Source organism: Aquarana catesbeiana, linkage group LG04 (assembly GCF_042186555.1).
Source record: "Aquarana catesbeiana isolate 2022-GZ linkage group LG04, ASM4218655v1, whole genome shotgun sequence".
Lineage (NCBI taxonomy): Eukaryota > Metazoa > Chordata > Amphibia > Anura > Ranidae > Aquarana > Aquarana catesbeiana.
The window spans coordinates 44,645,958-44,718,046 of record NC_133327.1 but is presented as its reverse complement, the minus strand read 5'-3'; the positions used below and the strand labels follow the sequence as shown (position 1 = coordinate 44,718,046).

The following is a 72,089-nucleotide window of genomic DNA, read 5'->3' as shown; positions in this document are numbered from 1 at the left end:
ATAGGCCAAACATACACAGAATAACTTGCTGATTAAGCATAGGCTGAATGTCAAGCAGTCACCTTAAGCAAAAGGACAGGTGTACAAAGCAAAAAACTGAGCTGCAATGCTGAGTATCAACCTGAAGATGGCGAAGGTTCAAGCCTAATTTCAAGGTGGCAAGAGGAACTTACCTGGTTATAGCACATAGGAGTGCCTAGCTGGCTACAAAACACTCCAAGACTGTAACTTTCTGATTTTCTTCTTTCATAGTAGATGCTAGATATAGAGAATAGAGCATCTACCACCATATAAGAATTAACAAGGAAGAAGAGGTAACAGCAACAAAACAATGGCCAGGACCACAGAGGATAATAGGTATACACATCACCAAACAAAGCAAGGCCAGAGTCCAATGACGTAGAGCAGTGGTCTCCAAACGGCGGCCCAGGGGCCGGATGTGGCCCCTTGCCTGCCTTTATACGGCCCTTAGAACTACTCCCTCCACAGACACTAAATGATGCAGAACCATTTCTCCCACTGACACCAATGATGGGGCACTATTCCCCCACTGATACCAACAAAGGGGCACTATTCCTCTCACTAAAACCAATGATAGGGCATCGTTTAATCTCATTGACATTGAAGCAGTTACTACTCTACAAAGTCCGGCTCCCTAAAGCCTGAATGACAGTAAACTGGCCCTTTGTTTGGAAAGTTTGGAGACCCCTGACGTAGAGAATTATGACATTAGCAAGAATATGTAAGGCAAGGTTATCCAAGACTAGACAGGGAGATTAAGGACACTGTTGTACATAAGGCAAAGTGCCTTAAGTTAAATGTCCCAGCACCTGGCCAATAGGGAGGCAACCCTAAATATCCATAGGCAGAGTACAAATAAAACATAAGTGTGGGCAAGCTGAGCAGGGTGGATGCACAGCCCTGGGACAGCTGACATACAAGTGACAGTAGGAAAGGAGAGGAAGAGTGCACATAAGAGCCAGGAGAATTGGGATTGACTCCAAATGTTCCTTAAATAAGTTAAATCTACTGTTTTGCACCAGTTGCTCTACCCTCCGAGCCATTTGGGTATGAAATGAAAAGTCCTGCTTTATAAGCCTTTTTAATACTTAATTATTATGTCTAAGGAAGCCAAAATGGCAATTGTCCAGAGGCTCTACAACTGATCTCCAAGGTTCTGAAATGGTCACCTACCACTGGAAACTGTCTACCGATTGATGGTGTTTTCTGAGTTGTAACTGAAATTGGGAACCCACTTTCCCATCACTTTGAAGGGAATGTGCTAGAAGCATGTGCCTTTATCTCCGATCAATCTCATACTGTGTCATTTTGGTAATATAGGCTTCACCATTACCTTTCACCAATGACAACTCTGTAAGGCCCAGATTAAAGGTCACCATTCGGGTCAAGGGTGAGGGGATTATTTATAAGCATGAGGGTGAAGTTTGGGATTTAATGATTAAAATATATGTAACCCAAAATCTATTTTTCAAAATGTTTGGCACCACGTCTCAATACATACTCTACAGTTTATATACTCTACAGTTTCCTTAAGCAAAGGGTATTTTGTGAATCAATTGCAAAGTTTACTATCTGCAGATCCTGCTTGAAATGGCACTTCCTGTTGCAGGCTGACAACACTTAACCTTAACCAAGTAGATTTCAGAATACAAATTCATATGAAAATTCTAAGTACATTCGATGACTTAACAAATGTTCAAAATTACTTTATAATTTTGTTTGCTTTAAACATTGGATTTTAGAAAGAAATGTTATTTCTTGAACAAAAACCATTGTTAAAAATTGATTTGTTTGAAAAAACAAATTTCATCCTGCCTCTTCGAAATTTCTTGTCGTTGAGCCAAGAAACAAATATCAATTTGGTAGCACTAACCATTGGAAAATTGAACAGATGTTCTTAAAACAAAAAAATTTTGATTGAAATTCTGATGGTATATGGCCAGCTGGCAATAAGCAGGTTATCAGACAGGCGGCCCAACAACCAACTGAAGAGGTTGCATGGCAGGCTGACAACAATATCACTATTTGCTGCTAGGCAGTGAATTAGCATTGTTAATGGCAGGATCTCCAGGTAAGAAACTTTGCAGCATTTCCACAAAATACAACTTGTTCAAGAAAATGGTGTACAAAAAGACGTCATGCCAAACATACTGAAAAATAGGTTATATGTATATTAACAGTTTTATATTTTTACCAGGGGACTATAGCCCCTTTCACGTGAAGGGTCCAATCGGGACCGCCTGTCAGTTTTTCAGGCAAACCCGATCAGATTGTCCATTCACCCCTATGGACCGGTGGGTGTAAACAGACTTGTATCTGTTTACACCTGCCTACCTCCTATCTGAACAGCTGAAAACAAACAGAAGGGGATCAGTTCTTCTTCATGTAGGCAGATCGGATCAGAGGGCACTCTGCTGTCCATTTATACCCAGCCGCCCACAGAGCGGAGCAGACTCTGTCCGTGTCCGCTCTGCATAAACTGTGAGCAGACACGGACCTGTCATCTGCCAGCTCTGCTCTGATCACCAGGGGATTAGCAGACACATCCCCTGCTGATCAAAATGGAGTCCATCCCCAAGGAGCCTAGAGATTAACTTAAACTGGATACACACTATACAACTTTTGTTGTTTGATTTCCTTTAGATTTACCAAGTAGTGCAAGGGCCTGCCTGAATGCATACAAATTGAAACTCTTAAGCCTTGTAAACACGATCAGATTTTCCACAAACAAAGCCTCGGACTTTTGTTCGAAGGGCTTTGGCCAAAACTTGTCTTGCATACAAACAGCAAGCAATTATCGGGCAACAAACACGAACGTAGTGACGTACTATACATACTACGAGACGATAAAGAGGTGGTTCAATTGTCATGCGCCACCCTTTGGGCTCCTTCTGCTAATTTCGTGTTAGTAGAAGTTTGGGGAGTGTTGATTCGCACTTTTAATTTCGTGCTTTTCAGTTCGTTTCTGAATGGCCGTTCGTCAACCAGCCATGTTGCGGAATCGGATGAGATAATGTGTTATTTATTATTGGCCTTGGAGTTATTGCTTTGACCCAAGTTCAGTCCAGGAACAGGAGGAGGAGGATTTCTTGGACCAAAAATTGGTTGCTTTATTAATTGTGACCAATTATGTCATATGCCTTTGCTGCGGGAGCTCCAGGATAATAATCCAGATGATTTTCGGAATTATCTCCGGATGACGGACCCCTGCTTTCACCAACTCTTGGCATTGTTGACCCCCTATATTAAGAAGCAGGACACATGCATGAGGCTTTTATTTTATTTTTTGGTTGAATAATGATTTGATTTCTATTTTTTGGATGCATAGAATGCACTTTTTGGTTAAGTTCTATTGGCAGATAGCATGTCTAATTTTGTTTGTTTTCTTTTTTTAATGCACAATAAAAAAATTGTGGAGAATAATCCTTGGCTATGTGTTTTTGTCTTCAAATGCCATTTTGGGAGTAGGCAGTTACATTTAAAAAAATACAATGTAAAATTAACAAGGGACACCAACATAGTTGTATCTTTGATATTAAAAACTATGAGATAATGCTGTTGTGGTAACTTGACCAAAGGAAAAAAAAAAAACAAGCATAATAATATTATTCTTCATTTCACTAGAAAATAAAAGCCTTTTAAAATACGTTTGGCAGAACTCTGTCAGTATCACCAGCAAAGCAGCTTCATTATTATCCCATTAAAGAAGAAGAGAATTCTGCGCTGCATTTCGAGATTTCATAATTTGCCGCGTCACAAATGTTAATTCTCCATTACGAACGCTAGTTTACAAGACCGACGTGCGTGTGTGTACTTTGGACTTTTGTCTGACGGACTTGTGTACACACGATTGGAAAATCCGACAACAGACATTTGTCCGCGGAAAATTTATAAGCCTGCTAGCCAACATTTGTCCGTGGAAAATCTGACAACAATTGTCCAGTGGAGCATACAAATGATCGGATTTTCCGCCAACAGCCTGTAATCACAGTCCGATCGTGTGTACAAGGCTTTAGACCCCATACACACTATTAGATTTTCTGCAGGTTTTTGTCTTCAGATTTACCAAAATCACATACTGTAATATGAGGTCAAACCTTAAGAGTTTCAATTTGTATGCAATCAGGCAGGCCCTTGCACTACATGGTTTTGGTAAATATAAAGACAAAAATCTGCAGATAATCTAATAGTGTTTATGGGGTCTTAAGATTTGACCTCATATTATATGGTTTTGGTAAATCTGAAGGAAAAAAAAATCTAAAGAAAATTGTATAGTGTGTATCCAGCTTAACCACTTCCCGCCCGGCCTATAGCTGAATGACGGCCGGGCGGTGGTTCAGTTATCCTGACTAAATGGAAATTGATCCTCTTGCGGGACTTTAAAGGGAACACCTACTCCTAGGTCATAAAGAGTATGGAGGATATAGAGATTGTATGATAAAGTGTTTATTAATAGTATAGATCTTTAAATGGATCTGTGGTACATGGGGTAAATATGCAGCATACGTGATACATACAAAAAGATAGCAATACAATGCAAACAATTCACAATCATAGAACTCCAATACGCATGGAACACATATGCGGGGAGTACCCGACGCGTTTCGAGATATACTCTTCCTCAGGGGTATCAGATTGGAATCAGCAAGCAAAGGGTATGTCTATAAATTAAGAAAACAGTTATAAACCAATTGTAAGGGTATTGTAATCGAAATATATAAACATAAATAAAGGTAATGGTTGGAATACGAATATACAATATATATGTAGAAAAACGGTAAGTTACTGACCATAAAGTATTGCTTGGAGGGCATGTGTCTAATGCTGCATCCATATTAAAAAGGGGGGAGATAAGGGAGTCTGAGAGGGACGTAACACCACTGAACGTAAAGGTGTGTCCTGGTCCTGGTCCACAACCCACAGGGCTTGTGTGCCTGCCACGGCGCGGCCGCCAGGAAAAAGTTCCTAATCGTTTTGCAGACTGGACCCTGCAAGTTTCCCCTGGTCTGGCATCCTCTGTCCATCATCCTACCTCTGCATCGATCTGAACCATCTTTTGGCCGGCATCACTTTACCCCCCTGCCTGCAGCACCAGGGACCCCCCGATCCTGGGGGTCACTCAGCTGGGGTATCATACCCGGCCACCCAGGACCCAGGCCCAGACGCACTACTGTTTATACCTCTCCCAGCCTCTCGCCAATAAACCACTGACGGGCTGACTCAGGTACTTCTTGTTGTCACTACCTTTTATTGGGTTGCCATGCCCCTGGGGTCTCCTTGTAATATAAATAACAACAACTCTCTTCCATCTCTTGCTCCCTACAGACTGGAGAACCCCAGGATCATTCCTACCACTGGTGGCCTTTCTGACGCCTTCTGTTGGGGAACTTTTTCCTGGCGGCCGCGCCGTGGCGGGCACACAAGCCCTGTGGGTTGTGGACCAGGACCAGGACACACCTTTAGGTTCAGTGGTGTTACATCCCTCTCAGACCCCCTTATCTCCCCCCTTTTTAATATGGATGCAGCATTAGACACATGCCCTCCAAGCAATACTTTATGGTCAGTAACTTACCGTTTTTCTACATATATATTGTATATTCGTATTCCAACCATTACCTTTCTTTAGGTTTATATATTTCGATTACAATACCCTTACAATTGGTTTATAACTGTTTTCTTAATTTATAGACATACCCTTTGCTTGCTGATTCCAATCTGATACCCCTGAGGAAGAGTATATCTCGAAACGCGTCGGGTACTCCCCGCATATGTGTTCCATGTGTATTGGAGTTCTATGATTGTGAATTGTTTGCATTTTGTATTGCTGTCAGAGAGGTTACCTGGTTGGGCGCCGGTGCGCGTTGGTGCTCGTGTCTCTGTGCGTGCTGGGGCGCGTGTTCCTGGGGACACTGGCGTGTCTGGTCTGACCGGCCGTGGCGTGCAGGGTGGCGTCTGGGTGTGCGTGCGTACGCACGTTCGCGCTAGCGCGCATTCGCCTATGGGCGTTACCGCGGGCGTGCCCGGTGGTGTTGGCGTGCACGCCGGTGTCAGGGGCGCGCTCGGGCGCGTGCGGGGGGCGCGTGGCACTTTGGCGAATCAGCGCGTGCACGAGCACGCCATTTTGGTGCCAATCAGCCTATTTAAGTCTGCCTCTATCCCTGTTCGGTGCTGCCCAATCAACAGCTCTGTGTCTAGTTCCGTGATCCTCTCTGTGTTCCTGTATCTCTGAAGTTTGACCCGTTGTGACCCGGCTTGCCTTTTGGACCTCCCTTGATTGCTGCCTGAACCTGACCCCGGCTTGTTTGACCTAGTTTCTGCCTGCTCCCTTTGTACCGTTGCTGCCAGCCCGCTGCCGACCTCTGCCTGTGTGTGACCAGCCTGATAAGCTCCTGCTCAGCATCAGCTCCAGCATACCTGAAGCTCTACCGGTTGCCTGTAAGACCACCCTGCTCCAGGACTCTAACATCAGGCCCTCATACCACTCCGCATTCGCGGGCCTCCTGTTTACTCTATCAGGGACCCCGAATCGGATACGTAAGGGAGCCTACCCTCTGCCCAAGCGGACTCACCTGTCTGGTAAGTGTGGGACCTGACAGTATCAGGCAGCCATGACTGAGTCCGGGCAGGGGGCCTCCCCCATGGATGAACTTTGCAGGCACCTAGCGGGCCTCACCCAAGCTGTCAAAAGCTTACATGTCCAGGCCCTCTCAGCCTCCCCTCCGGGAGCAGCACCTGCTAATCCTGCCTCAGCGCCCTCTGTAGTAATGCTCCCACCAGAGCCCAGGGTGCCTACACCTGAAAAATTCTCCGGAGAACGTTGCAAGTTCCGGGCGTTCCGCAACGCATGCGAACTTTATTTTGCCTTACAACCCCGTACGTTTTCCTTGGAGGCCACCAAAGTGGGGTTCGTCATATCTCTGTTGTCCGGCGAGCCTCAGACCTGGGCCCACCACCTGCTGGAGCAAAAGGCCAGATCTCTGGATTCCTTGAATGACTTTTTCATAGCAATGTCTCAGTTGTACGAGGACCCCCAGTTACCAGCCACGGCAGAAACCGCCTTGCACTCCCTTCAACAAGGCCGCAGAGCGGCCGAATATTACGCTGTGGAGTTCAGGCGTTGGAGCTCTGATACGGAGTGGACTGACGCGGCTTTGCGTCACCAATACCGGCTGGGGTTATCGGACCCTCTTAAGGACGAATTGGCACGGGTAGGGGTACCTCAGACACTAGAGGAGCTTATCAACTTGTCAATCCAAATTGACTGCCGCCTCAGAGAGAGACGTTCTGAGAGGTCCGTTGGCCATCCACGCCTCACTTGGATACTACCCAGGGCTCCTAGTGCCCCGAACCAAGCTCCGCCTGTCCCGACTGTTCCAACCCTGGAGGCTCCTGAGCCTGTGCAGCTGGGACTGCTCCGTCCCTCTCTGACCCCAGAAGAGAAGACACGTAGACGCACACTCAACCTGTGCCTGTACTGTGGAGAGTCTGGACACTTTGCAAGAGCATGCCCCAACAAGAGACGTAAGTGCCTGCCGTCCTCCTCGTTGTGTGCACCTGTTTTTCCTAGATCGGGTAACCACTTAACACTTTCCGTTGTATTACAGTTACCTGGAAGGAACATCCCAGTACCGGTCATCATTGATTCGGGAGCATGTAGCGGATTCATTGATCGGACCTTCATTGAAGATCATCATATTCCCACTCAAACCAAGGCCCAGGGATTGGCAGTTTTCTTAGCGGACAGCTCCACCCTCAGCTCCGGTCCTGTTACCCAGGAGACTGTTCCTCTACTGGCCACCATTGGCCCGGAACACCAGGAACTTTTACGCCTGGATGTCATCTCCTCTCCCCTCTTCCCAATTATCTTAGGAATGCCTTGGCTACAGGCTCACAATCCTAGTATCAACTGGTCCACGGGCAAAATCCAGTTTTCATCCGAATATTGCAAGCAACACTGTTTACAGGGGACCCCTATGTCATCCTCTCAATGCCTGTGCCTAGATTCAGAAACCAAGTCTTACCAAAATCTTCCCGAACCTTACCGGGATTTCCTGGATGTATTCAGCAAAAAGGGGGCAGAAACTCTTCCAGTACATAGACCCTACGATTGCCCGATAGAACTCTTACCTGGAACTGAAGTTCCCTTCGGGAGGATTTTTCCCTTAACTGAGCAGGAGCTGGGCACCTTGAAAGTCTATATAGACGAAAACCTAAAGAAAGGATTCATTCGTTCCTCCACATCTCCAGCAGGTGCAGGCATCTTTTTCGTAGAGAAGAAAGATCACTCTTTATGTCCCTGCATCGATTACCGGGAACTCAATAAAATTACTATAAAAACAGATATCCACTACCTCTGGTTCCCGAATTATTGCAGAGATTAGGATCTGCTACCGTCTTCACCAAGCTGGACCTCCGCGGAGCCTACAATTTGATCCGCATAAGAGAGGGGGACGAATGGAAGACGGCCTTTCGTACTCGATTCGGGCACTACGAGTACCTCGTCATGCCCTTTGGTCTGTGCAACGCGCCAGCCACATTCCAGCACTTCGTCAACGATGTCTTTCGTGACTTTCTGGACCTATATGTCATCGTTTATCTGGACGATATCCTGGTTTTCTCTGCTTCCCTGACTGACCACCGCAAACATGTGCGAAATGTACTTACCCGACTTAGACAACATGGGCTTTATGCCAAACTCGAAAAATGCGAGTTCAAGCTCCAATCCATCCAGTTCCTAGGCTTGGTCATTTCCCCTGACGGTATCAAAATTGATCCGCAAAAAGTATCCGCTATCTTGGATTGGCCTGCACCTATAGACAAGAAAGGAGTACAGCGCTTTATTAGTTTCGCCAATTTCTATAGGAATTTCATTAAAGGATTCTCTTCAATTATAACTCCCATTACGGAACTCATCAAACAGGGAATCCGGTTCTGCTGGACCCCTAAGGCGCAAGTGGCCTTTGAAAGACTCAAAGCTCTGTTTATGTCAGCCACTATCCTCAAACATCCCAACCCTGCCTTGCCTTTCGTCTTAGAAGTGGATGCTTCCGAAGTCGCGGTTGGAGCCGTGCTCTCACAAAGACAAGGCGCCAAAGCACTTCTGTACCCTGTGGGATTCTTCTCACGTAAACTCTCCTCTTCCGAGAGGAATTATGACGTGGGAGATCGGGAACTTCTAGCCATTAAAGCAGATCTGGAAGAATGGCGCTATCTCCTGGAAGGTGCAGCTCACACCATTTTGGTCTACGCGGACCATAAAAATTTAGAATACCTAAGGACAGCTAAGAGATTGAAACCCCGGCAGGCCAGATGGGCACTTTTTTTTTCCCGATTTATTTTTCATATCACCTACAGACCCGGATCCAAGAATGTCAAATCCGACGCCCTTTCCCGAATGTATCCTGATTCAGAGAAGACCCTGTCTCCAGACACCATCCTCCCCTCTGGGAATTTCCTGATCTTACAGGAGGACCTAATCTCTCAGATCAGACGATCCTCTATGGGAATGCCATCACCTGCTGAAGGTTGTACCAAAGATGGGCTGTTCTGGTACAAAAATAAAATTGTGGTCCCTGAGGAGCTAAAAGTACGGGTGTTAAGCTTGTGCCATGATCACAAACTGGCCGGTCACTTCGGCACACGGAAGACAATTGATCTTGTCCAACGCACCTTTTGGTGGCCTCACCTTACTAAGGACTGCAAGGAATACGTTGAATCCTGTAATACTTGCGCCAGAAGCAAGGGTAGCCGGGCAAGAGCATGGGGTCTGTTGAGACCATTACCAGTCCCAGAGAGACCGTGGGCCATGATTTCAATGGACTTTATCGTTGAACTCCCCCCATCAGAAGGTTTTTCTTTCATTTTTGTTGTGGTAGACAGGCTGTCTAAAATGGCCCATTTCCTCCCCATGAAGGGCACCCCTTCGGCTATGGAGACCGCTTCCATGTTTATTTAGGAGATCATCAGACTGCATGGAGTACCAACCAATAAAGTTTCCGACAGAGGCGTCCAATTTACCTCCAGATTCTGGAAAGCCCTTTGTGGCGCCCTGGAAATCGAATTATCATTTTCCTCGATCTATCATCCCCAGTCAAATGGACAAACCGAGAGGACGAATCAGACCTTGGAGCAATACCTCCGCTGTTTCTCTGCATTCTCCCAGGATGATTGGGCTTCCCTGCTTCCCATCGCGGAGTTCTCTTATAACAACTCACTACACTCAGCTACCAATCAGTCACCATTTTATGCCAACTATGGTTTCCATCCATCCTTCTTGCCTGGATCTATTCCCGAGTGCCCTGTCCCTGCAGTATCCGAAACCTTGGACTTTTTCTAAAACAATAACAAATTACTGCAGGATACCATGGCCAAAGCTCAAGAAGATTACAAGAGAATCTTTGACAGGAAGAGACGGGGAGAACTCGTTCTGGAACCGGGCAATTCTGTCTGGTTATCTACCACTAACCTTAAGTTGGCCTGTCCATCCAGAAAACTAGGCCCTAAATACTTGGGTCCTTTCTCGATTAAAAGAAAAATCAACAATGTGGTATATGAACTTGACCTTCTTAACACCCTGAGGATACACCCAGTCTTCCACGTGTCTCTTGAAGCCGGTCACCCACAACTCTTTTTCTGGCCGTAGTATTGGCCCACCCAAGCCTATCTTAGTTAATGGCGAAGAGGAGTTCGAGGTGGAGGCAATTTTAGATTGCAGAAGAAGACGCAATCAAGTTCAGTATCTTGTAAAATGGAGGGGCTATGGACCTGAAGACAATTCGTTGGAGCCAGAAAGTAACTTGCATGCCAGAGAACTCCTACAGTCTTTTAAAACTTCTCATGCCTCAAAGATGGCCCAGCTGGGCATCCGGAGTCTGCCCTTGAGGAGGGGGCACTGTCAGAGAGGTTACCTGGTTGGGCGCCGGTGCGCGCCGGGGCGCGTTGGTGCTCGTGTCTCTGTGCGTGCTGGGGCGCGTGTTCCTGGGGACACTGGCGTGTCTGGTCTGACCGGCCGTGGCGTGCAGGGTGGCGCCTGGGCGTGCGTGCGTTCGCGCTAACGTGCATTCGCCTATGGGCGTTACCGCGGGCATGCCCGGTGGTGTTGGCGTGCACGCCGGTGTCGGGGGTGCGCTCGGGCGCGTGCGGGGGCGCGGGGCGCTTTGGCGAATCGGCGCATGCACGAGCGCGGCATTTTGGCGCCAATCAGCCTATTTAAGTCTGCCTCTATCCCTGTTCGGTGCTGCCTGATCAACAGCTCTGTGTCTAGTTCCGTGATCCTCTCTGTGTTCCTGTATCTCTGAAGTTTGTGGGAAAAAAATGCAGCGCTAAGAAGTAATAGGAAGTTATGCCGCGTACACACGAGCGGACATTACGGCGGACTTTGCCCGGCGGACTGGATTTCGTCGGACAATTCGATGTGTGTGGGCTCCAGCGGACTTTGTTTTCTCAAAAGTTGGACGGACTTAGATTTGAAACTTGTTTAAAATTTATCCGTTGAAATCGAGTCCGGTCGAAAAGTCCGCCGTCTGTATGCTAGTTCGACGGACAAAAAGCCATGCTAGGGCAGCTATTGGCTACTGGCTATGAACTTCCTTGTTTTAGTCCGGTCGTACGTCATCACGTACGAATTCGACGGACTTTGGTGGATTGTGTGTAGGCAAGTCCGTTCATTCAGAAAGTCCGTCGGAAAGTACATCGAAAAGTCCGCCGGGCAAAGTCCGCCGTAATGTCCGCTCGTGTGTACGCGGCATTAGGGTGTAGTGAAACAATTAAGTAAGAGATGCTGTACTGAACAGTAAAGCATATGTGCAAAAACCATAAGTGAAATGAAATGAACAAACACAGTATAAAGTGTCCACATATGGTAAATGGATGATTCCAAACTCAAATTATTAAGAGGAACTGGTATGGACCAAAAAATGATGTGAAACCAGAAAATAAAGTCAATGGTGCACGGTGTGGATCTGTGACTGAGTCAACAATGGGGTACAGAACTTCCGTAGCTGTAAACCAACATCTCGATATGGGGCATCAGAATGAAAACATCAGGAAGTAAGATAAGATGGGTACTCTTACCAGATGACGTGGACTCCACTGTCATATGACATGGAGTCAATGGTGCATGGAGCCAAACCTAGGCTGGAAAACGATATCCGGAACGGTGGAACCTCTGTCTCCCTTCTTGACTTCTCTGGTGGGGTGAAGAAACATCAGGAAGGGCCGCCAACTGGATATCAGCCAATAGACCTCAAGGATGTGTTCCAAGGAGAAGCCGGGGACAGATTTGATCCAGACCCCGTGATGGAAGTAGGGCTACTGGAAGGCAGTTTCTTGCATCGGGATAATATGCAAATAAAAAATAAAAAGCTTCTGCATAGTGCAGGTAAACCAGGGATTTTTATTTCTAAAAATACCATACAAAAAATGGATAAAAGTGATCACAATTAAAATAAAATCTAAGCAGCGTAAGGAAGGGGAGATCGCCCCTTCCTTACGCTGCTTAGATTTTATTTTAATTGTGATCACTTTTATCCATTTTTTGTATGGTATTTTTAGAAATAAAAATCCCTGGTTTACCTGCACTATGCAGAAGCTTTTTATTTTTTATTTGCATATTATCCCGATGCAAGAAACTGCCTTCCAGTAGCCCTACTTCCATCACGGGGTCTGGATCAAATCTGTCCCCGGCTTCTCCTTGGAACACATCCTTGAGGTCTATTGGCTGATATCCAGTTGGCGGCCCTTCCTGATGTTTCTTCACCCCACCAGAGAAGTCAAGAAGGGAGACAGAGGTTCCACCGTTCTGGATATCGTTTTCCAGCCTAGGTTTGGCTCCATGCACCATTGACTCCATGTCATATGACAGTGGAGTCCACGTCATCTGGTAAGAGTACCCATCTTATCTTACTTCCTGATGTTTTCATTCTGATGCCCCATATCGAGATGTTGGTTTACAGCTACGGAAGTTCTGTACCCCGTTGTTGACTCAGTCACAGATCCACACCGTGCACCATTGACTTTATTTTCTGGTTTCACATCATTTTTTGGTCCATACCAGTTCCTTTTAATAATTTGAGTTTGGAATCATCCATTTACCATATGTGGACACTTTATACTGTGTTTGTTCATTTCATTTCACTTATGGTTTTTGCACATATGCTTTACTGTTCAGTACAGCATCTCTTACTTAATTGTTTCACTACACCCTAACTTCCTATTACTTCTTAGCGCTGCATTTTTTTCCCATTTACCAGTTATTGTTTGTCACAATGTATGCAGCTGCTGGCTCACATATATTTTATTTTTGCTATTAGAGCGCAGTGTTTTCTTATTCTCTTGTATCTCTGAAGTTTGACCCGTTGTGACCCGGCTTGCCTTTTGGACCTCCCTTGATTGCTGCCTGAACCCGACCCCGGCTTGTTTGACCTAGTTTCTGCCTGCTCCCTTTGTACCGTTGCTGCCAGCCCGCTGCCGACCTCTGCCTGTGTGTGACCAGCCTGATAAGCTCCTGCTCAGCATCAGCTCCAGCATACCTGAAGCTCTACCGGTTGCCTGTAAGACCACCCTGCTCCAGGACTCTAACATCAGGCCCTCATACCACTCCGCATTCGCGGGCCTCCTGTTTACTCTATCAGGGACCCCGAATCGGATACGTAAGGGAGCCTACCCTCTGCCCAAGCGGACTCACCTGTCTGGTAAGTGTGGGACCTGACAATTGCTATCTTTTTGTACGTATCACGTATGCTGCATATTTACCCCATGTACCACAGATCCATTTAAAGATCTATACTATTAATAAACACTTTATCATACAATCTCTATATCCTCCATACTCTTTATGACCTAGGAGTAGGTGTTCCCTTTAAAGTCCCGCAAGAGGATCAATTTCCATTTAGCTAGTTTAACTTGGGATGTGGGTTCACCCTACCCCTTAGACCAACCCAGCACCAAAACCCCTCCTTTTATTCCAGTTATCCTGACTGGGCGTCATATGACATCCAGCAGGATAACAGCCGCCATGCGCCCGTGGGGGCATGCATTGCGGCGATCAGTGGTGCAGTGTGACACACCGCTACACCGATCTCGGTAAAGAGCCTCCGATGGAGACTCGTAAACCATTTGATCAGCTGTGTCGAATCACAGCTGATCACGATGTAAACAGGAAGAGCCGTTGATCGGCTTTTCCTCACTCGCGTCTGACAAACGTGAGTAGAGGAGAGCCGATCGGCGGCTCTCCTGACAGGGTGGGGGAGTCTGTGCTGATTGTTTATCAGCACAGCCCCCCCTCAGATGTCCACACTGGACCACCAGGGAAGCACCTAACATGTGGATGGCCAGGTACATCCCCCATGACCATCCACATGTGCAAATTAATGCCCAACATATGCTAATCAGTGCCCACAAATGGGCACTGACTGGCACCTCTATGGCACAAGTAAAATCAGTGATGCCCAGCAATACCACCCATCAGTGTCATCAGTGTCACACATCAGTGCCACCTATCAGTGCCCATCCATGCCACCTATCACTGCCACCCATAAGTACCCATCAGTGCCGCCTATGAGTGCCCATCAGTGCCACCTATGAGTGCCCATTAGTGCCGCATACCAGTGCCACCTATCAGTGCCCATCAGTGCCGCCTATCAGTGCCCATTAGTGCCACCTATGCCCATCATCAGTGCCCATCAGTGCCACCTCATTGGTGCCACCTCATTGGTGCCCATTAGTGCCACCTTATCAGTGCCCTCCAGTACAGCCATATCAGTGCCCGTCATTGAAGAAGAAAACTTAATTTTAACAGAAACAAAGAAAAACTATTTTTTTCAAAATTTTCGGTCTTTTTTTATTTGTTGCGCAAAAAATAAAAATTGCAGAGGTGATCAAATACCACCAAAAGAAAGCTCTATTTATGGGAACAAAATGATAAAAAAAAATGTGTTTGGGTACAGTGTAGCATGACCGCGCAATTGTCATTCAAATTGCGCCAGGCTGAAAGCTGAAAATTGGCTTGGTTAGGAAGGTGTATAAGTGCCTGGTATTGAAGTGGTTAAAGGGGCAGCACAGCACTAGAAGCCTGCTTTGGAGCTGTCTTTCTCTGAAACCTTGGAAAGAGGGGATCTGATAATGGATGGGTTACTACTCTGACTCATTCCCTTTCATTTTGAATAGGGTTGAACCTGGGTTTGGAAAAATTCATAAGGAAGTTGGCAGGACTGGCCCAATCAGCTGCAGCCTAGACACTCCCTGCCCCCAAGCTGCACATACAGAAAAAGCAATTGCTCTAACATGGACATGAGTGTTGCCTTATTAAGATGCAGCTCACTGGGTCGGTGCTGAAAGCTTCCATCCAGGTTTGGCCTAAACCCAAGCTCATCCCTGATTTTGAGCTATTGAACTTGTGCACAACAGGCTATTTACAGCAGTTAGTAAGTAAACAGAGAAAAACATGTCATAAGAAACCCAAAGCTCCACCTGCTGGCTGGAAAGAAGACTATGCAATATTCAGCAGGACAGTGACTTAGTGGTTAGCATCTCTGCCTTGCGGCACAGGGTCCTCAGTTCAGATCCCAACCTGCATGAAATTTACATGTTCTCCCTGTGCTTGGGGGGGTTTCCTCAGGGTGTTTCAGTTTCTCACACTACATAGACATACTGGTTATTTGGCTCCTTTCTACATTGGCCCTAATATGTATACATGAGTTAGGAACCTTTGATTGTAAGCTCCTCGAGGGCAGGGACTGATGTGAATGTACAAAATATATATATATATATATATATATATATATATATATATATATATATATATATATAAAATTATTTTTGACGTCTGCCTTTACATGCACATGAATTTTAATAGCACCCCAGTCTTAGCCTGTAGAGTTCAATATTAAGTTGGCCCACCCTTTGCAGCTATAACAGCTTCAACTCCTCTGGGAAGGCTGTCCACAAGGTTTAGGAGTGTGTCTATGGGAATGTTTGACCATTCTTCCAGAAGCGCATTTGTGAGGTCTGGCATTGATGTTGGACAAGAAGGCCTGGCTCGCAAGTCAAGTTCCTCCACCCCAAACTTGCTCATCCTTGTCTTTATGGACCTTGCTTTGTGCACTGGTGCACAGTTATGTTGGAACAGGAAGGGGCCATCCCCAAACTGTTCCCACACAGTTATGTTGGAATACTGCCCTGCGGCCCAGTCTCCGAAGGGTGGAGATCAGGCTCTGCTTCAATATGTCACAGTACATGTTGTCATTCATGGTTTCCTCAATGAACTGTAGCTCCCCAGTGCCAGCAGCACTCATGCAGCCCCAGACCATGACACTCCCACCACCATGCGTGACCGTAGGCAAGACACACTTGTCTTTGTACTCCTGACTTAGTTGCCGCCACACACGCTTGACACCATCTCAACCAAATAAGTTTATCTTGGTCTCATCAGACCACAGGACATGGTTCCAGTAATCCATGTCCTCTTTGAGGGCTTCCTTCTGGGATGACAGCCATGCAGACCAATTTGATGCCATTGTGACAGTGCTTGTCACACACCAGTGCAGTCACATGCATTAAGTCCATACGTATGTCAAAGCTTCAACTCAGGGGTTACATAGGGCTACTTCTACTCCAGATGGCTGAACAGAGTGATGGGAAAACAAAGATAAGGTGTGCATAAAGTGATCCTGACTTGCATGGTCAACGTAGAGATGCACTTTAAGTTGTCCTGGCACCAATTTTGTTTGGATTAGTGGAAGGTAATAAAGATTTACTTTAAGTACAATGACCTTGACTGTATGGGTGTCCTCAGAAGGGTTTTTGGCTCTGCAATCCTATTGGACAATGAACAAATTACTAACCTGGAGAACCGAGATGGGTGCATTGTAGGTGTCCTGTTCCATGTCGCTGGCTCATGTTGATCTTTTTTAAGGATTGCACCTAGCTCAGATACTGTCAGCTGAGGGCCACCAGCACAATGGCCCATAAAAGATCTATTGGGCTCAGTCTGTGGTAAAAACACAACAATCAAAGGGTGTTCAAGAAATCAAATAAAATTTCATACCACGCTCCAATAACCACGTGTAACTACATAAACAGTAAAAAGTGTAAAACTGCTAAAAGAACTGAATTAAATATCCATATGTGAATACTGTATATAAATACTAAAAATTAATTTATATGTGCTAAAAACTATGACAATTAATGTTAAATGTCCATATAGAAACAATTTTCATTAAATGTCTGTGGGCCACCACCAGAATCTTCAATCCAAGTGAGTGATGAAAATCCTTAATAGCTGGGTGAGATAGGTAACGTCTCCCACCACCACCAGGCAACCAATCTACTCACCAGACCAATTTGACACCCATTACAGGTAGTCAAAACAAGCGCAGATACCGATGGAGATATGCCTTCTGATGAGAGACTGGTCCACGGCACGCTGAAGTCCAACGATCGGTCGTTATCAAAAAAGCAAGAAGAAGGGGCTCCTCATGGTGTAATGTATAAAAAAAACTGCCCTCATCATAAGTCATATCTTCATTGCTTTCTGAGCTTGTTTTGACTACCTGTAATGGGTGTCAAATTGGTCTGGTGAGTAGATTGTTTGCCTGGTGGTGGTGGAAGACGTTACCTATCGCACCCAGCTATTAAGCATTTTCATCCATTACTTGGATTGAAGATTCTGGTGGTGGTCCATGGGTATTCAATTAAAATTGTTTCTATATGGACATTTAACATTAATTGTCATCGTTTTTTAGCACATATAAATTAATTTGAGGATTTATATGTTCCCATATGGATATTTAATTCAGTTCTTTTAGCACGTTTACTGTTTATGTATTCACATGTGGATATTGGAGCGTGGTATTAAATTGTATTTGATTTCTTTAAAACCCTTTGATTGTTGTACTGGACCAGTCTCTCATCAGAAGGCATATCTCCATCGGTATCTGCGCTTGTTTTGACTACCTGTAATGGGTGTCAAATGGTCTGGTGAGTAGTGGTTGCCTGGTGGTGGTGGGAGACGTTACCTATCTCACCCAGCTATTAAGGATTTTCATCACTCACTTGGATTGAAGATTCTGGTGGTGGTCCACGGACATTTCTTTAAAATTGTTTCTATATGGACATTTAACATTAATTGTCATAGTTTTTTTTAGCACATATAAATTAATTTGAGTATTTATATATTCACATATAGATATTTAATTCAGTTCTTTTAGCACGTTTACTGTTTATGTATTTACATGTGGTTATTGGAGCGCGGTATGAAATTTTATTTGATTTCTTTAACACATCATTAGATTTTTGGTCTTACTGCCAGCTGCTCCCTAGAAGTTCACAGCACAATTTTTTGTTTTATTAGTTCAGTGTGCGCGGCTTATAGGCATTTCCTATAATTTTTTTCAACAATCAAAGGGTACCCCAAGACCCTCCCACCATGTATAAATAGCAGTAACCTATATAGGAATAATTTGGGAGTCCCCAGCCACCAATGCATAAAAAAACAAGAGGAAAAAAAAAAAAAGGAGGACCAGACATGGAACCCAGAAATAATACAATATTGAATCAACCCCTGATCACCAGCCAACAGGTTATAAACACACCACTACAAACCAGCCCCCAAACAACATTCACACCCCTACCCAAGAAGTATGGACTGGACCAGTACATGACACACAGGAAACAAGAAAACTTGAGGGTTGTGAATCTCTCAAAGATTGAACTGAAGTATCTCTATTACTTAGGGGACTAACATTGTGCCCCACATTGAGAGGGAACATCTTTGAGGTAGTGAAGGACATTAATTTATTTGCTAGAAGATTATTTTATGTGTCTTACATGAAAGGAAATCATGCATGTCTCCCTTGGGACCTCTAGGAGATTGGGTGCACTTAATTAGGCGAGAATATATGGCACTGAGAGACCGTGTGGATCTTTGGGAGGAAGGACAAATAGAACAAGAGGAGGAGTCTGCTGATGAGGAATTTTCCAAAATGATGGTGGATCTAGCCCCAGAAGTAAGTGGGGAATTCCCTGCTGAACAGAATCAAACAATGGACACTGTCAATTTAAGGATGTCAATCTCTACAAGAGATTGAGATCTTTTCCCCCCTTGTCCACTGTAGCAGGTGTATCGTGCTTTGTTAAAGCGGTCATTAAAGAACTTAAGATGGAAGGGCATTTCTAGCGCCAGCTTGACGTCTGCAAAGTGTAATGCCCTTCAGGAACTGCAGCTTAACCCTGGATTTGGTCATCAAAATGGCAGATAAAGGGGGAAATATAGTAGTGATGGATAAAACTAAATACATTGATATGTGTAGATGGATCCTGAACAATAAAGACTGGTATACCCCTATACCGAGTATCAACATGGAGAGAGAGGAAGCTCAGTTATTCTCCATGATTGATCAGGCCCATTGAAAACAACATTATTGACAAAGATACAGTGGAAATTTTATAGGTGGAGCACCCAAGGATATCGATCTTCCCAATAACCACAAATTTCACAGAGAAAATAAGTGAATATATAGATAAGATCCTTTAGCCATTTGTTGTAAACCAGTTATCATTTGTTAGGGACACCCTACAACTTTTGGCATTGTTACATGATTTAACTATACCTGAAAACGCTATTCTGTTAATTCAAAAGTAAAAAAAAAATATCTGTGCACACACCAGTGTAATAAACCAAATAAAGTGCTGCTGCTGAAATCTAATAGTGTGGCAATTACTCCCATGTGCTGAATAGTTTTAAAATTGAAAAGTTATCCAGCGCTACACCTGTATATGCGTACACAAACACCTACATATACAGTGGATATAAAAAGTCTACACACCCCTGTTAAAATGTTAGGTTTGATGTAAAAAAAATGAGACAAGATAAATCATTTCAGAACTTTTTCCACCTTAAGGCTCCTTTCACACTGGGGCGGTGGGGGCGTCGGCGGTACAACAGCGCTATTTTTAGCGCTGCTGTACCGTCGTTCTTGCAGCGGTATTCGGCCGCTAGCGGTGCGGTTTTAACCCCCGCTGGCGGCCGAAAAAGGGTTAAAATCCCTCGTACAGCGCGGCTATAGCCGCGGTATTGCCGCGCTGTCCCATTGATTTCAATGGGCAGGAGCGGTTTAGGAGCGGTGAATACACCGCTCCTTCACCGCTCCAAAGAAGCGGTTTGCAGGACTTTTTTCACCATCCTGCCAGCGCACCGCTTCAGTGTGAAAGCCCTCGGGCTTTCACACTGAACAAACAGCGGAGGCTGTTTAGGGGCGGTTTGCAGGCGGTATTTTTAGCGCAATACCGCCTGCAAACTGCCTCAGTGTGAAAGGGGCCTTAATGTGACCTATAAACTGTACAACTCAGTTGAACAACAAACTGAAATCTTTTAGCTGGAGGGAATTAAAAAGAAAAAACTAAAATAATATGGTTGCATAAGTGTGCACACCCTTAAACTAATACTTTGTTGAAGCATCTTTTGATTTTATTACAGCGCTCAGTCTTTTTGAGTATGAGTCTATCAGCATGGCACATCTTGACTTGGCAATATTTGCCCACTATTCTTTGCAAAAACACTCCAAATCTGTCAGATTATGAGGGCATCTCCTGTGCAAAGCCCCCTTCAGATCAGATCACCCCCACAGATTTTCAATCAGACTCAAGTCTGGGCTCTGGCTGAGCCATTCCAAAACTTTAATCTTCTGATGAAGCCATTCCTTTGTTGATTTGGATGTATGCTTTGGGTCGTTGTCATGCTGAAAGATGAAGTTCCTCTTCATGTTCAGTTTTTTAGCGTAAGCCTGAAGGTTTTGTACCAATATTTACTGGTATTTTGAACTGTTCCCAATTCCCTCTACCTTGACTGAGACTGAAGAAAAACAGCCCCAAAGCATGATGCTACCACCACCATGCTTCACTGTGGGTATGGTGTTCTTTTAGTGATGTGCAGTGTTGTTTTTGTCCCAAACATATCTTTTGCAATTATGGCAAAAAAGTTCATCCTTGGTTTCATCAGACCATAACACATTTTCTCACATGCTCTTGGGAGACTTCAGATGTGTTTTTGCAAAATTTATCCGGGCTTGTATGTTTTTCTTGGTAAGAAAAGGCTTCTGTCTTGCCACTCTACCCCATAGCCCAGACATATGAAGAATACGGGAGATTGTTGTCACATGTACCACACAGCCAATACCTGCCAGATATTCCTGCAGCTCCTTTAATGTTTCTGTAGGCCTCTTGGTAGCATTCCTGACCAGTTTTCTTCTTGTCTTTTTGTCAATTTTGGAGGGACGTCCAAAATTGACGTCTTACTGTTGTGCCACATTTTCTCCACTTGATGATGACTGCCTTCACTGTGTTCCATGGTATATCTAATGCCTTGGAAATTCTTTTGTACTCTTCTCCTGACTGATACCTTTTATAAATGAGATCCCTCTGATGCTTTGGAAGCTCTCTGCAGACCATGGCTTTTGCTGTAGGATGCGACTAAGAAAATGTCAGTAAAGACCTACTAGAACAGCTGAACTTTATTTGGGGTAATCAGAGGCACGTTAAAGGAAGGCAGGTGTGTACTGACTCCTATTTAACATGAGTTTTAATGTGATTGCTTCATTCTGAACACAGCTACATCCCCAGTTATAAGAGGGTGTGCACCACATTATTTTTATTTTCTTATTTTTATGCTCCCCTCTAAAAGATTTCAGTTTGTTTTTTAACTGAGTTGTACAGTTTATAGGTCACATTAAAGGTGGAAAAAGTTCTGAAATGATTTATCTTTGTCTCATTTTTTTTACATCACAGAAACCTGACATTTTAACAGAGGTGTGTAGACTTTTTATATCCACTGTATGTAGAATACAAATCTATCAAGTGTATAACATATTAAATATACAATCTCCCTATGTCAGGGAGACAAAGTTATTAATCCAAGAAACTGAAAAAACGACAAACTATAAAATGACGAAAGTGCTCATGAATGTGCTGTTTAATTAACAATTATAATCTTCTAAACTGTGGCTATCCTTGGGTGATCTTCACACCAATGTGAAACCATCACCATTGGCCGCTCACCTCCTATATTGACCTATAGTTAGTAGGTCTAAAGCGCTTGTCCATTTAAGGGCAATATCTGGATAGGATCTGATCCTCCTCTGATCTGTTTTCTCCAAATGACGCTCAGCAGATATCACAATTTGGAAGCGCAGAAATAAAATATATGGACCATCATAGCATTTACCATAAAAACAACCTCATTTATTAAAACTTTATACAGTAAACTCAGGTTTTGGAATGCACTAGAAGCTGGTGCACAACAGACAAGTAATGTGTAGAAAATCACCCAGAGGTACTACTGCTGAAGGCTGCAGCTTGTGGATGGATAGTTGGGACTCGTCCCCTTAAGGCTGTAGTCTGCCTCTCCGTGTAATATCAAGTTCTTTCTGTGGTCTATTGCTGTTACATGTAGTTGAACATCCTACATCGCCAACTCTGCCCCTTAAGAGAGTGTCTTTTCCTTCTGAAGAAGCGGGAAGGGGTAGAGCTAGCGACATCCAAGTCAAGGAGAAGTAATGCATGTCCTTTGAAATCTGAAATACCGTATTTATCGGCGTATATTCATTTTAAGAGGGAAGTTTCAGGAAAAAAAACACATTTTAAATAAGGAATGCCCATCTGCAGCCTCACAAGTGCCATCAATGCAGCAGCCTCCCCATTGCCATCAATGCAGCAGCCTCGCCATTGCCATCAATGCAGCAGTCTCGCCATTGCCATCAATGCAGCAGTCTCGCCATTGCCATCAATGCAGCAGTCTCGCCATTGCCATCAATGCAGCAGCCTCGCCATTGCCATCAATGCAGCAGCCTCACCATTGCCATCAATGCAGCAGCCTCACCATTGCCATCAATGCAGCCTGATTGATGCCCATCTGCAGCCTAGAGGGGACAGGGAGGGGGGCGGGACGAGCGCCGACAGATTACATACAGTGAGAATCTTCTATGATAGACAGAACAGTGGTCCAATGGCATCCCAGGAGACAGGACTTCCTATTACAGTGGCTGCCAAGTAAATAGGAGATTCTCACTGTATTTAATCTGACGGCGTTCGTCCCGACCCCCTCCCTGTCCCCTCCGAGGCAGCTAAAATTGAAGTATTGGCGTATAACACGCACGCACTATTTGCACCCAATTTTCATGGTGAAAAAGTGAGTGTTATACACCAATAAATACAGTAAGTATATGATGAACTCATGCTCTGTGTCAAGGAGAAGCAATGCATGTTTGTAGTCCTTTACATAACAAAGGAGCATGATATATAGAGGAATTATCTTTTTGTTACAATATTAACAAAGCACCCTTGGTCAATGTGGGACTCTAAGGGGTTTTCCAGACAGACATACTGTTTGATGTTTGAATTGTATGAGACACAGGCATCTGGGATCTTGATTGAGGAATATGGAGATTGTTTTTAGATGTGTATTTTAACATTGTGATATTTTGTGTACAATAAAGTTAAGTGATTTAATTCATTGGTTTAGGTATGTATATATAAATCTTCAAGTAACCAATTTCCAGATTTGGCTGAGTCTGTAGTACCATTAGGTGTAATTAATTTCCTAATGGTAGCCAGGATGTTTCGTGTCTGCTCAGATGATGGGTCTGTCAGGGGAATCTTCCGGTAGATCTGCAAAATGAGAAGAATTTTTATATGATTAAATGTCGATTTAAGAACAGAGCTCCTAGCAGCTGCCCCTACAAGGATTTTGCAAACCTGGCAATGATTTCACAGAAAGTAATTACTGTATATTGTTCAACATATTTGAACATGCAAGCATTAGATCTTGATTAAAATAGTGCCTACAGATACATGTGATATACTTTACCAATGCCACATATCTAATTTCTCACCTAATTTTGAAAAAAGTAAGTACACCCCCTACATTTACCACTGTTTCAAGTCCACGGAATTAAAATTGGGTGTTCCAAATTAGGTGCCAATGATCACAACCTCTTCAGGATGTATAGGTGGAAACTCTGATATCAAAAGTCTGGTGTTCACTTTGCCATTGCCATCATGCTAAGCTCAGCAGAGCTCTGTAAGGCTCTCAGAAATAAAGTTGTGGATGCCTATTAATCTGGCAAGAAATTTAAAAAGATTGCTAAATGATTTGAAATCAATCATTCCACTGTGAGGAAAATAATCTATAAGTGGCATAGATTTCAACAACTGCTAATTTGTCCAAGACTGGCAGGGTCCGGCAAATCCAACCCAAAAGCCAGTCATAAAATAAATTTCCAATAACCTGAAAATTTCATCAAAGAGTGCTCAGAGACTGCAGAATCCCCCCCCCCAGACCCCCCTTATTCTTACCCGAGCCTGACCCAAACCAGCTATGTACACGAGAGCAGCGCCCCTCACTTCTGTTTCCCTCCTCCCTGGGCAGATTGATAACAGCAGGAGCTGCTGTCAGTTAAATGCTGTGCCGAGCGATCAGGGTGCAAGCCCAAGCTGCCCGTTCTGTGTCAATAGACACAAACAGGGTGGCTCGGGATTGAGCACGCACAGATGCCCCCATAGAAAGCAGGTTTCCATTGGGGCATTCACTGAAGAGGAGGAGCCTGGAACCCCAGCAGAGGAGGCAGATCGGGGCTGCTCTGTGCAAAACCATTGCACAGAGCAGGCAAGTGTGACATATTTGTCATTTTAATATAATAAAAAAATTAAGCTTTAACCACTTGCGTTATACGTCGGCTGTTTGAAGAGGGATATTGTTGTTATGGCAGCAGCTAGCTGCCATAACCCCAGTATCCTCTTCTTCAGCGGGCAGTGCGCTTTTATATAAAAGTGGTCTCTGCGGCGGATTCACCGCAAAATCACTTTTATCGGGGGGCTTCCGCCCCATTGCTCTTAAAAGGAGAATTTTTTATTTTTATTTTTTGTTTAAAATATGAGATCTGAGGTCTTTTTAACCAAAGATCTCTTTTTTAAGAGGTCCTGTCATGCTTTTTTTTTCCTATTACAAGGGATGTTTACATCCCTTGTAATAGGAATAAAAGTGACCCAAAAAAATGTGTCAAAATAAAAAGTAAAATAAATAAGGAAAGATAAATAAAAAATTTAAAGCGCCCTGTCCCGACGAGCTTGCGCGTAGAAGCGAACGCATATGTAAAACAAGTGTTCAAACCACACATGATGTATCGCCGTGATCGTTAGAGCGCGAGCAATAATTCTAGCCCTAGACCTCCTCTGTAACTCAAAACTGGTAACCTGTAGAAATTTTTAAACGTCGCCCATGGAGATTTTTAAGGGTAAACGTTTGTCGCCATTCCACGAGCGGGCGCAAATTTTAAGCATGACATGTTGGGTATCAATTTACTCGGCATAACATTATCTTTCACAAAATAAAAAAATTGAGCTAACTTTACTATTGTCTTATTTTTTTAATTAAAAAAGTGTATTTTTTCCAAAAAAAGTGCGCTTGTAAGACCGCTGCGCAAATACGGTGTGACAGAAAGTATTGCAAGGACCGCCATTTTATTCTCTAGGCTGTTAGAAAAAATATATATAATGTTTGGGGGTTCCAAGTAATTTTCTAGCAAAAAAAATGATTTTAACTTGTAAACACCGAGTCTGAAATATAGGCCCGGTCCATAAGTGGTTATTGTCGCTTTAGGAAAAAGCCTTTGTGGTTCAGAATTAATAGACAGACACAGTTCTTAAAAATGAATTTAATAAAAAAAAAAAAAAAATTCCCACATTGTTTATTCATCATCACACCAATGAATTCATCCCATGATGTAGATCCACCTCATTCACGATGCCCGATACCTGCTGACCCCTCCACAAGAAAAAAAACTTGCCGACTGCTGACACATCTGGTACCATTGCTTTTAATGAATAAGCTCCTATTGAAGTTCAGATCTGGGGGATGAAAACAAAGGGGAGGGGTCTCCCGGATGATGCCATTGACCATTTATGGTCAGAGATTCCTCTGACATCATTGACTACATATGGTTATGTCCACATATGGCCATTGATGTCACCCGGGAAACTCCAACCCCTGTCAGCTGTCATTCACCAGTCTTGTCATTTGGTGGGAGTAAAGTATCAGGACCAGATGTGTGTTGACGATCAGCGGGTTAATTCTTTTAGTCGGACTGCGGGCATCGTGATTAACGTGGATCTACATCACTGGATGACGTGATTGATGATGGATATACATTTTTTTTTTTTTTTTTTTTTAAATAAAAGGACTTGCCAAAAACTGTCTTTATTTACACGTTACTTTTCGTGTGAATCTGTAGGGGTACTATGCACCCCTTGCGAATTCACATGGAAGGCATGGACAGTATCTGGGTGTCCCCTTATTGTTTACCACCTCCGGAAGATTTTACCCCCTCCATTTTTTGCTATTCAGTACATTGCTAATTTAACGCCATGCAACTGTGTACCCAAACAAAGTTTATATCATTTATTTTCCCACAAATAGCGTTTTCTTTTGATGGTATTTGATCACCACTGGGTTTTTAATTTTTTTGCGATATAAAACGAAAAGAAGATCGAACATTTTGAGAAAAGAAAAAACAATATTTTTTACTTTCTGTTATAAAACATATTCAATAAAAAAAAAAATGTATTCAGAAATTTTGGCCAAAATGTATTCTGCTACTTGTTTTTGATAACAAGTGTATATTGATTGGTTTGCGTGAAAGTTATAGCGTCTACAAACTATGGTATATATACTGGAATTTTTATACTAATAATGGCAGCGATAATGGGACTGCGATAGTGCGGCCAGCAATCTTACACTAACTGACTAACTGTCACTGACATCACCAGTGTCATTAATACAGCAATAATACTATACACCAGGGATATGCAATTAGCGGACCTCCAGCTGTTGCAGAACTATAAGTCCCATGAGGCAAAGCAAGACTCTGACAGCCACAAGCATGACACCCAGAGGCAGACGCATGATGGGACTTGTAGTTTTGCAACAGCTGGAGGTCCGCTAATTGCATATCCCTGCTATACACTGTCACTGTACTAATGACACTGGCTGGGAAGGGGGTAACATCTAGGGGGATCGAGGGGTTAAATGCGTGCCTAACTGTGTGCAATGTGTGTAAAGTGTGCTGCTTTATACTAATAGATCACTCATCCCTAGTTTCACTAGTTTTTCATCCCTGCTCCCTCTGTACAGAGCTCTGTGTTATTTTCCAACACAGAACTCTGGGCTGTGATTGCACAAAACCCATCAGCAGGTCCCAGCCATGAATCATTGGCTAGGACTTGCTGACAGGCTTCCACTGTGTACAATAACAGCGGGTGCTGGGTGGGGGGAGGGGTTGCGCACCCTAAACCCAGAAGTAGGCAGCGACTTATAGATATGTCACTTTGGCTACAGCGACCACTCGCCTGTAGTACATTGCAGGTGGGTGGTCACCAAGTTGTTAAAGGGGTCTTCTAGATTACGATAAGATTCCTGCTCGCAGACCCCCACAACCACTGGGCCAGGGTTGTGGAGGAAGAGGTCCTTGTCCTCATCAATATGGGGACAAGGTGCTTTGCCAGGGTGATCTCCCCTGGTGTCGACGATGTGTGGCTTGGTATGGGTCAGGAGAGATGGGGGGGGGGGATCTATACAGGTTACTGCTAGTCACTAACACTTAAGCAGGTGTCTGATTGGTTCATCGGAGTCCAAGGACGTTCTTGCTTTTTCCACAATACATCATTACATTCATTGATATTTGTATTAAATTTTTTTTTCAATAACTTATCACTTTTATGTAGTCCAAGGGCTAGTAGACCTCTAGGTGCAAATTAGACAGAAGTCCAAAAGGCTGGTTGGCCTCTAGGCACAAATTAGACAGAAGTCCTCCATATTTGGGTGGCTCCTAAGAAATGATAGTCCGTAGAAATTCGTGACTTCATATGTGGAACATATCAATGGGTGCATAACATCTGAAGTGAAGAAAACACCAGCACCGACAATAAAGAGGCTTACCGGATCAATTGGACCCAAAGAGACATACGCTGAGTTGGGTCAAAACAGGCTTAGGTGGTAGGCAGCTGTAGGAGGTCCGGAGAAGTTGGAGGGATGGAGGTCCTAAGATAAACTGTGGACCAGTGTGTCTCTCAAGGTCATGTCAGAAGACAAGTGGCAGTATCGATAGATGGAAAGGAAAAAAAGGAAAGGCCACATAGTGTAAATCCATAAAAAAGGTAACAAATTTATTAAAAACCAAGAAATACACTCACATGTAAATCTTTAAAATCAGCGCTGTAAACATATGGCGGCAGTGGGGTCCTACACTACGTGGCCTTTCCTTTTTCCTTTCCATCCATCGATACTGCCACTTGTCTTCTGACATGACCTTGAGAGATACACTGGTCCACAGTTCATCTTAGGACCTCCATCCCTCCAACTTCTCCGGACCTCCTACAGCTGCCTACCACCTAAGCCTGTTTTGACCCAACTGGGCGTATGTCTCTTTGGGTCCAAGCCTCTTTATTGTCGGTGGTGGTGTTTTCTTCACTTCAGATGTTATGCACCCATTGATATGTTCCACATATGAAGTCACAAATTTCTACGGACTATCATTTCTTAGGAGCCACCCAAATATGTAGGACTTCTGTCTAATTTGTGCCTAGAGGCCAACCAGCCTTTTGGACTTCTGTCTAATTTGCACCTAGAGGTCTACTAGCCCTTGGACTATATTATCTTCATGTTTGACATTTATGGTTGTTTATGTTAGCGCTACACTTAATTTTGTTTTCCTTTCTATATGCATATACCTCACTGGCCGTGTTGGCTGCTTACCCTCTTCCCCCAGGGCAGCGCAGAATCATTTGATATATTATCACTTTTATGTGTAGGAGCTGTTTGAGCTCAAATTTGCTTCAAATTTTGAAAACCATTTATCATTTTCCTTACACTTCACAATTATATGCCACTTTGTGTTGGTCTATCACATGAAATCCCAATAAAATACATTTATATTTTTGGTTGTAACATGACAACATGTGGAAAATTTCAAGACATATGAATACTTTTTCAAGGCACTGCAAGTCACTTTTTCCCAAAGGGACACAATGTGCTGAAGAACATAAAACATTCATACCTCCTCAACATACTGGCAAGTGATGGCCCTTACAGCCTGCATATCTGTAGTGTCCATCATCAGAGTCACAGCCTGGCCCTTCCGGATCTTCACCTTTCTTTTAAACACTTGCTGGTTGTTGTAGCAGGTGGCCAATGTAGCGATAGCCATCGTCTAAAAAACACAGTCAACAGTTATAGCCTCACAGTAATACACAAATACCTGCTGAATCTGAACTCCCAGAAAGAATTCAAAATACAGATCACGTACATATACAGTATGTGAATTGTATTAACTGGAAAATAATTGTAATCCAGTTTTGCATACAAGTACCCCTTGCAGAGAGTATACCCAGTTTCTTGACCTTCATAGCAGTCAAGCAGAAAATGTTGGTCAAGAACACTCCGCCAGCCTGCTGATTGGACAAAAATAGAACCACTTATGCAATGCATGTATCTCTGCTAGATAGCACAAGGAGGGCAACATTGCTTTCTCAACATGAAGACAACACTTCTAGGAGTGTCAATCTTCTGAGTCCCCCCCAGAGCTCTCACTGGTTCCTCCTACAGAGGGAGGAACCAGAGGGAATGGAAAAGTAGCTAGAAGTGCAGAATCAAGCAGAAGATTATAGAACATTAGAGGGGAGTTCTACGGTGCATGCAGCAGGAAGGTGGAGTATGTCCCGCTATCTTTTACAGATATGGCTGAACTGAAATATGTATGGTATAATGGCTAATAGGGATGAGCTGAACCACCCCCCCCCCCCCCCCCCCCCCCGGTTCAGTTCACATCAGAACATGCGAACAGGCAAAAAAAATCAGTTCGAACACGCGAACACCGTTAAAGTCTAAAGTACACTATACGGCCTGCCCTATATACTCTGCAGAAAATTGGGTCTTAGGTGTTGGTGGTACCAGAACACTGTAAGCCCTCACAGTTATGCCCTGTACACATGGTCGGATTTTCAGACAGAAAAAGTGCGATCGGATTATGTTGTCAGAAATTCTGTTCGTGTGTGGGCTCCATCGGACTTTTTCCGTCGGAATTTCCGACACACAAAGTTTGAGAGCAGGATATAAAATTTTCCGACAACAAAATCCGATCGTTTAAATTCAGATTGTGTGTACACAAATACGACGCACAAAGTGCCATGCATGCTCAGAATAAATTAAGAGACGAAAGCTATTGGCTACTGCCCCGTTTATAGTCCCCACGTACGTGTTTTACGTCACCGCGTTCAGAACGATCGGATTTTCTGACAACTTTGTGCGACCGTGTGTATGCAAGACAAGTGTGAGCCAACATCCGTCAGAAAAAATCTGATGGATTTTGTTGTTGGAATGTCCGATCAATGTCCGATCGTGTGTACAGGGCATTATTCTTGTTGGGCGCAGGAACGGGCCCTGCTATGAAATATATCAAGAATTATAATTGCATGCCCCTGTTAAACAGGGGCAGAAAAATTGGGCCTTTGGTCGTGGTGCTGGTGGTGCCACAACACTGTAGCCCCTCACAGATACTCATGTTGGGCACTGGAACAGGCCTTGCTGTGAAATATTATTTTAAAAAGTTGTAATTACATGCCCCTAATAAACAGGGGCAGAAAAATTGGGCCTTGGGTGGTGGTGGTGCCACAACACTGTAACCCCTCACAGATACTCTTGTTGGGCGCAGGAACGGGCCCTGCTGTGAAACATGACTGCGGGTTTCTTGTCCTTCTGTGGCACCCCCTCTCTCTAGGCTCATGTTATTCCCTTCCTCAACCTGGGAACCAACATTGGAGCCTTCAAATCGCTGCGCATCCTCCAGCAGCATATAACCGACACTGTGGTCAAATAATTCTGGGGACTCCTTAATGCATGATGGTGGGGCTACAGAAGGAGTGACGGTGGACAAGGAGCCGGTGGAATAGGCCACTTTGGCAGCTGGGTTGGAAGGCAAACTACTCTGAGCTTGGGTGACAGAGTATGAGGAGGATGAGGAGGATGAAGATGGCTTCGTTATCCACTCCACCAACTCCTCTGCATGTTGTGGCTCAAGAACACGGCCAGCAGCAGCAAAAAAGGACACGCGTGCCCCAAGGCCACCTGCAGAGGATGCACCATGTCCACGACCACCACTGTTGACTATAGACACAGAGGCTGCTTGCCCTCTTTTAGTGGCCTGTGAGCGTCTGCACTGTATTGTATACACTATCAGAAGTGTAATAGAAACTGTACACACTGTATTAGATACTGTGTACACTGCCTGATAGAGATAGATATAGATATATATATATACTGTAATAGTCCCTTTCACTGGGAAAAGGGATGGGATCTCTAACCCTGTGTCCATGTCTTATGGAGAGCCAGCAGGTTGTGTGCCCAGGTGCACACAGCCCATATAACGAGGGGCTAGTGAGAGCAGAGGGTGGAGGAAGGTGGAGTGTGTGTAGCTTGTTGCTACTGCTGTGTGAAGACAGACCTGTGTCTGGAGAGTGGTCTGCCCTGTGGGAGTCTGCAGCCTATGTAAAGGGGATTCTTTGCCCAGGGACTGGGAAAGGCTGGCCAGCCTTGAGAGTCGGGGAGACTGAGGAAGCCAGTGAGTCCAGGGGGCTGTAAAGAATTGGCAAATCTGTTGAGAGCAAGCAGAGGAACTGCTGACAAGAGAGCCAGGTGGCTTGGTATGTTTTCCTTATTTTTGGAGTGCTTAATGAAGTTAAACCCCTGCGTGGGAATCCTGAATGGACCTTTTTGCTTTTGTTTTTCGGTTTAATAAACGTGGGCTACCAGGCCCTTAACTATAATGCCTGTCTGATGTGGACTCACTGCACTAAAAACGCATTTATCGCTTGAGCTAAATACCCCAAACATTACAAGTGGTGTTCGAATGCGGGCAACAGATGGTGAAGTCCGGGTCTCTGCACCAGTAGTGAGTCATTTCAGGAATTGCTGCTAGCGGTGTGTGGCAGCCAGGCAAACTGCATTGCGCAGAAGTTAAATTGATGAACTGTGTTGCATACAGGCGTTTTACCTGTGGAAGTGAGCTCAGCGTGGCCTGAGAAGATGTCTCCACCTAGGAGGGCCAGTCCAGAAGGCCAAGTGATGTGCGATACAGTGAATGAATGGTTCAAGCGGAATCGCAAAAAGTGGGCCGCAGTGCAAGGGGCTGAGATTGTGGCCTCTGACTATGTGCAACCCATGCTACCTACAGAGGAGGTTGGGGACTTCCTGAAAAAATTTGAAAAAGTTGCTGTAAGGAGAAAATGGCCTAGGGATCGGTGGCCAAAATTGTTGCAACCCTTGTTACGGATAGAGTACCGGTCGGTTTACCATTTGATGGATTGGGACCAGGATGACTACTGCAAGTTTAAAGAGGAAATTCTTCTTAGAGGAGTGTTCCAGCGCATCATGGGCCGCCAGCAATGCTCCAGGATGGGAGAGGTGTCACCGGAAGACCAAGATTTTGGAAATGCAGAGAAACGCAAAGTTTTGTGTCATGGCCGCTTAGGGAAAGTGGTGAGCTCAGAAAGGAGGGTGCAACAGTCTACATCCTGCATGAGGTATAGCCAACCGGTTTTGGAGTGCAAGTCTGCTGTTACCCCTAGCAACAGGAATCTTGTGTTGCCTACAGGGGGCATCAGTGGGTCTAGAAAGGCTGCAGTATTGCTCCGTGACCACATGGGGGCGTCAGCCTGTGGAGACACCACAGATGAAAGACATCGCACTCAAGTGAAGGCTATGACACCAGCTGCAGGAACTGGTAAGACTGTTTCAGTTTATGATGCTGAACCCAGTGAAGTGGGAGTAAGTCCAGTGGGGAGATCCGCAGTACAAATGGACATGGACTTGCTGCAGTGTGCTACCCAGAGCAGTGGGGAGGCGCAGCGTAAAGCCCAACTAGCTGCAGGGCTAGAGACTGGAAAGGACATGGGGACTCTGCATGTGCCTGCTATAATCCAGCAGATGGCTGAGAAAATTAACCTAGGGGTGACCAATACAGTTTGTGTGCCAGGTTCCCTAGTGACAGATGCTACAGAGATGCCCAGGGAAACCTCCCAGGAGCCCGCAGTGGTGAGGCACATGGTTTCCCAGGACAACTGTGGAGCCGCCCTAGTGGGCAAAAGAATGCCTTTGGAGAGGAAGGGTGGTGTGTTGAGCGTTACACGGGGTGCTGTGTGTTCTGACCAAAAACAGCCTGTTAAAGCTTATAACACTGCTATGTCTATGGCTGATGATACATGTACTTATTGTGATGTATTCAAAAGTAATGATGATGTTGAAAAGTGTATTACTGACAATGTTGATGGTTTGGTGTCTCCCATGGTAACCACAGGTAGTGCAGCAGAGTTGTCCCAGGAAATCGCAGGAGGACTCCCAGTGTTGGAGCCGGCGGGGCTCCAGGACAGCTCTGATACTGCTCAGGTGGAAAACAATGGGAAAATAGCTCAAATGAGGGAGTATGTATTATCACAATCTGATGTGGTTGACAGTGACTGGGGCAGATTGTCTGCTGCTAAACCACTCTGTCCACCTGTGTCTCCATGGGCAGAGGGAGCCGTACTACAGAGTGCTGATGACTGGAGCACAGACAGGATAGACTGGGATAGTCTCGCCATTAAGGTGATAGCGTGGTGGAAAGAAATTTCTGAAGGTAATAGTAAGCTGGACACTATTGCTGCTGTGACAAATGGAGAGGCTGCAAAGCCAGTAGACACAGGTGCGTTGGCTGTTGCAGAACTTAACCCCCTCCAGGCGGAAGGATCGGAAAAGGGCGCATATATAGCAGAAGTTTTGTCCACAGCAAAAGAGATGAGTCATGTTGAGTGCCAAGATGATGGGATAATGGATAGGGACTTGGAAGGGCTCAGTGTTGCTGAAAATGAGACAATGAGTGTGACACATGCATTTAGCGGTGCTCATTGGGAGCCGCAAGTTTTGTCAGTGGCCTCTGAGGTGGAGGTCTCTTTGAGTGTCTCAGCCTCTCAAGCCTTAGCAAATGAGCCCCTCCACGTCGTTAGTAAGGGAAACGTCCCTAGAGTTCTGTGTTTAGATGTGGCATGTCTAGAAATAACTGAGATGTTGTTGGAATTGGTGAAAATCTTTCCGCTGTATACCTGCATGTATCCACCGCAGATGGACGACCTGGTACTGCGTAGTACCAATCAGTGGAGACACGTGGTACAGGCGATGTTAAGCAATGTTGATAAAAATTGGTTACTGCAATGTTGGTTACTTTTGCAGAAAGTGGTCTCGCAGTTCTCTGCGAGAATGCTTCCAGCGACAGTTATGTGCGGAAGGCGTTCAGGGGAACTGCTAAAGGAATCAGAAATGATAGACATAGTAGAAGTCTCTCCGTATGCTGGTGTGATGAGGTGCATTCCTGCTGGTGCGATCCGAGGTGCAGCTGAGCAGTGGTTGGTACATGGCGCGTGTGCTGTCTCACCCGCTAGACCTCGTGAAAGGGAAGGGCCCGGAAAAGACGCAGCAGTAGTGGGAATTCAATCCATCACTCGCAGGGAGGTGCAGTTTGAGGTACCCGGAGACACTTTGACAGGAAATGGCAGTGTTGGTAACTGTAATGAAAAAGTGTATGAGAAGCACTGTAGAGCACTGTCGGACAACTCAGAGGTATTGGTTGAGGTACCAATGGACACAGAAATGGTTAAAGAGATTGGTGTGGAAAAATGTGGCGCAAAATGTGTGTTGGTAGGACAGTCGCTATTGGAGTGTTGGACAACCGGGAGCGATGTGAAACTGCGGGAATGTCCCATAGGGAGTAACTGCTTGCCTGTAGATGGTCCCTCCCTAGACCCTGTCCTAGCAAACCAGGTGACAAGAGGTCTTGATGATGATGATAATATTGAATTAAATAACCCCTTGTGGAACATTGCTATCGAGGTTAAACAGAAGTATGTGGTGTTGATCTCAGATGATTTGGTTGCCAAGGGTAACCACACAGGGGTTAGTGAACCTGATAAACAGATGTTGTTGGTTAGTGTTGCGTCAGGTAGTGAGAGGGGTCAGTCCCTGACAGATTTCATGGAAATGGGTCCCCAACAGTCCCAGGAGAGTAGGTCTGTGGGAGGGAAAAGGAGGATCCCGTGGCCAGAAGGTGGAAGGGATAGAGAGATTAGTGGGAGCCCATGGTTCAAGGTGAAGTGCTGGTGGAAACATACCCGGAAAAAGAAATGGGCCTACGCAGCGAATGGCTGGCACAGAGGTGTCCCATTCTTAGTGACTGGTTTATGTGTTCCTCCCTCCGGTGCGAAACAAGGGGGGAGTATAGGGAAATGTAGGACCCTGTTAAGATCCAGGGTGGGACGTACCTGGAAGCGCACCCGAAAAAAAGGTTGGGCCTACGTGGCTGACAGCCAGCACAGAGGTGTCCCAACCATGACGGGTGCTGGTGTTCCTCCCTCCGGATCGAAACAAAGGGGGGGGATATGTAATAGTCCCTTTCACTGGGAAAAGGGATGGGATCTCTAACCCTGTGTCCATGTCTTATGGAGAGCCAGCAGGTTGTGTGCCCAGGTGCACACAGCCCATATAACGAGGGGCTAGTGAGAGCAGAGGGTGGAGGAAGGTGGAGTGTGTGTAGCTTGTTGCTACTGCTGTGTGAAGACAGACCTGTGTCTGGAGAGTGGTCTGCCCTGTGGGAGTCTGCAGCCTATGTAAAGGGGATTCTTTGCCCAGGGACTGGGAAAGGCTGGCCAGCCTTGAGAGTCGGGGAGACTGAGGAAGCCAGTGAGTCCAGGGGGCTGTAAAGAATTGGCAAATCTGTTGAGAGCAAGCAGAGGAACTGCTGACAAGAGAGCCAGGTGGCTTGGTATGTTTTCCTTATTTTTGGAGTGCTTAATGAAGTTAAACCCCTGCGTGGGAATCCTGAATGGACCTTTTTGCTTTTGTTTTTCGGTTTAATAAACGTGGGCTACCAGGCCCTTAACTATAATGCCTGTCTGATGTGGACTCACTGCACTAAAAACGCATTTATCGCTTGAGCTAAATACCCCAAACATTACAATACACACACACACACACACACACACACACATACATACATACATACATACATACATACATACACACACATACATACACCTGTGTGATATATCTATCTATCTATCTATATCTATCTATCTATATATAAATAATTTTAATACACTGCCTGATGTCTATTAGAAACTGTACACACTGTATTAGATACTGTGTACACCGCCTGAAGTGTATTAGAAACAGTACACCACAGAATGCACTGTAGATATAGGCTACACTGGATGCAGAGTGTATATATATATATATTTTTTTTTTTTTTATACACTGCCTGCACTGACTGAATATCGAGTAAACACTGAATATATAGTCCATGCTATAGACTGACTGTGTATATCTATTAAATACACTGCCACTAACTGAATAACCTGCCTGCTTAATGTAACTCAAGCTATCTCTCTGTCCACGCCAACAACACTACACACGGCCGCCGTGTAAGCAGCCTTATATAGTGTGGGGCGTGGACTTAGTCCCCCTGAGCCATGATTGGCCAAAGGCACCCTGCCTTTGGCCAATTATGGCTCTCTCAGCAGAACGCGCGGTGATTGGCCAAAGCATGCAGGTCAGGTACATGCTTTAGCCAATCATCATACACCAATGTACTGCGATCTCACAGTGCATTATGGGACGTTCTACAGTGCTCAAATTTTCAGTGAACGCCCCATATGTTCAATTCATTTTAGAACAAACGAACACCCGATGTTCGAGTCGAACTTACGTTCGACTTGAACCGTGGGCTCATCCCTAGTGGCTAACTTTACGGAGAAATCTTTAAGGCCTCATGCACACTGAACATTATAAATGCTGCTTTTAGAGGCATCTAGAATTTTTTTTTCTGCCTCTAAATGTCCCTCTATGTTAACCTATGTGTCCATGCACACATAGGTGTTTAGAAAAACCCCACTGCCAGCGCATCCAGGAGCAGCAGTGGTTTAGCAGACAAATCGCTTGACATGTTAAGTGGGGTTCCAGATTCTGATAAGCTCCCCGCTCAGAGACCCCCACAATCACTGGGTCAGGGTTGTGAGGAAGAGGCCCTTGTCCTCATTAACACTGAGGGGGTCTACTGAGGGGTGGGGGGTGACCCCCTGCCACAAAACGCACCCCCCCCCATGTTGGGCATCTAGCCTGGTATGGTTGAGGAGGGGGAGGGTACTCACTCGTCCCCCCCCCCCCTTTCCTGGCCTGCCGAGCTGTGTACTCAGAAAAGGGTCTGGGATGAATTTTGGCGTGGGGTTCCCCTCCAAAGACCCCTGGTATGGATTGGGGAGGACCTCACATTGTTTTGTTCAGGATTTTTATTTGCCGGCAATTTTGTTTACATTCTGCTGTCAGTGGGGAAACCCGCTGACAACTGATGAGTCATCTGTTGTTAAGGACGCGACGGCCAGCTTCCCAGCCCGCTCCTTAACCAGCTATTCTTCACACAGAATTAGGATCAGTCGATCATTTTTTGGATGATCCAATTTCAAACTGTTACAAAAGTTTGGAATTCGTTAGAAAACGAATAAACAAAATTAAAGGAAACGATTTCAACGAAATACGTTACTATTGTCATTCAGAGATTCGTATACATCAGAATCCTTGAATAACCACAAAATTGTCCGAATTTAGGTTTACACCAAAATGAATTGCACATGTCTAGTCTAAACTTCATAATCAAATTCAGGACAAGGAAGCAGCTTTGGGCTAATTCCAAGCTCCACAGCTGCTTACACTTGGCTTTCCTTCGCTCCATTCGCCTAGGGAAGCAAAGAGACTTACCTGATACTTTTTGGAAGCCTCTTACTCACTCTCCTCTCTCCCATGTGACAGTGCTGGTCAGGAGCGGCTGGCCCATTAGGGGCACAGGGGCACCGCCCCCCTATTTTGTTTGGACATCACCTGTGCTGGAGTTATGATTTGACATGCTTGTATGTTCTCATGTTTGTTAGTATGTTTTTGGTGATTTTATTAATAAAAATGGTGCTGGTGATGCACTAGGTGTTGCTCCCTCCTGTGTCTTTCTACAGAATAGCACCAGTGTTCGATGACAGAGTGGAGAGTCTGCAGTGTTTTTTATTTTACCTTTCGTTGGGCAATAAGACCATCCATGACAAAAAGAAAAAAAAAAAAAAACACACAAAACAATTTTGTTCACTATAAAAAAGTGCTTAGACTCCCATTTACTATCTAATATGGTCGCACCAGTTGTTGCACTTACCAGCGGCACTGCACAGAATTTGAACACACTTTTGTTTCGCAGTCTGGACAGGTACAGCAAGACGTCGGGTACATACTGCAGGGCATTGGTGATAAGCTCATTCAGACACTGCAAGGCTGGCACACTATTTTCCGGCTTGGTAAAGTCAGACAAGTTCTTCCCATATTTACTCCACACCTGGTATAGACAGAGCAACAGACATCAGATTTTGAATCTATTCCACCATCCTCAGAACTCGTTCTGAATCTAGGATATGGACAATAGCCACCTCCAGTGTTGGTAAAGTCACATGTAGTACATCTCTACATTAGATGCACATTTTTCCCCAGAAAAATAGCTGTTGATCTGCCAGAAATCCGGTGAGCTCCTAACTTCTTATTTGAGCGGATAACACAGTGGCATAGAAATCCCAAGCAGTTTTACCAATACTACCCAGGTACTCCACTGCCAGACTACAAAACAACTTTCCCAAATGCTGTGGAGATGAGGAGAGGGAGGTGTGTTCTGTTGTCCAACACTTTTTTTCTACTTTTTTCTACTGTCTGCAATTTTTTTTTCATTCAGCTGTCAGCGGGGAAGCCCGTTGACAGCTGATGACTCATCTGATAAGGACACAGCGGCTGGCTTCCCGACCTGCTCCTTAACCAGCTATGCACTATGCGGCACGCAGTGCATTGTGGGGCACTTGGCGGGCAAACATCCTGCCGAGCACCCTGCAAATTCGGGTGTTTGCTGAACAGGCAATGTTCGGACCGAACTTTTGCTCGGCTAAAACTGTTCACCCAACTCTACCTGACAACACTGATTGGAATTTCAGTGCAGCAGGGTTAGTGTTGTCAGCTCCTTACATGAATTTAGGAACACAATGGATTTCTGGAAGATCAACAGGTATTAGTCTGAATTTGCAGGTTTTTAAAGGGATAAAACATAGGGAAATTTAATTTTTTTGTTTCTTAATTTTGCCCTGACCTATACTTCAACGTAAACCTGTACACGTTAAAGCTTGTGATGATCCCCAATTTGGCTGTATAAAAAGTTGTTCCAAAGGATAGATACGGTACTTTGTTCAGAGAAATGATCTGGAAGGGTGGCCCAGCAAGAATTCGGTTAGCTACCCTGCAGCTCCAGAAGTCAGAAGGAGGAGTAGCACTTCCACACCCCTTTAGTTACTTTCTGACATCACAACTTCAGCATATAGCGGGGTGTAATCTAGTAGGCCGAGAAGTTGGAAGAAAGATGCTCCTTCAAAACACCCCACATGATTCAATAGCGGCAGCTTTGGAAGCAGGGTCCTCTCCCTCAGGACTCCCTACCCTGAATCTAATGATGAGAGTATGGGAAACAGTGAAAACAATTTTGAACTTTAGAAGACCCATGGAGTACACCCCCCTCTGGGACAATAGCAAACTGGGAGAACTACAAAAGATGGGGGTAGTAAAGGAATGGGAGAGATGTGGAATAAAATATATTAACCAGCTATATCTAGACGGCACTTTGAAAACCTTCCAGGAACTGAGAGATCAATATGCTCTACTGAGTAAATCTTTTTTCAGATACTTGCAGGTCAGGCATGCATTAGAGGTATAGTTCAGAGGGAGCTCCTTAGAATGGAATACAATTCCAGTACTTCAAAAACTAATCAATGCAGAGTCAGGGAAAGGTTTAATTTCCAAAATATATTCACATGTCAATAAGGGGAGAATGGTAGGGATGGAACCCCCTTTGTACAGGAGAAAATGGGAAAAAGATGTGGGAGTCATCTCTGAACCGCAGTGGAACAGAATTTTGGAGCTGGCCTCACTGTTCCCCTCCCAGAAGATGTCACATTTGTTCTTACTATATGTAACTTATTATACTCCTCAAAAACTTTTTCAGTTCGGCCGCCGGCCAGATTCAAGATGCCCTAGGTGTGGGGATCTAGAGGCAGATGTGCACCATATGTTTGGAGATGTCCGAAGTTGTTCCATTATTGGACGGCGGTAACGGGAATCATCGACCGAGCGTTTGGAACCTCCACTAAGTTGGGGGCAAAGCATGGCCTACTGGGATTCGTGGAGGGAGAGGGGAACCCAGGAAACAACCAGCTAGCAGTCATGAGATGCTTATTTCAAGCTAGGAACCTGATCGGCCGGAGATGGCAGTCGGCATCACCGCCGTCCAGTGAGGAATGGCTAAAAAATATGAACGGGATAATTCTCAAGGAGAAATCAGTATACATAAAGCAATTTGCACTAAAGAAATATGACCTGATTTGGAAACCCTGGTGGGAAGCAAGAGGGATTAATGTTTAAATTTTATCAGTGTAGAAAAACATGAAAACGACGGGTAGCGACCTAAAAGAAAATAGATTATGAGAGATCGAAAGATGAGTGAATGAGAGGTATGGTTGGAGTTGTGAGGGCGAAGTGAATGGTTGGGGAATTTAAATAGAAATAGAACCTTAGACAGGCCCCTTTGTAGGATGTCCAACCCAACCAGGCAACACTCAAATCGTTATTATATCATATACATTGTTTAGTTAGGGAGTGGAAGTACTGGGGAAGGAGGGTGGGCTCTGGAGGAAATGTCTGTTTTGTTATATTCTGTTTTAATCACGAAATATTTGAATAAAGAAATAAAGTATTAAAAAAAAAAAAAAAAAAAAAAAAAAAAAAAAAAAAAAAAAGCTTGTGATGATAGTAAGGTCTGATGAACCCCAAACTGTGTGGAGAGAATAAGGTAGTCTTACTTACAAACAAATGGAAACCACCCCAACCTATAACTGGCCTTTGCAACAAGGAGCACATAGAAGGGCGACGCATGTAAAAAAAAAAAAAATACTGTATTTATCGGCGTATAACACGCGCCCCAAGTTTAGGAGGGAAGTTTAAGGAAAAAACTTTTAGGAGGGAAGTTTAAGGAAAAAAAAACTTACATTTTAAATGCCCATCAATGCAGCCTTGCACAGCGACCATCTGCAGACTTGTCCAGTGTCCACCTGCAGCCTTGTCCAGTGTCCACCTGCAGCCTTCATCTGCAGCCTTCCCCAGTGTCCGTCTGCAGCCTTGCCCAGTGTCCACCTGCAGCCTTGCCCAGTGTCCACCTGCAGCCTTGCCCAAAATTGCAGCATGTTTGGTTTTTAAATTTGCCGCCGCAGTGATATTTGGCTCCTCTCGCCACCGGCATAGAGCGAGCCGAGTCGAGTGTACTGTGTACTTGGCTACTCGGCTCCGCTTGCAGTCACGCCCCCGTCCCGCCCCTTGGCCCGGCTCCTATGATGGACACAACAACGGTCCAATTGCGGGACGTAAAGGCTAGGGGATTGGGCGTGACTGCGAGCGGAGCCGAGTACACAGTACACTCGGCTCGGTCAATGTCGGCGGCGCTCCTCTTGCCCACAGACAGCGGGGGATTGGCGTATAACACGTACCCATGATTTTCCCCTGATTTTTTAAGGGGAAAAAAGTGCGTGTTATACACCGATAAATACGGTAAATAAAAAACATTCCCAGCTCACTTACCATCCAGCCTGCAACAAACAGCATTAACCCTGTCAAACAGTAAATGTTATAACAAGGGGTGTAGTTTTCACGCATTTGCAAATATATGCGTAAGCTGCAGAGGCAACGCCATGGCACCCCAGTGTACTGCAGTCTTAACTCTATAAATTTTGAGTCTCCAAAGTTGGAGCATATATATAATGAATAGATTAAGGGCAGATATGCCTGAAGGGGGCCTGTTCCTCCTTAAAAAGTTTAGGGATGAACTGGACACCAAGCAATAGCACAATGGCTGCTAAGGTATCCAGTGTGACCCCTCACCAAGTCACCAACTGTACAAACAAATGGCAACCACCCCAACCTATAACTGGCCTTTGCAGCAAGGAACACATGGAAACAAACAAAAATTCCCAGCACACTTTCCAGCCAGCCTGCAACAAACCAAATTGTCCTGTCTAACAGTTCACATTAAAACAAGGGGTTAACAGGTGGGGTTAATTTTGTTTGTTGCAGGTTTGCAGGTAAGTGAGCTGGGAATTTGTCTTTGTTAGTCTTACTGAACGCCCTAATTTTTCTGAGAATTCACAGGTCAGTAACAATGGTCAGATTTAAACCTCATGCCTGTGCTAGGCAGCCATAGAAAGTGACATGTTCAATATAACACAGGCAAGCTAGGAAAGAATGCAGATGTCATAAACCTTCACCAGAGGGTCTTCAAAAAAACGTCTAATGTTCCTACACTTATGGTCATTGGGAAGAATTAGTCCCTTACAGATAGCTAAAAAGATCAATGATTTCACTAAAAACTTATCTGAGAGGCAGATATTGCTCGTAACTCAGGGAACCCCTTGCAACCTCTGGAGGAATCCTATTTGAGAAACCCTGCTCTAGATAGTCTAAGTGTAGTGCTACCCCCTAAGGAGCCACTGTAATTTAACTGGTTGTTTTCCAAGATTAGTGCAGAGACCGCTAGGCACACAGCAACAGTTCATTCACTTAGGCTCAATAGTCAGTCTAGGGGATGTCTTTTTAGAATTGTATTGCTGAAGAACTTAGAGGGTGATATGGAATACTCCAGATTTAGTGAATAAATCTGGGAGGACACTTCACTTTGCTAAGCCTCCCTGAACAGTCTTTCTGCAGGAACGCAGAAAGATGGCAGGAACTGAGTACTTGTAAAAGCTATCACAGTAAGAGCTACCACTGGCACTTCCACCCAAAAGAAAAACAGCACACAGGACCCTGAGCTCAGGTCAGTACTCATAATGTCACAGGATCACCAGATGCCCCCTTCCTGTATCCACCAGACACTTTAGTAAGGGAGAGGTAATGCCCACAATGCCACAGGACAGCCAGACCCTTACCAACTTCCAGTGGGCAATCTTCAGTGAGCTCTCTATACCAGGATGTTAGGTGAAATCTCTTGATTGGCTCCAGAAAATGATTTTAGAAATAGGCCTTCCAGCTATGTCACAGCTGGGACACTGAACATGCAGAAAACTCCAGCAGTCTGCCTGCAGAACTAGACCCAGGACTTACCAAACAGCTGTTCTGGGCCTCAGACTATTTATGGGCTCTTAAGCCACCTACAGTACTGGGCACTCCTTCCCAGGGAATGGTTGCAGCTCCAAAAATTCTCATGCTCATTTGACTTTCCAGCCCACTAGGATTCTAGAATTCTCTAGAATGCAGGGGGAAACAATCAAACCTGCAGCCTGTGATACTCAGAACAGCCTAAAGCAATCAGCAACTGCTCCACTGATTACAGAGGAGCCAAAAATAATACAATTTTCACAACATCCTAGCAACCTAAGTAGGAGGGTGCTAAATAAGATATATGTATAAGACTCTCACAGACTGGCTACAGTATGTGCTCATGCAGTACACATGTAGCGCACCCCCTAAGGAGCCACAAGTAATCTGAGATTCGCCACCCTGCACAGCCAGGCACAAATTTTGACAGGCACTCTTGAGTCAGAGAACAGTTTGTGACTTTGTTGTTTTGTTATTTATTGAGGGTAATAGCTTGGATAGGGATGGGAAGTTATGGGATGCCCATTTGACTTCAACAACTTCAGGGACAACTCTTCCTGTATACAGCTCCTCTTCTTCCTCCAGCACACACTTGCTTGCAGAACCTAGCTGGAACACTGTGAATACCTAACAGTTAGTCAGATGAAAGCAAATGGCCCATTACAGACAGGAACCCGGGGCCCATTAAGTGTGTAGCAGAATTTCATTGTCCAGCTTGCATCACAACTGTGGCTAATGATCCCAGCACCACCTCCTCAGGCACTGCTAACCCGCCTGGCTGCCCCTTTCACTAGCCCTACAGGCCAACTTCTCCCCACAGTCCTCCACACAGACATTTACCAGCCCACCTGGATGATTCTCAGGAGATCTCCCAGACGTGCTGACCTGCTCCCACTGTCCTTCCAGCACCCGAGCCCCAGACCTGAGGTCACCCCCCCACCTCCAGGCTAGGGGGCACCCTCAAGGGCCACCAACAGCCTCCTCAGCACTCCATCTCCCTCTTCCACCCGACTGCCCTTCCTGGCATGACTCATGCCTATTTATGAGGTTGCCTGCCCCCTGCCAGCCCTTTACTGGGGATTGGCTGAGGCCCTCAAATATGCCAAGCAGCTCCTCCTAACCTTCACCCACTATGTCTAGAACATTCTCCAATGTCCCAGAAAACAGGAGAAGTCACCAGAGAAGCTCCTAGGATGAGTCACCCAGCCCTGAGTCACTAAACCCTGACCCAGATTCATAGCCCAGGATTAGCCCTGAGCTAAACTAATTTTTACCTACACTAACAAATCTACATCTAGCACAGTAGAGGGTGCTACACACAGATTAGTTCTGTCAATTTAAGAAGGTACTGCTTACGACAACTCGTTATGTGTATAAAAAACACCTGTCCACGAATCTTTCTTCCATTCAAACCTCAACATCATGGGCAAGACCAAAGAGCTGTCAAAGGACGTCAGGCTGGAATGGGCTACAAGACCATCTACAAGAAGCTTGGTGAGAAGGAGACATCAATCGCCCATCGCCCTCAGTCTGGAGCTCCATGCAAGATTTCACCTCATGGGGTAAGGATGATCATGAGAAAAGTAAGGGATCAGCCCAGAACTACACGGGAGGAGCTTGTGAATGATCTCAAGGCAGTTGGGACCACGGTCACCAAACAAACCATTTGTAACACAATATGGTGTTGGATTGCAATCCTGCATGGATTAAAATCCTGCAGCACCCACAAGGTCCCCTGCCTCTAGAAGGTACATGTACAGGCCCATCTAAAGTTTGCTGAACATCTAAATGATTCAGAGAAGGATTGGGAGAAAAAGTGCTGTGGTCAGATGAGACCAAAATTGAGCTCTTTGGTATTAACTCGACTCACCATGTTAGGAGGAAAAAAAATGCTGACTATGACTCTTAGAACACCATGCCTACAGTCAAGCATGGAGGTGAAAACATTATGCTATTATGCTATAGGGCTGTTTCTCTGCTAAAGGTACAGGCTGACTTTGCTGCATTGAGGGGCCAGAGGACGGGGCCATGTATTGTAAAATCTTGGATAAGAACCTTCTTCCCTCAGCCAGAACACTGAAGATGGCAATGAAAAGAGTGGCTCAAAAAGTACACTAAGGTCATGCAGTGGCCTAGCCAGTCTCTATACCTTAATCCTATAGAAAATGTATGGGAGGGAGCTGAAACTGAGTTGCCAAGCGACAGCCAAGAAACCTTAAGGATTTAGAGAAGATCTGTAAAGAGTGGGCCAAAATCCCTCCTGAGATGTGTGTAACCAACTTCAAGAATTGTCTTACCTCTGTACTTACCAGCAAGGGTTTCTCCACCAAATACTAAGTCATGTTTTGCTTGGGGATACTTTTTTACTCACTGAACTGCAACTCAATTTATAACATTTGTATCATGTTTTATTCTGGGTTTTTGGTTAATATTCTGTCTCTATCATCTAAAAATACACTTCTGATAAAAATTCTAGACCCTTCATTTCTTTGTAAGTGGGAAAACGTACAAAATCTGCAGGGGATCAAATTATTATTTTCCCCATTGTACTTACTTGAGCCCCATCGAGATCCAGCATTGTGCATGAGAGTAACGCCTCTCCCAGCTCTGTCCCTCCATAGAGAGCAAAATCAACAGCAGTGGGAGCCATTGGCTCCCGCTGCTGTCAATCAAACTCTGTGGCGAGGGAGTGTGTGTGTGTGTGTGTGGGGAGGGAGTGACAGTGTGCCCCGCTGTCTGTGTCTATGGGGGTACTGCATGAAGAGGAGTAGCCAGGGGCACTGGTAAACACTTTAAGGGTGTCCATTTTGAGTATAATAGAATACTCCAGCACAGGACTGGAGCATGGAGTATATGTAGTTCCTCAAAGAACATATTTTAGCATATAAAAATAAAATCAAAACTAAAAGTCATGTGACAAACACTCCAAACGAATAAAAAAAAAAAATCAAGTGCAATAATAAAGCATACATCAAATAACATAACAAAGCGCTGAATAAAGAGGCTGTGTGTGCAGGCTATTGGTTCTCATCCATCCAGTGACACACACATACAACCCCCTACCCAGTGCAGCAGCACCGCTTCATAGGATCTGTAGCGCTACCTCTGCAGGAGCCACTTGGTATGATGGACTCTTTAAGCTGCTCGGTCCCCACTAAAAAACCTGTGCAACTACATATACATGTGCAACAAAATAACCTACACATATGTGGTATCGCTGTGATCATTAGGAGCAGAAGAATTTATTTGGGTTCTTCTTTGGTGGTAGATCATGGTAATAGCAAGAAATACAGCTGTAGCGCTCACTTCCAGAGGAGACCATAGCTTAAGGTCCCTAGGGTCTTTTCCTGTAATTGAACCCACAGCCAGGCACACAGTCACAGTCCCTCCATTGGCTCAATGAACAGTCCAGGAGTATGCTGGGATGTATGTAATATATACACATACACACACACACACACACACACACACACACACACACACACACACACACACACACACACACACACACACACTGAAACTGCAGCTAGCAGAATCAATTGCCTACCTGTAGTATTAGTATGAGAACACCAGCAATTGTCTTCAGGTAGCTTTAGGTGCACACTGTGCAGAGGACACAGTACACTAACTGTAAATACTGCAGCTGCCTGCCTATGGTATTAAAAGGATCAGAACAACAGCAATTGTCTTCAGGTAGCTTTAGGTGCACACTGTGCAGAGGACGCACTACACTAACTGTAAAAACCACCCTGGCTTTGGCCAATTATGGCTCTCTGTACAGACGGCGCTGTGATTGGTCAAGCATGTGGGTCATAGTGCATGCTTGGCCAATCATCAGCCAGCAATGCACTGCGATGCCGCAGTGAATTATGGGCCGTTAAGCGCCACTAGAATTTGGCACGAATGGCCCATAACATTCGCAATTCGACAAATGGTCGAACATGCGATGTTCGAGTCCAACATGGGTTCGACTCGAACTCGAAGCTAATCCCTAATCATCATTATGCATTTGATGAAAATGACACGGGACGCTAAGCTCTTTGCGTCCTTTTTTAATAAATCTCTGATGGTCACCAACCTTTGCACGTAGGATGGATATAGTGCGACCCAAGTACAATAGGTTGTAAGGACACCGCAGGACATAAAATGACAGAACCGGTTGAACATGTTATGAGCTGTTTGATTTGGAAGAACTTGCCTTTGTTGGTAGCAATACTTGTACTGCCATGCGTGATAAATTGGCAGGTCAGGCATCCTCTTTTCTTGCAGTGGAAGATGCCTATCCTGTTATCAAATTAAGATCTGATATCTAATGGGGGTCTTTTATTTATTTGGGACTTGTATTTTACCTGATGCCAGGATGTTCTTCACTGTACGAGCTTTCCTAAATGTGATTTGTGGTGCTGCCAACAGTACTGGGGCTAATCGCTGATCTAGGAAAAAAAAAAAAATTTGGGGTTGCAAGGAAAAATCAAAATAAACAGAGAGACCGCTAGTAAAGCACTTGTTACCCACTACTATCGGTCTCCCAGGGTGGTCCTCCAAAGATTTATGTACTTTGGGAAGATGATAAAAATAGAGTGCGTTTGGGATGAAACAAAAATGGTCTTACCCTCACTGTTTTCCCAAGCATCATAGACAAAAGTTTTTAGATATGCTTGATAACCTGGGAGTGGGTCAGCAGAAAGTTTAAGATAAGTGTCAGTGTCTGCTAGCAGGCGGTTTGCCTCTTTAAAATAATCCTCTGTTTTGCACGACAAGGCTACCCCCCCTTGTCGGCTTGCTTGATAATGACCTCCTTGTTAGCTGTTAAGTCCTTTAAGGCCTGACGCTCTGCCCTGGACAGATTGGACAGATTGTGGTGGGGGTATCACAAAAGGGATAAAAAAAAATCTTTGTATACTGCCTGATAGTAAGTTTCAATGTATGGGCCTTTTGACTGTGTTGGAAAAAAGGTAGCTGTGGGTTCAAGTTTTGTATGTGTGACTTCTGGGTCCATAAATGGGGCTAGCGTGTGACCATCAGTGTGGCCTTCTGACCAAAGTTCTTCTAAGATGTTCAGAAAAGTGTAGCCTTGTCTGATTAGTCACCTTTAAATATAGGGTCTAATATATACAGTATCTCACAAAAGTGAGTATACCCCTCACATTTTTGTAAATATTTTATTCTATCTTTTCATGTGACAACACTGAAGAAATGACACTTTGCTACAATGTAAAGTATTGAGTGTACAGCTTGTATAATGCCCCGTACACATGGTCGGATTTTCCGACGGAAAATGTGTGATAGGACCTTGTTGTCGGAAATTCCGACCGTGTGTAGGCTCCATCACACATTTTCCATCGGATTTTCCGACAAAGTTTGAGAGCAGGCTATAAAATTTTCCGACAACAAAATCCGTTGTCGGAATTTCCGATCGTGTGTACACAAATCCGACGCACAAAGTGCCACGCATGCTCAGAATAAATAAAGAGATGAAAGCTATTGGCTACTGCCCCGTTTATAGTCCCGACGTACGTGTTTTACATCACCGCGTTCAGAATGATCGGATTTTCCAACAACTTTGTGTGACCGTGTGTATGCAAGACAAGTTTGAGCCAACATCCGTTGGAAAAAATCCTAGGATTTTGTTGTCGGAATGTCCGATCAATGTCCGACCGTGTGTACGGGGCATAACAGTGTGAATTTGATTTCCCCTCAAAATAACTCACACTGCCATTAATGTCTAAACCGCTGGCAACAAGAGTACACCCCTAAGTATAAATGTCCAAATTGGGCCCTATTAACCATTTTCCCTCCTCGGTGTCATGTGACCCATTAGTGTTACAAGGTCTCAGGTGTGAATGGGGAGCAGGTGTGTTAAATTTGGTGTTATCGCTCTCACTTTCTTATACCGGTCACTGGAAGTTCAACATGGCACCTCATGGCAAAGAACTCTGAGGATCTGAAAAAAAGAATTGTTGCTCTACATAAAGATGACCTAGGCTATAAGAAGATTGCCAAGACCCTGAAACTGAGCTGCAGCACGGTGGCAAAAACCACACAGTGGTTTAACAGGACAGGTTCCACTCAGAACAGGCCTCACCATGATCGACCATAGAAGTTGAGTGCACGTGCTCAGCGGCATATCCAGAGGTTGTCTTTGGGAAGAAAACAATGAGTGCTGCCAGCATTGCTGCAAAGGTTGAAGGGGTGTGTGTGTGTGTGGGGGGGGGGGGGTCAGCCTGTCAGTGCTCAGACCATACGCCGCAAACGGCATCAAATTAGTTTGCTTGGCTGTCGTCCCAGAAGGAAGCCTCTTCTAAAGATGATGCACAAGAAAGCCCGCATACAGTTTGCTGAAGACAAGCAGACTAAGGACATGGATTACCGGAACCATGTCCTGTGGTCTGATGAGACCAAGATAAACTTATTTGGGTCAGATGGTGTCAAGCATGTGTGGCGGCAACCAGGTGAGGAGTACAAAGACAAGTGTGTCTTGCCTACAGTCATGCATGGTGGTGGAAGGGTCATGGTCTGGGGCTGCATGAGTGCTGCCGGCACTGGGGAGCTACAGTTCATTGAGGGAACCATGAATGCCAACATGTACTGTAACATACTGAAGCAGAGCATGATTCCCCCTACCTTCGGAGACTGGGCCACAGGGCTGTATTCCAACATAACGACCCCAAACACACCTCCAAGATAACCACTGCCTCGCTAAAGAAGCTGAGGGTAAAAGTGATGATGGACTGGCCAAGCATGTCTCTAGAACTAAACCTTATTGAGCATCTGTGGAGCATCCTCAAAACGGAAGGTGGAGGAGCGCAAGGTCCCTAACATCCACCAGTTCCGTGATGTCATCATGGAGGAGTGGAAGAGGACTCCAGTGGCAACCTGTGAAGCTCTGGTGAACTCCTTGCTGTCAGGGCTGGCCGCTCAGCTGTCGGCTAATTGCCAGCTCTTATCTCTCCAGTGTTACTCAGCTGTTGTTGATATCCTGCTCCTCAGTCCTGCCTACTTAAGCCATCCAGTCCAGAGGATCTCTGACTTCGCCTTGGTCAACACCACAGAATCTCCTGCGATCCTGTTCAAGACTTGCTTTGCTGACATCCCTTCTGGCTCCAGATCCTGCTTGCTGTTCCACTTCATTGATCCCTGACTTCTGGCTTGGCTGACTATCCATTCCAGTTACTGAACTTTGGCTATGTTTTGACTTTGTTCTTTTTACTTTTATTATTAAACAAGTGTGATTTAACTGTACTTCTGTCTTGGCCTGATTTCATGGTTTCTGACACTTGCCCAAGAGGGTTAAGGCAGTGCTGGAAAATAATGGTGGCCACATAAATTACTAAATGGTGCTTATTGTCCAAAAGGGAGAAGTTATTGCCCACATCCCTAAACTAGATAAATTGCAAACAGGGGGAATTTTCCTCTAAATGGGACTTTAAGGGGCACTACTCCTCTATATATCAAGACTGTAAATATAAAAATTATTTTATTTGAAAAAAGTTAAAAGATCTACAATACAGAGAGTGTACAGGGTTCAAATACAAAGATATGTAAAAATCCAATACAGTTGGAGACGACCACTACTGTTGAATGAATAAAACAGAAATGACCCAAAGCGTTTCGAGTTAGCGATATTTGTTCTCTTCTTCAGGGGTAGGTGGTTAGACACAGGACGTAAATACGTCTATAATTGATAAAAGATAAGTATAAGAATATACGCATTGTAAAACAAGCAAAACATCAGAAGCTCAGTCAAACAATTTGTGTGAATCCACTGACCATGACACACTCTCCTGAGGGATTGGTCAAGGCTGCATAAAAATTCAGGTGTATGATTACCTCTCCTAGCTCTCTATCCTCCATAACCTTTCCAGACAGACAGGGAGAAGCTGTCAACCCTGCAGCCAGTGAAACACAGAACAAAACAAGCACATGCAGCTCAACTGATTACAGTGAGCCAGTACCTAAATTTACCCAAACTAGCACCTGTCTAGGAAGGTGATACACAACTTAATTAAAAAAACATATAGCAATAACTCTCGGTGGAGCTGCTGGTTTAAGCGGGTCTGTTACCTTCACTTTGCTTCCCTCTGTTTCACAGGCACCGGGTCTAGGGGTTCCGTTGAGTTTACTGCTGGACGACACACGCATCAACACTGGAGTACGTTTTCAATGCTTTATTAAACAGTCAAACTTTAGGAAGTAGCAGGAAAGAGGTGGAAAAGGAAACCTTCAGGAGAAACTCAAATATCCTCTTCTAATATCTTAGCGACAAATGTCCTGGTAGATTTCAGATAATTATGTGGAATGTGTTCCCCTCATGGGACGCACTCTTTGCTCGTCTGGATAGGCCTCTCTCACCGGTCTAGCAGCCAGTATGCAGCACAAATCTAAAGTCTCTGCCACAGACTTACTTGGGGGGGGTAAATCCGCACTATCCTCTGCCACAGGATGTATCAGATCTTCTGCAGTGAACAGTCAGTCACAGTGCCTGAACCTTTAAGCCGAACCGGTGACACTATGCTGTATAATTACTTCTTTTGGATACGTCCTGCAACCGAGTCACCAGGCCCCTCCATAGACCAGCATGCTGCGTGATCTCTCCAAGACGGGTCCTCCCCTGGGATCTCCTCGATTGTCCCGCTTCGTCACACAGAACCGACAGCTCAGGACCATTCCTCGGCCGCGGTGGTAGGCCCCAGACAAGCCTCTGGACCCACCCCTGCGCCGCAGCATCGTGGGCCTCCCGATCAGAGGACCATGAGGTAGCTCCTTAACGCATACCTGTCGGCCAGGAGGGCCAGCAGGTGGCTGTAAAAACTATCCTAAAACATGGCGTCTGTCCCATAAATACCCCCTTCCCAGAATGCAACTCGGAGGACCACCTCCACCGAGCTTGTCTCCGAGACAGAGGAGCATCTATACACTTCGACACATTGCCTTTCCAACACTGACTAATGGTAACAGCAACACCCACCGGTCAGCACGGAAACACACACAACGTCAGCCAAGCTGGAACAGAGGCAAACTTTTAACCTTCCTAACACCCAATCTACTAAATTTACCTAATCTGCGGTAGATTGTAAATCTACCAGCGCTACAAACAAAACAAATTTTCATACTATTTTGTGCCAATTTTTCCTTGATAGTGGGAAGGAGACAGTACTCACCTCTTTTGGCCAGAATGCTTGGCCATTTAACTGGTCTTCCAGGAAGTCACGGGTGATGTTGGTTTTCTGCATGAACAGACCAAAAGAGTTGGACAACCTCTTATCCTCTCCTACAATGGGATCCTCCAGACCTGAGACAGACAATATCACTGACAGGCCACGTGTCAACGAACAGGATACATAATCACAGTACTGTGGGGGGAAATTTGAAGAGCCTTAGGAGGAAGCATATAGTGATTTGTATGCATTTTATTTCGTTATTCTGTTCAGTGTTAAAAAAATAAAAAACCAAAAACATTTCTTTATAGTCAGGGAAGTATGTTAAATATAGGCATTTCATATTTACCACTTTTTGCAAATCATTAGATGGATCTAAGCTAGGTCAGCCTTTTTATCTTGTTTTATATTTGCCAGAGCCTCTACTGCCTCTATAAAGCCTCACACCTTTTACCGCCTAATAGTTCTGCACCCTCGAGTGTCAGGAAATTACCATTCTCTCATTGAAATTGTAGCTTGCTGCCCTCACGCTCCAGTGCTCTATGCTGGCAGAGCTCAGTAACAGCTACAACTCTCATCACAAGTGTCCTCACACTGACCTATATTGCAGAATAAGAAAGATGATGTGTCAGATCAGGTGTGTTACGGAGTGCCAAGTGAGTTAGGTCTCTCTCTAGTGCCCAGCTGTGTACACAGTCATATTTAGACTTCCCTCACAACTGCTGCAACAAGAAAATGGAAGCAGGACTGTGAAAATGGAGATTGTTCATGATATGTCCATCTGAATGTGTATCAAGTTGTGTTGACAATCTGAGATTTGACAGATGAATAACAGAGGGTTGGGCTTAGCCCTAGTAAGGGGCAGGGCTTCCTCCTTATCTGGACAAAGGGCCTCCACAGGGAACAATTTGTAGAATAATGCAGGAATTTTCACTTTAGCAGTGATGATACTTTAGGAACATTTTAGGCTAGATCAGGTTCACCAACTTCAGCCGGTTTGTACAGGATGCAAACAGCTACGGTATAAGGTTATGAAGCAATTGCTGGGACCATGCTTTGCAAACATAGTCGTTGATGCACTTCGATTTATTTCTTTTTTGAAAAAAAAAAAATTGTTCTAATTAAATTTTATTTAAAACATCAGTATCAAAGTAGATGTAAAGGCCAACTATCAAACTGACATTGAAATATTCCCTCCCCTTTTCTCCCCATGGCCCTGCATGCCCTTAATCACAAGTTACTGTGCAAACAAGTTTTTTTCAGCGTTTTATACATTCAATGACCTCAAAGCTCGGGGTCCTCTTTTTCCTCTGGCACGCTTGCTGCTGTGGATGGTGGGAGGAGACTCTTTGCCGATTTGTGGGTGCCCTGCATATGGGGGTACATCTCCCATGCACGTGCTCACCAATGCCCAGGACCAGGCGGGTTGCATTCATGTGAAAGTCAACATTAAGGCGCAATCCCGGCTTATATAAGAGCCGTACAATGCACAGCTGTAAAGCAACATACAGATTCCTTCTGTAACACACTTGTCCCATATTGAGCCTGTGCTCCACTCCACCAGTCCAATTTTCCTCTGCAATCTTACTTCCAGGGCCAAAATTGAGTCCCTCTGCACACCAAGCAACAGAGCACTGCCCCCCTCCCTAGCTACTGGAGGACCTGTCACCCATGCCTGGTACCACTTCTCGCTGTCTGGCTATTACATTCCCACCTGTTCCATGGTTACCTGTAGCAACTACTTTACTGAGCATTCAATAGCACAGTTCAACAGTGCACTGTAAAGGAGTTCAGCCCTCACCAACTAATGCAGGCTGCCCAGGTTCATACCTTCTTCAAAGAATGTCCATTTAGCTTAAGCCCATTTTCCTGGTTCCAGGGAGAGTCCCAGCAGGATGACCCAGGAGGAGGCCACATGCTCCATTTGGACTACATGGTGCAGCTGTCCTTCCTATGAAATCCCATGTGGAAGAGAGACTGGCTGAGCCCTTCCCCTGTATTTATGTGGCTTGCAACAGGGGCGGGACCCAAAAAGCCCAGGAAAGAGTCTACACTTAGCTCCATCCCAGGCAGCCTGAACTAACTACATAGCTGCTCTGTGTAATTAACACATAAACAGAAATACTGTCAATGATACCCCAAAGGGTATCTGCTTATAAGTGGGTGACGTCACTGCTCTATTCAATTCCTTTCCTCCCCAATGCAGAGATGATCCGGAGCTTTACAGTCATGTGATCTCATGTATAAAAACATGAAAAAATGCTATTACACAGTGAAATGACACACTTGCTTTCCAGCTAAGCTACATCCATGTGCCCCCTCGTTTCTCCATTGTCACTGCTGCCATCTTCTCAGTCTTATTTTGGATACCAAGTCTAGTTTATCAGCTAGGCAGGGAAGCTGCATTTATTGTGCATTTTGACGCACAATGTGGTTATTCGCCTATCCAATCAGCATGCTGGGGTGGAAGAGTGTATTGCTTCAAGTGACCCTGTTGCTATACCGTGTCTCCCCGAAAAAATGACCTACCCCGAAAAGACCTACTGTGATTTTCGGGGGGGGGGCTGCAATATAAGCCCTAGTTTAAAGTGTTTGTAAAATGCTAGAATCCACTCTATTACAGTATTATATAATGTAAACTGTGTGAGTTTCTGTAATCTAATTGTGTCAAATACTTTCGGTATAGAGCTGCTCGCCACTCAGCTGACCTTCCGCTGCTCTCCTCCTCTTCTGCCAGCTGTCAGCGGGGAATCTTGCCCCCCACCTCTGCAGTGCTTGGAGCAGGAAGAGAGCTCCAGCGGGTCACGGAAGCACCGAGTGGCGATATAAGTAGGTATTTGGCATAATTATATTGCAAAAACATATAATGTAAACTGTGTATAATACTGTAATAGAGTAGATTCTAGCCGCTAGAGTCGGTGGGACTGACCACGGCTGCAGCCTAGCCCCAGTCAGCTTGCCACCACAACCCCCTCACTGTTGTCCAACAGAGCCCTGTGCCCCTCTGCACCGGGAATCACCCCTCCTGCTACTGGACCTCACTGCGGGGGCACTAGAGATTCACCGGAGGCTAGTCTACCTCAAATCGCCTGAGACGCAGCCACCGCACCACCTACTGTAAGTAACGCCAGCTCCCCCTCCATCTTCGGGACCATCAGCACAGGTAAGCCACCGGGGGCACTCTAGTAGTTGATCCAGGGGCCCTGTCCGATCGCCCCTCGGGGGGTCAGGAAGGAATTTTTTCCTCGACTGCACCATTGGCCAACGCAGCCAGGGGTTTTTTTTGCCTTCCTCTGGATCAACGAGAGGGAGGTAGGCAGCCTCACCTCCCTCCAGTACCTCCGCTCCAACACTCAGCCGTCACTCTCACCACTCCAGAGCAGTGGTTAGCCATCCGATCCCTCCATCCCCCTGCAAGGGTATCATCGCCGCACCAGTGCCTTCGTCATAACACCTTTCCTTCTAGCAACGCCGCCTTCCGCATCATGTGCAACTTCAAGTACACAGCAGACACCCTCCACAGGCTAAGAAACACGGCCGCAACTTTACCGACCACCACGCAAAAAAGACTAAAAAAAAAAAAGAACAATTACTAAGGACCAACCCACAATCAACCATCAAAGGCAGGGAGACACCGATCCAACCACAACAACTAGCATGCGCCCTGATCAACACCAGATCTGCAGTCAAGCACAGGCTGGAAATCCGCGATTTCATCATCGAAAACAACATAGACTGCCTCTTCATTACAGAAAGCTGGCTAACTTCCGACTGCAACACCATCCTAACTGAATTGGTGCCCAAGAACTACAGTATCCTATCTGAGCATAGAATAGGAAAAAAAGGAGGAGGTCTAGCAGTGATTTTCAAATCGCACCTGGGGTTCACCAAACCAAACTTACAGAACTCAGTGCCTTTCATGGAAACACTCTCACTGCATCTTCAAACAACACCTCAAGACACCATTCACATACTACTATGCTACAGACCACCAGGACCAAAGACCAATCTCCTCACGCCGCTCACTGAATTCTTCTCAATGCACACCTTGAAAACCAAAAACCTTATGGTACTTGGGGATTTCAATCTGTGGGCAAACTCTGCCCAAGACCCTATTGCAACCGCCTGCGTTAACCAAATGGAAGAACTTGGCCTGCAACAACTGATAAATGCTCCTACGCACGGTTCAGGACACACTTTAGATCTCATCTTCAAACAGAATATGGACATCGACGTATTCGACAACACTCCACTACCATGGACGGACCACCATGCTATCAAATTTAAAATCACCACTAACACCATCCTCCGGAAACAGAAACGGGCAACAGCAACACACTGGAATAGATCTCAGAAGAAACTACACTCTGAACTCTTCAAAACTACATTGTCGAGCAAAATTCTTCTGCTAAACCCAAACCTCTCAACGGAACAAACCCTCAACTCCCTAAACAATGTTTTACTACAAACAGCAGACTCCGTGGCGCCAAAACGCAGAACACCCGTCCGCAAAAAAAACTCGAGTTGGTTTAATGGCACTCTCACCCTACTCAAGCAAGAACGCAGAAGAGCTGAGAGAACTTGGAGAAGAAATCCCACCAAGGAAAACCATGCTAACTACAAAGCACTCACGGTGAAATACCACAAGGCAATCTTCAAAGCCAAAAAAGAACATTTTGCAGACACCATCTCATCCGCCTTAAACCGCCCACGGGAACTTTTCAAAATAGTTGCTCAATCAATGAACCCGACCTGCCTAGAGCCCCCTGCAAACGATACTCAAGAATTCTGCAATGAGTTATCAAATTTCTTCATCGACAAAATCGACAACATTCGGAAAGCAATTCATCAGAAAACAACAACCAACCTCACCCAACCAATGCAAAAAGAGCATATCGACACGAACATCACTCAACCACCGAAGTTCTTTTTGTCCCCAATCACTACGGACACGACTAAAAACATCATCGGAAGCCTTCGCGACAGCACATCACCGAACGACATCATCCCCACCAAATTGTTCAAAGAATGTTCCGACATCCTGGCCCCCACCCTAACACATCTCATAAATCAATCATTCAAAGAAGGGACTGTGCCAACCTCCCTCAAGCAAGGCATCGTCAAACCCCTGCTAAAGAAACCTAATCTCGACCCTAAAGACCCTAACTGCCGCAGACCAATAACAAGCCTCAACACCATCTCCAAGATTATAGAGAAAGCAGTAGTACAGCAGCTACAACACCACCTGGAGACACACCACCTCCTGGACCCTCTGCAATCAGGCTTCCGCCCAGGCCATGGCACAGAAACAGCACTTCTCAAAATATGGGACGACGCCCTCGAAGCAGCAGATGACGGAGAACCGAGTCTCCTGGTACTGTTAGACCTTAGCGCAGCATTCGATACAGTGGACCACAATACTTTACTTGTCCGCCTCTCAGAAGTTGCAGGAGCCACAGATTCTGCCCTAAAATGGTTTACATCCTTCTTAGAGAATCGCTCTCAGACAGTGAAACTAGGAACATTCACCTCGGAATCTCGGGCAGTCTCCTGTGGAGTCCCTCAGGGCTCACCCTTGTCACCAGTGCTATTTAACATCTACATCCGCCCGCTTCTCAATATCATCAGGAAAACGGACCTCTGCTTCCACTCATACGCAGACGACACCCAACTCTACCTTCGCATTAACGGACAAAAAGATCATCATCAGCAACTACAGAAATGCCTCACTTTAATCAATGACTGGATGACCACTAACTCCCTCAAACTCAACGGATCAAAAACAGAACTTCTTCTCCTGCAAGCCAACAAAAATTCCAAAATTAAGACTCCGTGGACACCACCCTCCATCCTCGGACAGACCATCTCCCCCAGCACCAAAGTCAAGAGTCTCGGAGTCATCTTTGACTCAGGAATGACAATGGATGCACAAATAGGATCGGTGGTGAGCGGATCCCACCACCTCCTCCGCCTGCTTCGCAGACTCATCCCCTTCATCCCAGAAGAGGACAAAGTGGCAGTTGTGGGAACAATCATCAATTCCCGACTCGACTACGCAAATTCCCTCTACGTAGGTCTACCCCAATATCAGCTTGCGTGCTTGCAACTCATCCAAAATACGGCGGCAAGACTGTTAACAGGAAAAAAGCCCTGGGAATCCATCTCCCCATCCCTAAAAAGCCTACATTGGCTAACTGTGAAGAATCGGATCATATTCAAGACCCTCTGCCTCACCCATAAATGCATACAAGGAAACGCTCCGCAATATCTCCGGGAAAAAATAAAACACTACACACCGAATCGCAGTCTTCGATCAGCTAACCAAAACCTCCTCATCATTCCCAAATACCGCTACAAAGCAAAGGGAGAACGTAGATTTGCAGTCCAAGGACCTCGACTATGGAATGCTCTCCCAACCAACCTCCGCATGGAAGAAAACCACCAGGCCTTCAGGAAAAAACTAAAGACCTTCCTTTTCTAGAAGCTGGCTACAGAGAATACATCTAGCGCCTTGAGGCGATTCAGTTCGCAATTGCAGCGCTTTACAAATCATTCATTCATTGATTCTAGCATTTTACAAGCACTTTTACTCGGTTCCACTGGGGATTCCTGACAGGCAGGGAGGGAGAGAGAAGACAGCACATGCCATAAAACCTACCCCGAAAATAAGCCCTACTGTGTCTTTTGTTGTCAAAATGAATATACAGTATCTCACAAAAGTGAGTATACCCCTCACATTTTTGTAAATATTTTTTCTATCTTTTCATGTGACAACACTGAAGAAATGACACTTTGCTACAATGTAAAGTAGTGAGTGTACAGCTTGTATAACAGTGTACATTTTCTGTCCCCTCAAAATAACACACAGCCATTAATGTCTAAACCACTGGCAACAAAAGTGAGTACACTCCTAAGTGAAAATGTCCAAATTGGGCCCAATTAGCCATTTTCCCTCCCCAGTGTCACGTGACTCGTTAGTGTTACAAGGTCTCAGGTGCGAATGGGGAGCAGGTGTGTTAAATGTGTCTCAATCTCTCATACTGGTCGCTGGAAGTTCAACATGGCACCTCATTGCAAAGAACTCTAAGAATCTGAAAAAAAGAATCGTTGCTCTACATAAAGATGGCCTAGGCTATAAGAAGATTGCCAAGACCCTGAAACTGAGCTCCAGCACGGTGGCCAAGAACATACAAAAGTTTAACAGTACCAGTTCCACTCAGAACAGGCCTCGCCATGGTCGACCAAAGAAGTTGAGTGCACGTGCTCAGCATCATATCCAGAGGTTGTCTTTGGGAAATAGACATATGAGTGCTGCCAGCATTGCTGCAAAGGTTGAAGGGGTGGGAGGTCAGCCTGTCAGTGCTCAGATCATACGCCGCACACTGCATCAAAATTGGTCTGCATGGCTGTCGTCCCAGAAGGAAGCCTCTTCTGAAGATGATGCACAAGAAAGCCCACAAACAGTTTGCTGAAGACAAGCAGACTAAGACTAATTTACACTGTTATACAAGCTGTACACTCACTACTTTACATTGTAGCAAAGTGTCATTTCTTCAGTGTTGTCACATGAAAAGATAGAATAAAATATTTTAAAAAATGTGAGACGTGTACTCCTTTTTGAGATACTGTAAGACCCGGGTTATTCTCGGGGGAAACACTAATAAAATAGTCCAGACAGTAGAAGCCCTAAATAAAAATGCTGACCATTTACGTGTCCATTGAGCGGTGAGGGAACATTATTTTACAGCGCGTTTCTTAGAATGTTTACAGGGTCACTAACTGCAGTGAGAAAAAATGAGCTCACAACCTGGCTGTGTAGTCTGCCAGGAGTGCCTGAATCACAAGACTGACTGAATGGAGTTGCAAATATTTTGACAAGAAAACAGTTCACATTAACTGTATGTGTTTCAACAGTCAAATGAGCAGCTTGCCTGAAGTTTCTCTTTAGATGGATGTATTCACTAAAAAACTGTCTGTAAGTCAATGTATACACCTTTAAAATGTGTTCCAGTTAAACTCCATTGGGGAACTATTCTGTAATAAACAGCTGACAGCTCATTACATTTTTCCAGCTGAACTGAGGGCTGTGTGAGGTCTGAGCTTTTATCTGAAATTGGCAGTGCTGACACCGGCTGGTAAAAAAATAAAAAATAAAAAAAAAAAAAAAGGTTGCTCAATACACAGAACTGAATTGATGTTTAGATCAGCAACTCCCATAAATCAGTGAATCTAAGATAAGATTTCACACAGCCCTCAGTTCATGAAATTTAATATAATGGCTGTGAAACACTGAACTAGCATCTCCCTTGTGAGTACATTTAACTGTGTGGGGGCTGAACTCATCTAGTGATTAAACAAATGGGGTGCGGAAGTAGTAATCAAATATTGTGGACGTCCTTTGCACTAGCAATGTCATTTGTCACCTTGTCCAAATCTTGTACAGACTCTACTTGCTTCTGTAGGTACTCTGCCATCCCATCCGCTACCTCACGAGCAGCATTGGCAATCACCTCCTGGTAGACCACAGCCAAGTTCCTAAACTCCTGAGAGATCTGAGAACAGAAAAAAATATAAAGCAATTGTAGCACTACCCGTATAGATTTCCCTGGACCTCCCTCTGATTATCCTGCAGCCAGATACTTGGGTATTTTCACACAACCAGGTGCACACTCATCCACTCATTATCCAATGACCAGTCTAGAGGATTTGTTTTTTGTATTTATTGGTAGAACTTGGATAGAAGAAGGTGATTATTCGGATATTCCAACTTTAACTATGCACAGATGAGGACAACTCTCACTTGGCCCCACCTGGTTGAATTGAATAGCAGAGTCTTTGCTGAACCATACAGTATTTGTATGGAAGAATAAGTTCTTTGCTTACTCCGGCAGCAGACTCAATGAACCCTGATTCTTCGGGACACTAACCAGTATCCTCTTTAGCCGGCACCTTTCCACTGACATTACTAGCTTGCAGGGATGGCCCTCACAGAACAGGCCCCCTAGACTTAAAGGAGAGAGGGGTTTTGGGACTTTAAGTGAGGCATATGGCACAATGGGCTCAGTGCCTCTATTCCTGTATATATGCAAAAAGAGAAGAGGATGGGACTTTGAATGAGGTGCATGCGAAACAAAAAAGGTAAAATAGTGTGGATTAACCATATAAAGGAATCCTATGTATGTAAAAAGTAGAGTAATATATCAATACATATAGAAGATAGTGATGTTGGAAGCAGTTTTTATTGGACAGCCTCATCATGAAAATGTAGAAAAATACATATAAACAGTAATTCATACAAATAAGAAAAAAATTGCCCCAATGATTCAATCATATCAAACACATTGTGACGTGCACTTTGGATTTAAAGCGGATGATGTAGGTACGGAATAAAATACAATAAAATGAATGATTGACAAAAGGTTCCATTTAGCATATATACACGATTGTAGTAATTGCAACCTATAGGGCTTGACGCGTTTCGTGGAGCAATTCCACTTCATTGGGAGCGGGTACAATATATGAAATTTTAAAAGGTATATATAGAAAACATTCACTAATAGTTTAAACAATAGGGGAGGGGAGACCTAAGAATCCATGTGTGGTGGATTTGTAGGGCATTTGGGTTAATGTCCAACAGGCGCCCCCCCCCCCCCCAAAAAAAAAAGTCTGGACCATAGTCGTGCACACAGGATGTGCCAGGGCACACCACACCCTAATCACCCCTTGTGCATACCTCCCAACCTCCCTGGATTGTGCGGACTGTCCCGAGATTTTAATTAAATCCTGGTGTCCCACCAAACCAGGCTGAATCCCAAAGCCCACATTTCGGCACTCGGCTCCACTAATTTGCCTGAAAAGGTAAAATACTGTCCCTCTATGTGTCTCCCTTGCAGTTGTGTTTGTCACAGGCAGCTACAGAAGAAGCAGTTTTTTTTATTCTGGGAAGGGGGCAGGTACTAAAGGCTGGCACAGGGAGTAGGGAGGTGGGGCTATGATTGCCTGTGATTGGCTTTATAATTGTGAGGGGCATGGCTATAAGCCAATCACAGTCTATCATAGCCCTGCCCCCTACCCGGCATAAACAAAAAGCATTTCCTCTTTAGCTGCCTGTGACAAGCGCAGCTACATGGGGAGACACAAAGAAAATTGACTTACTTCTGTTCTTCTCCCTGGGACTCTTCACAGTACTAGGGGTAGTGCAACTCTGGCTCTTAACCTCTTTTTCCTATTCCCTGGTCCAGTAGGCAGGGCTATGAGTAGCTGTAATTTAGATGGAAGACCCAAAGTATATTCTATGGGTATAAGAAGGCTTTTGGTTTTATTTAACCACTCCTCTTTAAATCCCTCCCACTGTAGACACAATTTGGCCACACCCATCATGTGGGCTTTGAGCTTTGGTGTGTACACACCTATGGGCTGGACAGAAAACCAGATGGTGGCCCTAAAAATCTGAGAAAAAAAGATGCTGAAAAGCCCAAGAGGCTCTGGCTGAATGAAGGGAGTGAGCCTTAACAGGAGAATGGGGATTCCAACCCTTCAAGGTGTAAGACTTAGTGCTAACCTGCCTAAGCCACAACTTATGAGTGAGGTCGGCCAAGGGGGATTTCCTAAGTAGACTCAAAAGGAGGCTTCTGTAAAGCCACCTGGGCCAAAACTAAGATACCAAGGCTACACAGGTGTACAAATAGGGGAAGCAACATGAGTTACCCCCTGAACAAAGGCCTTTTATGAAGTCTCTGAAAGGGGATGGCAAGTGCCAAGATTTGCTCCAGAAGAGATTGGGGAAAGGACAATACCCTTCCAATGGAGTATTGTCGAAATTGAAACTTCCATGATTGCACCACGTGAACTTGTCCCACACAGTCAGTTGAGCTCTAGAGGCCTGGAGTGAAGCCAAGCAAAGATCACTGCCTCAAATGAGGCTCAGAACCCTCATGCAAAAATGGACTTCAGGAAGCTTTTTAGAGCGCAATGCCGGACATGAAATTGGAGGGTCAACACTCTTTCCTAAAAAAGAAACACCGGGACTTGCGCCCTGTCCAAGACTAGGCCCAGATACTCCAAGCTTGTTCTGTGTGTTAAGGATCCACAGATGGTGAGGATTCTAGCTTCAAAAACAGATACTCCCCAAAACTTTAATCATTTCTTTCAGGTTGGTATACACAGAGGGCGACTGCCTATCCTCCCAGGAGGAGTTCAGGCTCCTCTTGATCAGAAAGCAATGCTGCTGTGATGCACGAGTCAGACAATTGCTCAGGAGACGCGGACTGGCAGAATTTACACCTTGAGTTTTTTGCAGTCTCTATGAGAGCAAATACTTTCCCCATCAAGGCTGCAAATTACTCTCAAGTTAAAAAGAAGGAATGGGGAGTTACCCAAGGAGATAAGGGGAGGCTATAAAGTGTAGAGGTCCAAAGACCCAGAAGTTGAGAGGAACCCTGAATACCTTCCATTATGGTCCTGTATGCCATATACTGGCCTACCCCTTCATCCCACTTTTCTTCTGTCTGATGCCTGCCATGAGGGTGAGGGCGATTCCCCATGGGGTACTCACAAGCTCGATCAGTACAGAGACTGTTGCTACAGATCAGAAAGATTCCAGCTGTCTTGAGTCCCACAACTGAAGCTACTGGTGAAGACCAATGCCAAAAACTGAGCCACAATCTGGAGCGGAGTTGCAGCTGGAGCTGTAGTGTGCAATCTGTAGCAGAGCAATGGTGATGACGCCTAGAGAAAGGAGGAGGCTGTGTACCTCCTACAGATGGGAGTGTGCACACATAATGAGCCAGTGTGCACTCAAATGAATCAAAGGGCCTACGCCAAAGTCCCCTTGCTAAGTGTAAAATGGCGCACGCTTGCTTATGGCAGCAACAAACGATTTAGATTGGTGCTTGCTAGATCATGGTCACAACAAGCTGTTTAAAAGTATCGCAGCAAACCTGTAACACACTGCTCCTGGGCTAAGGTGCCCTCAAAAGGAGCAAAGCCCTGGACTTACCACACCAGGGAAAAAGCACTTTCCCAGGGGATAGACCACTAGGTGGAAATTCCCTGCTTTGCCCAGTTCAAGAGGGCTTACCCTCTCCTCCATGGAGAAGGTCTTCAGGGACTGGAGCTACTGGATATGTAGAGCACTCTGCAGCCAACTACACCATGTTGCACTGCCTTACTGAGGCTAAATGCCACACGCAGAGGGGCAATCATTCCAGAAGTATCAGTGCACCCAGGTGGAGTACTTCTACATGTGAAGGACCAAGCTTCAAGCTCCAATCTTCCAGTATAATAAGCCAAAAAAGTATCTTGAGCCAGAAACCTGCTCTTATTAGAGAGGTCATCCATCACCTTAGGACGCTAAAAAAAAAAAAAAAAAAAAAAAAATCTGAGGATTACTGGGAGAGGGAGGTTTAAATGACCTATTCTAAACAATTGTTTGCTAGCATCAAATTCATGGTCAAGACTTAAAGGAACCCGTGTCCTGTACTGTAGGATTAAGAAAAAAGAAAAAAAAAGAAAGGGAGCACCTCTGTTTATGTGATGATAAAGTGCTATTCCGTGAATCTCGTCACAGTTTTCCTTTTTTCTCAAAACAATAAAACAGAAAGAAATAGGTCTAGATAGCAAGCGAGGAGAGATGGGGGAGAGAGAAGGTCAGAAGTGGGGGGGGGGGGGGAACATGGATCATCAGAGTAGATAAGTTATAACATAATTCTTGGAGTTTGTCACAAAGTGGAGACGCAAAGGGAGGTTTTGTAAGATTCAGGTAGCTGGGTCATTCCCCAGGAGGGCCTGGCCCTCATCAGAGTACACAAATAAATTCCAGGTTTTAGAGTATTGGTCCTGTCGATGTCTGACCGAGAGGATAAGGTCCTCCATTTTGTTTATGTCTGCGACCTTTCTAAGCCAAATGACGATGGTTGGTGGGTGTAAGGATTTTCAATGGAGGGCAATACATGATTTGGCAGCGTCTAGGAGGTGACGGATTACGGACCTCTTATAGGATTTTCTCCGGGATCGTTGAGGCATGGAGGAGAAAGAAGGCGGGATCGTCCGGGATGGGGCGTTACGTAAATTTCTGTGTGATGTGGCAGACATTTGTCCAGAAGTCTTCTATTTTGGAACACGCCCAGAAGATATGTAGAAGAGTTCCTCGGTCCCTCTGGCACCCCCAACATAGGTCAGGCGTCGAGGGAATGAATTTATGTAGTTGGGAAGGGGTTCTGTACCACCTCCACATAAGTTTAAAGTTAGTTTTCTGAATTTTTGTACAGATAGAGGATTTGTGTATGAATTGAAGGATATGGTGTCGCTGACTCAGGTTAAATTTACAATTTAAATACTGTTCCCACCCGATCAGGCCCAGAGGTTGGTAGTCAGCTGGGGGCGTAATCAACAGGTTGTAGGTGAGCAAGAGTGTGTGTGGTAATACTCCACTGTCTGAGCGGTATTCCTTTAAAGTGGTGTGGGGTTGGCTAGAGTCTCTGGGAGGGGGTATGGACTGTAAGAAATGGCAGAGCTGAAGTGCTCTGAAAAAATCCAAGCGGAAAGGACCTTCCGGATTTGTGATTTCTGATATGGACATCCATTGTCCTGGGGCTCGGAAATGAGGGACTTGGAAATAGCCTAAGCTGATCAAGTTCTGAAAGATCATATCATGAAGTTCCGGTGTGAACTTAGGGTTACCCAATATAGGGAATGAGGGCGAGTTTCGGGATGAGAGTGAGGCTTGACATATTTGCGCGTAGTGGGTACAATGAGAGGATGCTGTTTAATGTTGGTGGGTAGCGTTGCGTAACACCATGGTGCTCTATGGAGGGGTCTGTTCCAACTGAGGCCATAGCATGGTGTCCCAATGTCAGCACCAGTCTATTAGCCTATTATTCAGGATTTATATAGCGCCAACAGTCTAAGGGGGCACATCATCATTAAGCACCAATGTAAGGTGGCCTTACACTGACCATCAATGTAAGCGAGCACTTCACCACTATCCACCAATACAGTATAAGGGAGCACTTCACCATTAACCATCATGATAAACCGATCTTAGTGACCACCATTGTAAGGAGGCAATACACTGACCACTACTGTAAGAGGACCCTTTACAACTAACAATCAATTTATATAATTGTGCGGATTCGATCTACGTAATAGCCCAATAAAAATGCTTTCAAATGAAAAATAATGCAATGGCAGCATGGTAACAGATCACATAAACTAGTCCCTAGCTTTACTCACTGCTGGGAAACCCTCAAGCACTTGGCGAGTATTCTTCTTGCTGTCCATGAACCTCCAGTCAGGCTGGTACAGTAGATTGTAAAAGTTTTTCAGAATGTGGATCTTGGTTACCAGACAGATAGTCATGTCATCCTCCACAGTGTCCACAGCTTTCACAACCAGATAGAATATACATAGTATGTGCCTAAGGAGTACAGACAGAAGACAGCTCCTTACAATCCATCAGTACTATCTCTACTATCCAATCCAATTTCTAGCGATGCCCACTTCTGTGAAATCGCTGGTACATGTGTAGCGCTACTCTAGTAGCTAAAGTAGTTTCTCAGATGTTCCTTTCCCCACTAGTGCAGTGGCAGCCAGACATACAGAAACATTCCCTCATCTGGCTCAATAAACAGCCCGGGTTGCTTTTTTTTTATATTTATTATTGAACAAACTTGGATAGGACACTGGGAGCTTTGGGATACCCCAACAAATGTTGAGCAGTAACAAGAGGGTACTCTTTACTCTACAGCTAAACCTAGGAACAGTCCCTTCAGTGGTAGTGGTAGCCCCCCCCCCCCCCCAAAAAAAAAAAAAAAAAGTGGACAGCACAGTCCCAGGCCTGGCAAACTTAAGCCTTGATGCTCAAGGGGTTGCTGCCACAGGCACACAGTGTCCCTGGATACTGCCTTCCAATATTCGACAGACTTTCCTCAGTGAACTTTCCAGACTGGATCCTCAACAAAATCTCTTGTACAGCTGCAGTGATTCTCAGCAAGTAGTCAAACCCAAACCCCCCCCCCCCCGGGTCAGCAGAAGCTGGGACCTCAGTGAACATAAGCCCTCCAGGCTGCGAACTTCTCCCCTGGCCTTAGGGACTATTGACACATTCCCTCCTTGTGGGCCGTGATGCTTCAAATCTGTAGGTTGAACTAGACCTCCATATATGCCATCCACTGACAATGTTAATTCTAGTCTTGCCTGAATACTCTGTATTTGATTGCGGTGCCTTTCACCATATCTCAGTTAGATTGCCTATCCGAACATGGGGTATACTATATTCATTATGTCTGTCAAAATGATGTCTTGCACTACAAACTATGTTATGTTTTACTTTATTCTTTGTTATCTATTAGAATTTAAATTCTCCTAAACAAATACCCCCGATGAAAGGACTTTGAACCTGAAACACGTTGGGTACCGGAAGGCTTTTTCTGGATGTTGGCTATCGGAAAGTGTTTTTGGTTACTGGAGAGAATCTACTCTATATACCTACTTTTGTAGTCTATTGCAAGATATTATATTGTGTGTATGTGTCTGATGTTCATGTTTGTTTTAGCAATCATTGTGTGATGATTTTTTAGTTTCCATTTGTATTAATAAAACGACTTTTTACTCATTCCATTAGTGTTGTTGCCAATTTAAAGTCCCAATTGGGGGTACCCAAACTTTCTCGAACTTCTTCTCATGGACGATAACAGAGGTGCCTCAGGCTCCAAACTATTTATGCACTCCCACAGCCAATTTCTGGGCACCCTCCCCCAAGGACTGGCTGAGACAACATAAACATTCAGGCTGCTAATTTGCCTCCTCCCACCCATTATGTTCTGGTATTCTCCAAAAGACAGGAGGAAGTAATCAAAGCTGCAGCCTGCAGAGCCCAAGAGTAGCCCAAGAGTAGCCCAAAATAATCACAAACTTCTCAACTGATAACAGTGGAACCAAACAGAACTAAATTTGCCTAACTTTCCTAGCAGCCTATCTGGGAGGGTGCTACACATGCTACTTCTGTTCCTGGCATCCTAGGGTGCTATTTCCATCTACAAAAAAAAAAAAAAAAAAACTTGGTTGCCCCATCAGATGACACACCATCAATGCTAAGGCACGGATGCCTCAGCGACTGATAGAAAATAAAAATTCCCACATTTTCCAAAACCAGTATTTTCTAAAAATGAATGTTTAACAACAGAAAATACTCTCACCGTAGCTCCCCTTCCACAGCCTGGATAACTGGTGCGTAGCTCCTGCCGGTCTCATTTAGATATTTGTAGCAGGTTTGTAGGCTCTCACTCATGGATTCCTGTCAGGAAAGAGAGATTGGATGGAACCTGCGGATGGACAGACATTTTGCAGAACAAAGCATTTGTACACAGTGCAGCCTTCTATGAGCAGCCCCATTATTATTATTATACGAGATTTATATAGCGCCAACAGTTTACGCATCGCTTTACAATGTATAAGGGGGACAACACAATTAAAGTACAGTTCAATACAAAAGGTACAGGAGGGCCCCTGCTCATAGAGCTTACATTCTAAAAGGGAGGGGGTGGTGGTGCAAAAGGTAATAGCTGCAAAGAATGATTTGACAGCTTGCGAACTGTCAGTGGTGACTGCTGCCTGCTGGGCTTCTGTGCAGGGGAAAGGCATACAGCTCAATTCACAAAGCTCTGAATGTGCTACAAAAAAAAAATAAAAATAATATCAAATGGTGTTCAAAATCTTTTTCTAATAAAGCAGCCACATCCTGAATAGAAAAGCCTGTCCCCAGCCAGCATGCTGCAGAGAAGGACCCTTGCTCTCTGTGGGGAAGCAGTGGTCTCTCCGCAGAGGTCTGACACACTCCATGACGCTTTCTAAAGATAATGTAGGTTTAGAAAACACATTGGGCTCGGTTGGGCTTTAATACAATAAGCAGAATGATAGGAAATCATTCCAAAAACCTTAATGTTATTGCAAAAGAAAAAAAAAATAAATAAAGAATTCACTGAGAATACACATTAAAACTCTGCATGTACATCATATGTATGGGTGCTGCCTTGCCTATTGGAGGAGTGGACTGTGTGCTCCGGTGTCCGCTAAGAGGGTGGATAGAGCAGGACTTTTCTCAGGCAAACTGGCTAGTGAGAGGGCAGTGCAGTGCGGGTCAAGAGAGTGAGAGAATCTTCAGATCTGTGTCGTGTGGCCATCCCAGAGGACAGGGGAAGGGAGGCATTACCAATGTGCTGAGTGACTAAACTGTGGCCAGGATACAGTTCATGTTGTGGAGAGGACCACAGAACACAGAAGTGAGCTGACACCTAACCAGAGGGACCACTGCGGCTGTGTGACTGGGTCTAGTGAGAGGACCTTGCTGTCACAACCCATTGGTACTTGGGAGACAGACCTTTAGGATCTGACTACACAGCTGCTTAGTAGCCTTATTGCTGCCTGCAGGTTTGACTGGAACTGTGGAACTGTTCTCATGTGCTCCAACGATACAACTGGGCCCCAATCCTAGCCGGCTGATGAGTTAGGACTAAGGACTGCTCCTTCCAATTGCAGAACAGAGACCTTTGCCCATTAGGTTTGACTGGAACTGTTCTTGTGTGCACCAATGGTACAACTGGGCCCCAACTCTATCCAGCTGATGAGTGTTATGAGAATACCTGTAGTGGGTGGAGACCAATGTCCAATAACGTCAGGCTAAGCACAGTTCTCAGTTCTTTTAGATTGAATTGTCTGAGCCGTTAGAACGATGATCAGTGTCGAGGTGACAAGCCAAGGTCGGTGCAGGAGAAGAGTGTCATAGTCGGGTCACGAGCCAAGGTTGATGTAGAAGAGTGTCGTAGTCAGGATCACAAGCCAAGGTCAATTCCAAGTAGCAAGGGAGGTAGCTTGAGGCAGCAGGTAGGATAAGAACCACAATAATCTGACAACAGGAAGTGCAGAGACATGGCTTATGTCAGGAAGTTCATGTGAGGATCAAAGAGTTCAAGGTTCAACAGAAATCAAGACACAGGGCAGGGTTGTCCAATGGATCAGGCACAGTGCTGTTCAGCATCTCAGTGAGAAGAATCATTGCCAGACACAGAAGAGATCCCAGGTTCAAGTCCAGGCCCTGACAATGAGTTAGGACCAAGGACTGCCCCTTCCAATTGCTACACAGAGACCTCTGCCCATTGTTTTAGAGGTACCTCCCAGGGGACATTACAATAGAAACTAGGCATTCTCCTGGAGTGCAATCTAACCCAGTTGCAGTATTCTTATTCACATTGCAGTTATTGTTTATATAGACTGTTTATTGCTGACTTTGCTGATTTATGAGCCGATTCCAGTTTAGTGGTACAGAACTCTATTCAAAGTTACTACTGGCATAGAGATTACACGGTCTAGCAGACTGGATCCATTTTCTGTGTGCTCATTTATGCTCAAATCACCACTCTAACCCTTACCAACAGATTGAGTTAATTTACCATTAAACAGTCTTGTATCTAATTCCTGGGATTAGCTCACAACCAAGTTAAAAGATATCTATACTTTTGTCTAAGTGCTTGCAGAGACTTTTATTAAACCAGGTGTGTCAGCTATCTATAGGCAGCAAATGAAATCCTTGTAGAGCAACTATCTGAGGAGACATTCTTTGTGATAGTTGGCTGGCTAGCGTTGAGGCCCCATTCTTTACAGTGGTGCATATAAGTAGAGTCCCAGTAAAGTCTGTAGGCAGTGGTAAAGGCTTCTAGTCAAATGTTCAATCTTTGCTCAGTCTCTACTAGCAGAAACAGGTCAATGGCAGCAATGCCCTCTTACCAGTCCCAGTGATCCGGCTGCAACTGTCTTCTGGGTCTGCCTGGAGTGATCCTGGTCCTCTTGCACTCAGGAAATGGATGTGCAAACTTAGGTACCTCACTGCAAGAGAAGTTTGCTTGGTCCACAGCCTGGGAAAATACAGTTCCTGTCTCCACCTTATCAATGTCCCTCTGAGAACTGTAGTCCAATGGTCCATAGGTTTCCACAGCATGGCTCCCCTTCTGTTTTGGTGGGGGATAAAACTCTATAGAAGCCCAGTAAAGAGACACTCACATTTTTCTTTTCTGACCCCAGTAAAAATGTGAAGAACAGTGAACTGGCCTTTTGTTTAAAAAGTCTGGGGACCCCTAGAGTAGACCCTTACCAAAATTGACCTCTAAATTACTAACAAAGCAAGTTCTCTTTCCAATTGTCAGCTGGATCTGAATTTACCATTTGACTTATGGATTACTAAGAGTTTTTTTTTTAGTATTGGATCGAGTAGGGAGGGTTTATGTCAGGTTTTATTCTTACCTGGTGCTTTGTCAAAGATTTTCCCTCACTTCCTGTCCCCATCTGTCTGTTGCCAGTGGGGAGTTCTCCTCACTTCCTGTGCTCATCTGTCTGTGTTGCTGTTGGAGAGTCCTCTTTACTTCCTGTCCCCATCTGTCTGTGTTACCGTTGGAGAGCCCTCCTCACTTCCTGTCCCCATCTGTCTGTGTTACCGTTGGAGAGCTCTCCTCACTTCCTGTCCCTATATCTATCTGTGTTGCTGTTGGAGAGTTCTCCTCACTTCCTTTCGGGTAATCATTCTCAGCAGGGCAGGA

General features: G+C 44.9%; 1 protein-coding gene across 1 annotated transcript; it reads right to left on the bottom strand.

Annotated features, from left to right (window-relative positions):
• Positions 1-23,529: 23,529 nt before the first annotated feature.
• Positions 23,530-66,898, bottom strand: LOC141141153 (squalene synthase-like). Its single transcript, XM_073628858.1, has 6 exons — positions 66,736-66,898; positions 60,927-61,055; positions 52,507-52,698; positions 38,334-38,510; positions 29,121-29,273; positions 23,530-23,679 (listed from the first exon to the last, which is right to left on the bottom strand). Exons 1-6 carry the CDS (start codon positions 66,859-66,861, stop codon positions 23,530-23,532), a joined length of 927 nt encoding a protein of 308 aa, XP_073484959.1. The 5' UTR covers positions 66,862-66,898.
• Positions 66,899-72,089: the final 5,191 nt, after the last annotated feature.

Excerpts from the sequence above, each read along its gene's own strand:
- LOC141141153 (XM_073628858.1), bottom strand. The coding sequence starts at position 66,861 with ATGACTATCTGTCTGGTAACCAAGATCCACATTCTGAAAAACTTTTAC. Across the intron at positions 52,699-60,926 it reads CTGTACAAGATTTGGACAAG|TACTGTGATTATGTATCCTG; the intron begins GTGACAAATGAC and ends TTCCCCCCACAG. Across the intron at positions 23,680-29,120 it reads CTTGCCAGTATGTTGAGGAG|ATCTACCGGAAGATTCCCCT; the intron begins GTATGAATGTTT and ends CTCATTTTGCAG.